Genomic DNA, 72089 nt, shown 5'->3' on the forward strand with positions numbered 1-72089 from the left:
ATAACAATTTGCACTGTAGTGTCGCTAAACTAATGGATGATCACAGATTTGCTATACCATTGTTGTACCTTAACTTATCCTTGTCCCCCTTACCCCTCGCCCGTGAACCCAACCCCCTAGACCTCCGATACCCCTCAGTAAGTATCGCGTAACTGACCGTCAACTACCCCTGTATCTTCTTTCGCTAAATCCCCTTTATGGCTGTCATCAAATCTACCTTTGTCTTCTTTTCCAAATACCCAAGTGCCAGCCTCCATTTATTTGCAAACTCCTCATTATTTCCTCCTCTGTTGCTATTTGTCAGCTTGGCCATTTGGATATATCCCCCCAGTTTGTCTCTCCAATCTCTAATACTTAGCTCTTCTTCCCCCTTCCATGTTTTTGCAATTATTAGTCTTGCCGCAACAAAACAATATTGGCAAATTTCTTCATCTCCTGCGCTAATACGCCTTCTAAATAAACCTAATAAGCATGTCTCGGGGTTCTTCTTGACCTTATTGGTAATCATATTATTTGTTTCTTTCACCACTTTTATCCAGAATTCTTGAACTATATTACAGGTCCACCATGTGTGGAAGAATGTTCCTTTTGCTTTCTTGCATCTCCAACAGGCCCCTCCTTCTGTTTTCTCTATTTTCGCCAGAAGCTCTGGAGTTATGTATGTTCTGTAGAACATTTTAAACATATTCTCTCTAATTGAGCCGGCCAGAGAGAATTTAAACCCCTTTTTCCAGAGATATTCCCATTCTTCCAGGTCTATGTTTCTACCAAAGTCTCTGGCCCAAGAGATCATAACGGTTTTTATTTGGTTGTCTGCAAGGTTGTAGTCTAGAATAAATTTATAAAGCCTTGAGAGTAAGCCTTTGTTGCCTCTGTCAAAGATACATTCTAACTCGGATTTTTTGGATGCAAATCCCACCGCCGCATCCTTTCTAAATCTATCATGCAGTTGGTAAAAACTGAACCAGTCTTTTAACCCTAATTCTTCTCTGCCCTTAAGTGCCCATTGCCCTCTTTCTTTAACTAAATATTCCTCATACGTTCCAACTTCAATACATGTAGCTGGTCTCAAGACTGCTTCAAGTGGGCGCAGCCACAGAGGGGTTTTGGGCTCTATCCCCTTCTTGTATCTTTTCCACGTTGTTAAGAGACTGGATCTTATAATATGCCTTTTAAATTCTTTATTCACCTTGTCCTTTTCATCCCATAGATAAGCATGCCAGCCATATCTTAAATTGTGTCCCTCTAATTTAAGTAATTTTTTGTTGTCCAATTTAATCCAGTCCTTTAGCCAGCTAAAGTTAGCAGCTTCATAGTAGTATCTGAGATCTGGGAGTGCCAGGCCCCCTCTGTCCTTCACATCAATAAGATTCCTATAGGCAATTCTAGCTTTTTTCCCATTCCAAATGAATTTAACCAAATCTTTCTTCCAGTTTTCAAACACCTTTACCCCCTTGATAATTGGTAAATTTTGAAACATAAACAGCATTTTGGGTAGCACCATCATTTTAATCACAGCAATCCTCCCTAGCCAGGTAAGTTGGAGTCTTTGCCAATTTTCAAGGTCTCCTTTTATCTCCTTCCACGTTTTGTCGTAGTTATTTTGATAGAATTTGCTGTTTTTGTTAGTTAACCATAGTCCAATATATTTTACTCTTGGCACTACCTTGCAGTTAGACAGTTTCTCTAGGTCAGCCGTATCACAATTGGATAAATTTTTGGTTAGAAAAACCGATTTCTCCTTATTGATTTTGAAGCCCGACACCATGCTAAATTTGTTAATAACCTCAAATAATGTGCATGTACTTTTTAATGGTTCCCTTAAGAAGCAGACCAAATCGTCTGCATAAGCTTTCCCTTTAAATTCGTATCCTTTTACCCTGACTCCTTTGATTTCGCTGGTCTCTTCCCGCTATGATGCACATATTTCCAGGGTGGCTGACAATAAGAAATAGGAAAGGAGCAACATATTTTAAGATATTAAACAAAAAGCATAGCAAGATGCCCAATACTGAGCCAGATCTTCCATCCACCTAATGTAGTCTTTTCTGAGTGGAAGTAGATGGTTCAGGTATGAGTCTGCACTGTTGAATTAAAGCAGTTTGACATAACTTTAACTGCTATAGCTAAATGCTATGGAATTGTGGAAGTTGTGGTTTTACAATCTCTTTAGCCTACTCTGCCAAAGAGTGTTTGTACCTCACCAAACAACAAATCCCAGGATTCCATAGCATTGAGCCATAGCAGTGAAAGTAGTGTCAGGCCGCATTAATTCTACAGTGCAGATGCACCCATGGTCCCTATTTCTTGGGGATATCTCATTAAAATATGAACCCAAGGATTAATCAGGCTCAGCCTTGCTTTACTGCCAAAATCAGATGGTTTCAGGTATAGTCACCATGATATGCTAGTCTAAAAAATTAAAACATTGACAGTTGTCCTATAACCTGGACTTACCTCCAGTGAGAATCCTATATGTTAGATTTTGGCCCTAAAATCTCAAAACATGGGGAAATTTGGACCTGGAAACTTCATTCTCATCTCTTAGAGTCATTTCCAACATATTACATCCCTGAAGTGAATCTGTCATAAGATTTCTTTGGGATCTTCCACCCAGCCATATAACCCAAAATATTGAGGCAAAATATCTGCTTTGAACCGGGTTATCCAAGTCCATACTGCCATATAATCCAGTTCAATGTGGATTTTATACAGCTGAGTGGAAGGGGCCTTAGCAAGATTAGCTCAGAGGAGTTTTCCTCTTGTCTTCTATTGAGATCGAGAGTATGAGTTGCTCAAGGTTATCCAGCAGGTTTCCTGTTCTTCCTGAGTCTAATACTGTATTTCACACCATAGATTTATGGCAGTTTGACACTGTTGTGGCTCAATGCTATGGAATACTGAAATTTGTAATTTTGTGAAATGTTATTCCTCTCTGCAAGAGAGCTCTGATGCCACAACAAATTACCTACAGCAGTTAAAGTGGGCTCAATTGGCAGTAATTCTGCAGCGTGGATGGGAGGTTGTCAAGCACTTAAGGCATTACGCAGCACTGGCTCTCATCTCTTTTTACCTTGTTCTTGAGAGTTCAAACCCTAAGGGCCTTTGGTCTTGACACAGGCACTTTATCCAAGAATTAATGTAGAGAACAGAGGTGTCCATAGATGAATATGGATCGGGAATTCCTGAATCCACTCTCATGTATTGGAGGTTGTTTTTGTTTTAACTTTAGAGAAAAAGGCTTTAGAACTTTAGATGCTCACAAAAACCGTCCATTGTTTTAAAGCTCCATGTGGCTCCTAATCCCCCTTTAAGCACCTTTGCCCCATTTGGCAAATGAATGAGCGATAGCCAAAGACAGGAGCCTTACCTAGGACATAATCCAAAAAGCTGTGAAACAAACAAAACAAAGCCTTAATCTTAGCAACTGTGGGCTTTTGAGCATTCCAGTTTAAGTTTAAACAAGTTGCAGAGTTGGGGGTTGAAGGAGAAGGAACATTCCAAGCAAACCTTGTCAAGGACAAGCTAAATCCTAAGAATCGAGCATTTCAAAGCTTTCTTTGTGATATGAGTCAGAGCTATACTATTGGGAATATTAAGGAGCCAAAATCACAGCTGAGGTTGTCAGGCTTCCCATTCTGTAGAGAAGAATCAATGGCTCCAACTGCTGGTGATTGTTTCATATCCTTTCAGCTGCCATTCTCTTGAAACCTGCAAAAGTTACTTGTTGGAAATATAACTCCAGCAAGTATAACTAGGGGAGACTAAGGGTGCATTTGCATTGTAGAATTCTTGCAGTTTGACAAGTGCTGGGGCCTCACCAAATTGCAGTTCCCATAATATCATTGAGTCATGGCAGTTAAAGTTGCATCAAACTGCATTAACTCTACAATGGAGATGCACCCTAAATTCCCTACAAAGCTGGTAGGTGAACTTCTGAAGAAGCATGCATAAGATTGAACTCTTAGTTTGCAATAGTGTGGAGGAACTGAAGCTCTCGTGTTTTTTATCTATATGGCCTTTGACATAGTGGTGGAGTCTCCTTCTCCAGAGGTTTTTCAGCAGAGACTGGATGGTCATCTATCAGGAGTGTTTTGATTGTGGGTTCCTACATGGTACAGGGTTGGACTACATGGTCTGTGTGGTCTCTTCCAGCTCTATGATTCTGTGATCATCTGCTACTATCTTTCAGCTCTCATCTTTGTTTTGAGTTTAGACCCCCAGAAATGGAATACATTTTATGAAATATCCCAAGTTCAGGCAGCTGCAAAATACTTTGGACTATATTTTATGCTTGTCTGGTCTTGAGCAAACAGGACCCATTCGCTTCACAAAAGACCTATTCATGATGGAACCATTTCAAATTTAAAAATGTACTTGCTGTTGTAAAAAAAAAAAAAAACCTTCACCTGGATCTGAAATGGCAATGGTGCATAGAGCAAAACTGCCCTATACCTTCTTGATAGTGCTGGGAGCAATTAGGTGTTGAGCATTTAAAAACAAATAACACCTCCCTGCTTTCTGATGAGAATATGTGGTCTGCATGTTACAGTTTTCTATGCAGACTATCATAGGAACCTCCATTTCAAAATTTACCACAACACAACTGTTTGTGTACCTTAAACGAAGTTGGAGGTATTAGAGTCTACCCACCATTAAGAAGCAAGCCACGCTCGGCTTAGATGTCCTTTGCGTCTCTGCTGGAAATTGAGGGCAGGTAGCTTGTAACCTTCTGATTTATTGATACTGGATTGCTTTCTCAGTCTGAAAACTAGTGTGATGCCGTTAATAATGCTATGTCAAATAATCTCCGCTTTTGGTTTTGAAGCCCAAACTAGTGATTTCTGAATGGAAGAAGTATTTTCTGTAGAACTAGGTGCCACTTTCCTCACTGATTGGGCAATATCTTTACTCTGCTTGGTGTTTACTTTTCATTCCTGCAGTAGCAGGAGGCGAAGGACACTATAGTACGGTATAGCCACCAGTCATGAGATACAGTATGAGCCAGGTCTTGAAACGTGAAATATTCCTCATTCATCATTTGGCTGGATCGTACCCCTGTCAATTATGCAAGTAATGAAAAACATCACATTTACATAACAAAAGAGTTAAAGTATTCTTTATTCAGTTGTACTTATAGTGTCACTTAGGGTATATCTACACAGTAGAGTTAATGACTCATGGTTCAAGGATGTGTGTGATCCTGGGTTTTGTAGTTTGATGATTTTATCGAACCCTGGTAACACCACCACCCCTTCTTGAACTATAAGTTCACCAAGAGACCACCAATAAATATGTTTCCCCCTTTTTCTTTAAATTAAAAACCTTTTCCTGAGGCCCAGAGTTGTGGAAGTTCAAGGCTTGAGAAGAATTAGAAAAAATCAGCATCAAATGTACCCCCATAAACTATATTGTATCTACTTTATGATTTTTGTGAACTTGTATCTTTTAACTATATACTCTATCTCCAGTATAAAATGTATCTAAACTGCCTTATAGAATTGTATCAAAATGTAGTCCAGAGATTGCATCAAAATGTAGCCCAGAGCCCACCCCTCTGTGACCCTGCTCAAATAATATCATGAGAATAGAAAGGTTGGTCAAATCCCTCTGACTATTTCCCAAACCAGATAATCATTAGGCTCATTGTGTGTATGTAGATAGGTGTATAATTCACATGAGAGTCTGATGTTCCCTTGTGGAGTATATGCATTTGTTACTTGTTTTATTGACAGCCAAGCCCTTGATTGCCCAGGCTTGGCACCTTTGTCCTCTCGGTCTCGCACCTTTGTTTCCTCAGCTCCATATCTTTGTTTAGCACGGAACTGGACAGCTGAGCTAATCAAAAACTCATCAACATATCATTAGTATTGTTTTCTCCCAGAGGGTGTCTCTGCAGCTGGTTGGTCCTTCACCCTGACCAATCCCCAGCCGCTATTCCCTCCACTAAGGGAATCCCTGCCTGGAAGCTGTGATGTCAGCAGAACTTTCAGCCAATCCCAGTGCTGATCCTAGCCAGTTTCTTTTTCAGCCAATCAGTGGACGGAATGAAAAGTCTGAATAGCTGTCAAATCTGTATAAAATACCTTCTATTTTTCTGTGAATTGATGCTTGTACATTTTTAAGCAAACTTCTGTACTTGCATCCTTTTTGGCCAAATTGTAACAAACCTCTGTGGTTTGTCTTCAACCTGGTAAATTGGTTTTTCTATCTGGTTTAGCATACACTTGCCAGGCACAGACTCGTTAGCCGTGGTCCTAGCTAAATCACTAGAGTGAGGCACTGGTACTCTTTGGCAGAGAAGCCTGAAGACTGTATAAAACTTCAACTCCTAGAATTCAATAACATTGAGGCATGACATTTAAAGAGTCTCAATCTGCATGAATTCTACTGTGTAGACAAACCCTTAATTAATGGCTCAGATCTTGTTGGTTAGTTATACTGTGAATTAGAATTTGAAATATCTTTAACTGCTATGGCTTAATGCTGTGGATTAATGGGAGATATAGTATTACATAATCTTCATTTTTCTCTGCCAAAGAGTGTTGGTCCCTCCCCAAACTACAACTCCCATGTTTCTACAGCATTGAGCCGCGGCGGGGAAAATGGTGTCAAACTGCATTTATTCAAAAGTGTTGTACCCTAGAGTAGAACCACTGAATAAATTATTGAATGGTAAATCAATATCTAAGTAAATTAATTCATTCAGTTGGTCTGATTTAGTTGGGGTAACAAGATTTAAGGGTTGCCTTAGTTATTGGTAAAATAATTGGTAAAATAATTAACTACAGACAACATTGTTATTTGTAATGTGCTATTTCCAGGATCTAATTAGTCCATGTTTCAACCATTTTCCTATGCTGACTTCCAAAGTAGAGTCCAACTGGAGTTTCAAAACACATCTCTAGGAATCTCTAGGTCCTCCAATACGATCCAATGGAAACTGACTATGGAATCATGCTGGAGAAAATAGGTATTTCTAGAGAGGTGTTCCCTCCGAGTAAAAAACAATAATTTTGTTATTTGCTGTGTTTCACTATTGCAGGGGCCATGTTCCCCTAATCCCAGCAAATATTAGAGACTATAATAGCTTAATTTAAAAGGGCTCTAGGAGTGAGGGCCATGCCAGAAACCCACTTCTAAAATGGAGGCTTCTCTCTCTCAAAAGCATTTGCAAATATGTCAGAAAAAAAGAAACAATATGAGCAGTTTTGTCCCAGCTCTAATTAGCAGCCACATCCTTTCCACCAGCCTATCCATAGGCAGTCGTATTAAGCCTGATGCATCAGGAGTTGAACTGATGTAACTTCCCATCTCCATACGGAGCTGCAACCAGATTGTGAAGGAAGATAAACTGAAAATGGCCAGGAGGCTGCCCTGCAGCGACTGAAGCTTTCATGTTCGACTTCTATCTGGCAGACAGCCCAGAGGCGGAGAACTGGAACTGAAACAGAAATAAATTATGGCTTCTCATTTGCTTCCTGGTCCCCTTTGCCCAATTGGAATCACCATGCTTCGCCGGGGCAAAAGAACATCTGTCTCCAGATGAGGCAAGCATGTACAGCTGTCAGTTCTAATGGCGTTAGAATCATTATTATGAGCACACATATCATTACCTATCCTGGATTTGACAACTCCATTCTCACTGTGGTATCAAGCAGGCTTGTTGGCCTCTTGCTTAGCAGGTTGATTTTTATCTAACAAGTAGAAGGAGCCCCTGTTGCTTCTTCCCCAGGGGCCAATTGTAGAGTTTTATCCTGGACCTATGAAGGAAGGCAACCACTGGGGTTTCCACGAGGAAGAGAAAGAGTATCCAATTCTTTAGCCCTTCTCCCCTTGACTCAAAGGGATGTAACAGTTTTGTACATATCATGGTAGTCCAGGTTGTTACTTTAATTGTCTGGAAGGATCAAAATCCACTGAAATCCACCCTGGGGATTGATCAGGTAGTTTCACAGAATGGTGCTAGAGGCCTTTTGCTAAGTCTATGAAATGCTGGAGGGTTTGTGTGTGATGGGGGACACAAGACAATATGATTCCAGAAATTGATGGTGTAGTGCTCTGAGCACTAGACTACACCTCTAGAGACCAAGATTGCAACCATTGTTTGGGTACTGGGAACCCACTGAGGGCTCTTCCACAGTGGGTAACCCAGAATATCAAGGCAGATAATCCACACTATCTGCTTTGAACTCGGTTATCTGAGTCCACACTGCCATATAACCCAGTTCAAAGCAGATAATGTGGGATTTTATTCAGCTGTGTGGAAGGGGCCTTAGTGACACTGGGCGAGTTACATACTCTCAGCCCCAGAAAACCTCATTATAGGTTGGCCTTAAGGTCACCATAAGTTAGAAATGGCAACGAGAAAGACATCCCATTTAATTTCAAAGCAGAAGTACATGCAAATCCAAAATTCTCTTGTGCCACATTTTGCCATGACAAGGTGGACAGTGTTGTGGCATGGAATCTTTCATTGATCTCACAGTTCTGCTAATCATTAATGACATGTCTTGTTTGGACAGCTGTTAAGTACTAATGTGAGCATCCAGATGGCAGCTCCTTTAACCACCAAGTCAAAATGTGACTTACATAATGCATAGCTGAAAAGTGTCATTCCAACACCTAGCATTCATCATCATTAGCTATGCTGTCTACACCTGCTGGGAACTGCAGTCCAGTATTTGCACAAGGATATGTTGGCTGAGAATGATAGGAATTGTTACTCACACCATCTATGCAATTCCAGATTGGAAAGGCTGAATCAAAGAAAACAATTACGGTACCATAAAAGCTACAAACATATATAAAAGGAACACTATCACAGTAGTGAAACATATGCTTTGCATGTAGACGATCCTAGCTGTAATCCCTGATATGTCCAAGACCCTTCTACACTGTCATATAAAGACCAGACTATCTGCTTTGAACTGGATTATATAGCAGTGTAGACTCATATAATCCAATTCAATGCAGATAATGTGGATTATCTACTTTCATAATCTGAATTATCTGGCAGTGTAAAAGGGCCCAAGCCAGCATGGTTTGATAGCCAGCATGGCATAGTGGTTTGATGAATCTGGAGACCAGGGATCACATTTCTACTCAGCCATGGAAATCTACTGGGTGAAAAATCCTGTGAAAGGTTCACATTGGGGTTGTCAGAATTTGGAAACAACCTGATGGCACACAGCAACCACAACAATCTCCAAGTACAGCTGGAAAAGACTCCCAAAGCCAGATGTGTGAGTCATAGAGATTTTCAGATGTAGTTTGAACACAAGTATCATAATGCCTAGCCACTAGCCAGCACAGAAAATAAGGAATACTGGGAATTGTACGTGAAACACATCTAGGGTTTGAGATTCCCATTTGTGCCCCTGGGCCCATTTTGAAGGAAAAGCAGAGTCTAAAGTTGTTTCTCCTTGCCTTCCAACTACAATTCCCATCAACACTGGTCAAAATAGCCAATGGTGAAGGATTACAGCAGCTGTTACCAGGATAGTACTTTGCTTAAGCAGCTGAGGGGGGAAAGGAAAGGGCCTGAGGTCAGGAATTGTGAGAGTTGAAGTCCAAAACACCTGGAGGGCCAAAGTTTGCCCATGCCTGACCTATAACCTTTTAAAAAATAATCAAGGAAACTAATTCCTTCTCCTTCAATGATGGTTAACACTGTAGGAGAAGGAATCAGTTGTCTCATTTGATTCTTGCAACGAGCTCAAAAGCTCCAGATAGCAGCGATGCACAAAAGCATAAGGGAAGAGGGCTGGCAGGAAAGAAGGAATCTTATAAAATAAATGTATGGGGAAGGAAGCTTTGTAACAGAACAGAAAATAGGAGCAGGCACATCTGGGTTCATTTTAATGAGTAATTATTTCCGAGACACTCCAGGTATATGGAGGGGGGGTTATCTCCTCCATCCTGTGATATGGGACAGCATCAAGTCCCTTTCGATACGTTTCTCATAGCAATGAAGTGTGCGTATCCTGGGCAATCATTGTCTACGTAGCCAGCCTTTGTGGATCTTTGTAGGGGTTTTTGATCTCTCTTCCTGCCTGCTGAGATCGCCAGAATCGTGTGTCTTTGGCCTCTGCCAGCAATGCTGTGTAAGGAATCAGGATTGCCAAATTATGCTCTCTGGGAGGGTGTCTCGGCTATTAACACTAAATTCGCCCAAACTTCTGAGAATTGATGCATACTCTCCCTGTCCCACTGTAATATAATGGCATACATTTCACAGGTGAAAATTGGGACATGTGTAGCCAAGAAACATCAAAGAGTTGTCAAAATGGCCAAAAGTTAAGAATGAGGAAGGACACACCAGCCAAATGAGCCTGCAGCAGTTTGCTTTTGCCACTGGGAAGTGCAAAAGCAATTTCTACTCTCCCCCCTTGCGGTGTTAAGTGCAAAGTACTTCTGATTTTTAACTCTGTTTACAGCAATTGGACCAAAAGGGAAAGTGGTATGGTCCTTCCACACAGCCATATAACCCAGAATATCAAGGAAGATGATCCACAATATCTGCTTTGAACTGTGTTATCTGACTCCCCACTGCCATATAACCCAGTTCAAAGCATATAATGTGGGATTTTATACAGCTGTGTGGAAGGGGCCGTAGAGAGAGAAACTAGGACATTTTAAAGCAGCTGAAAAAGTGGGACAACAAAGGACTACTCTGAACTGTCCACGTCAAGTTGGGATTGTTTCCAGCTATGATTGTAGGTATGCATATGTACATGTAACAGAGCTTCATTCAATGATGTTTTCCCTATTGCAACACCTTCATGCCTTAACTTATCCTCTCCAATATGTCAAAGATGGAAACTGGGACATAGGCGCACAGCTCCATTTGTGTTGAAACTCAAAAGGAATCTCTTCAAGGAAAGCCTTGTGTAATTGGCAACCTCTCCCCATAGTTTTTACAAGGTGTGTTTATTTCTTTTTCTTCCTAGGAAAAAGAAATTAGATTCACACAGCCCAAGATATTCTGTCCCAAGACTAGGGCGAAAGCACCTGCACTGGCTGCCAATTCTTTTCCGAGCCTGATTCAAGGTCCTAGTTTTGACCTTTAGAGTCCTAAACTATTCAGGTCCTACTTACCTATCTGACTTCATCTCCTCATACCAGCCTGCCCAAACGTTAAGATCTTCTAGCGAGGCCCTCCTCTCATAGCTGCCACCATCACAAATGCCACTCCAACTCTTTGGAACTCCCTCCCCAAGGAGGTTAAAACAGCCCCTTCCCTGACACCTTTTAAAAAGCAGCTAAAGACTTTCCTGTTCGTGCAAGCTTTTGATGAAGACACTTAGCTGTAATCACAGGAAGGCCAACTTTTACTGAGTTGTGCTAATGTTTACCATCTGTCTTGTTGAGTTGCCTGCAATAATTGTAGTAGACAAATGTTTTTAAGTATGTATTTCTTATTATAACTTTGCTTTACATTTTTTAATTTTTTATTATTAATTTCTTCATACAGATAACAAAACAATACACTGCATACCTTAGCCATCTAAAAGATAACGTAAAAACTGTTTACAATCTTTATGGCTGGGATACAGGTTCCAATTGTGATTTTCTTTACCGTATATCTTAATTAATTGCCCCTTTAAACCCCTTTAAACCCCCCATCCTACCCACCCTTACCACCCTCTTCCCACCTCCCTCCCACCCCCAACTGGGTTACTTGAATCAATACATTGATTTAATTGTCTGGAAGGCCTGATTTAAAGTTCTGTACCTATCTTTTCCTTCTGTTTTGTCGATTAAACAAGACCATTTCTGTCAAGGACAGAACGCCACAAGATTCAAAGTAACAGAGTTTATTAGATTACAGAACTCAAAAATGCCCGTAAAACACAAGGGCCAGGCAGTTTTTGCCTTTCGGAGCAAAAAGGGGCAAAAGTAAATGTTCAAAAGATAAACCGGATTAAACCGGAGTTTAATCCGGATAAAAACAAACTGCTTGCTTCAGCCTGGGTATAAACGAAACGAAAGCCAAGGAACAAAAGATACAAAGAATGCAACTAATTGGCAGCAGATTCCTCTCTGCTGCCAACACTGTGCTTAGAGTAACTTGCGTCGCTCCCCCACACACACAGCAGACAGGATCTCCGACACGAGTAAATCAGCCAAGGATTGTAGCAGTTGAGTAGACCAGTTCCGTTCCGTAGATCAAAGCCAGAAGCAGACGTTTGTAGTTTTTCCAAGTCCAAGAAGGGGGGGAAGACAAGCCGTGGTCAGTTCAGTCCGAGTTCTCAAAGCAGGAGATGGCGTCCGTCAAGAAGACGACGGAAGGTCAAGCTAATAAGAGTAAGCACAGGTTTGCACAAACAAATGCCCACACAATCCCTCCCGCCGTCTGACCCTGGATTCCAATCAACTTACGTCACAGCACAGGAAAGCACACAAGTCTTCAGGGAAGCGTCCCACACACACACGGATCCCAAGCGTTTGCCCAGATTACCTTGCCCAACGCAATTTGCAATTGCTCTCAAGCCCCATTTTATGCCAGTTACAAATCTTCATCACTGTCAGCTGTCCTCCTTAACCCGGGCGTTTCCTCATCACTTTCCTCGTCAGAGCTGGAACACCTCTGACTACGCCCAACAGCATCTCCAGCTGTGGATCCCGTCCCATCCCTCCAGCTAAGCCATGGGTCTAATCCTGAAGGTCCCCATTCATCTTCTGTCCCATCATGGCCAGTGGCACCCACTTCCTCCCTTACCCGAGTCCAATCCATCTCATCCTCCTCTGAGCTAACCAGCCCCTCCTCCATTCTCTCCGTAAACCCTTCGAAAGACTCCTCGTCAGATGGTGCTGCAAATATGTCTCGCAGTCTTTTTCTCTCTCGCTCCTCGAGAGTATCTGACTCTCGAGGAGTCTTACGCCCACGTCTGTCAGTAACAGAGCCATGAGGCTCAATCATAACACTATCCCCTCTCACAAAGGCCTCCTCCCCCGATGGCGGAGAAGTGGCAGTGATACCCTCCGCTATAGCACCACGACGACTAGAGGTATCAAGTTTCAACAGCGAACGATGAAAGACTGGATGGACCTTTAAACTAGACGGTAAACGCAAACGAAACGCAACAGAAGAAATCTTTTTAACGATAGGAAAGGGACCCAAATACCGAGGCGCAAACTTTCCCCCAGCCTGTTTAATATGTTTGGAAGATAACCACACCAAATCCCCTTCTTCCAACTCCTCCCCTGCCTGCCTGTGGCGGTCAGCCTGAGTCTTCTGCGTTGCCTTAGCTTCCAACAGTAAGCGACGGGCAACATCATGCAATGCAGCCATTTCCGAAGAGCGGTACACAGGGTCCGAAGAGACCACATTGGTCGACGGCGCCACACCTCCCCGTGGGTGAAAACCATAAGTTAGCTCAAATGGCGTATGCTGACTAGACGTGTGCACCGCATTGTTGTAAGCAAATTCCGCCACCGGTAACCACTTTACCCAAGCCGTGGGTTGATCTAAACAAAAACAACGCAGATACTGCTCTAAGAGCCCATTAACCCGTTCCGACTGTCCATCCGTTTGCGGATGGAAAGCTGAAGACACGTTTAACTTAGTCCCCAAACACTCATGGAAGTGTTTCCAAAAGCGTGACACAAATTGCGGAGCCCTATCTGAAATAATCACCTCGGGTGCTCCGTGCAAACGATAGATGTGCTTTGTAAATAGTAAGGCCAACGTAGGGGCCGCCGGAATGGTTGAACAAGGAATAAAATGAGCCAGTTTACTAAATAAATCCACCACCACCCAAATACAAGTATAACCCCCAGACTTAGGCAAATCTGAAATAAAATCCATGGAAATGATTTGCCATGGCCTCTCCGGAACAGGTAAAGACGATAACAACCCTCTAGGGCGCCCAACAGGCGTCTTACTCTGCTGACAAACGGCGCAGCTGTCACAAAAGCGCAGAATGTCTTGCCGCATCTTTGGCCACCAGTAGCTCCTGGTGATAAGCTGTACGGTCTTGAACCTGCCAAAGTGCCCAGCCATGGGTTCGTCATGGTGGGCTCTAATCACCTCCAACCTGAGGGTCCCTACTGGTACGTAAACCTGCCCCCTACGCACCAATACCCCGTCTTGATCCTGGAGATGCGGCAGTATGGTACGGTTACCTGCAGAGAGCAGCATCAGTTGCTCCTGAGTCCACACATCATCCTTCTGAGCCTCAAGGATCTGGTCATGTAACCCAAGCTCATTATCTACAACACACAGAGAGGCAGTAGGCAAGATGGTCTGACATACTACCTGCTCATTGGTCTTAAATTCCGGCTTGCGGGATAAAGCATCGGCCCGCAAGTTTGCCTTCCCCTCCACGAACTGCACCTTGAAGTTAAACCTGGAGAAAAACAAAGCCCAGCGGATTTGACGCTGGTTTAACTTCTTTGCTGTTTGCAAGTGCTCTAAGTTCTTGTGATCAGATCTGACCACGATCTGGTGCCGTGCCCCTTCAAGCCAGTGCCGCCACACCTCAAACGCCACCTTAATCGCCAACAACTCCTTCTCCCATATGGTATAGTTCTGCTCGAAGGGTGTTAGTTGCCGCGAGTAAAATCCACAGGGACGCAAGGTCCCTGAGGAATCCTTCTGAGACAATACAGCCCCCAACGCGTAGCTAGAAGCGTCCGCTTCTACCACGAACGGTCTGTCAACATCAGGATGGGTTAGTATGTTGTCCGATTGAAAACTAGACTTTAGTTGTAGAAACGCCTCGTGAGCTTCCCGCCCCCACACAAATGGCTGTTTCTTGCGCAGAAGCTGCGTCAAAGGTACCGTGAGCTTTGCAAAATTCGGAATAAACTCCCGGTAGTAATTAGCGAAACCCAAGAACCTTTGTACATCCTTCTTAGTCTTCAGCTCCTGCCATGAGTTGACGGCGTCAACCTTATGTGGGTCCATTTTAAGTTCCCTACCTGACACTACATGACCTAGGAACTCCACTTCAGGCACATGAAAGACGCACTTGGAAGCCTTGGCGAAAAGCCCATTAGCCCGCAGTCGGTGCAGAACCTGCTTGACATGTTGACGATGTTCTTTCTCGTCCTTAGAAAAAATCAAGATATCATCCAAATAAATCACTAAAAATTGGTCAATTAGGTCCCTGAACACATCGTTCATGAACCTCTGGAATACCGCAGGAGCATTACAAAGCCCAAAAGGCATGACTCGGAACTCGTGGCATCCGAAACACGTGTTAAATGCCGTCTTCCATTCATCCCCTTCCCGTATACGGATTAAGTTATAGGCCCCCCGCAGGTCAAGCTTGGTAAAGACCTTAGCCCCTTGCACCCTTGATAACAGTTCCGAGATTAAAGGGAGCGGGTACCTATCCCGAATGGTGTATTTGTTTAGGATCCGATAGTCGCAGACCAGCCTAAGTTCCCCAGTCTTTTTGGCTACAAAGAATACTGGTGCCGCAGTTGGAGAACTAGATGGGCGAATAAACCCCTTGGCTAAATTTTCATCTAGAAACTCCCGCAAAGCTTGCCTTTCCGGTACAGTCAAGGCATACAGCCTCCCTGCTGGCAGTTTCGCACCTTCTGCCAACTTGATGGCGCAATCATATGGCCTGTGCGGTGGTAATTTGTCCGCTTCTCTTTTACAAAATACATCAGAGAACTCCCCATACTCAGCAGGCACTCCCTCCATATCAGAATGAGTAACATTTAGAGTGCAACAATCCTGCCTCTTTAAGATCACTTTACGTGTTGCCCAATCTACTTGTGGGTTTACTACAGCTAGCCAATCCATCCCCAGGATCACATCATATCTAGGCAAGCTCGTAATATCCCACACAAACGTTCCCGTTACTCCCTGCACCTCCCACGTTACTGCTGAGGTTTCATGGTTAACCACCCCAGTCTCCAGCAGTCTCCCATCTGCTCCTTCCACCCACACGTCGCATGCCTTGCGCACTCTAGGAATGCCATGCTTCTTAGCAAACTCAATATCTACATAGGAGACCGTAGCCCCTGAGTCCAGCAGTGCCAAAGTAGAAACAAGTTCCCTTCCCCCAACAGATAATGTAATGGGTACGAAAACATGCTTCCTCCCCTCAGTTGACTGCTTGAGGAGCCCTAGTGCGTTGGACTCACGTCGCACTAGGGCTGGCCTTTTCCCGAAAGCTGGGAAGGTTTCACATTACAGTTTTTGGCAAAATGCCCAGCATTCCCACAGTACAAACACAAGCCCAGCTGCCTCCTACGGCTCTTTTCCTCTGTAGACAGCTTTTTAAAGACCCCAAGCTCCATGGGCTCTTCCCCCATCACCACAGGTGCCCTGGTTACATGCATGGGTGGCGCACACATTGCTTTTGAGTGTTTACGAGCCTCGAACCTTGCGTCTAAACGCAGCACCTTAGCTACTAAGGCGTCCCAGCTTTCAGCCGGCTCCAAGCGTGCTAATTCATCCTGGAGCATATCACTTAACCCGGCAGTAAATAAAAGCATGAATGCATTTTCCCCCCAATCCAGCTGGTGGCGATACAGGTTAAACTTATTTAAGTAATCCAAAACAGTCCCCTTTCCCTGTTTCAACCGATACAGAGCCCACCCAGCGTTCTCCGTGCGGAGAGGATCCCCAAAAGTATCAGTTAACAACTTTTTGAAATTATTCAAATTGTCCTTGACTGGGTCATTTCCCAAAATTAAATTAGTGGCCCATTGTCCTGCGGGACCGGTCAACAAACTCAAAATAAAGGCCACCTTGCTAGTGTCTGTAGGAAAAGCATGAGCACTGAGCTGAGAAAAATAAAGCTCCACTTGTGCCAAAAAGGTTGGCAACTTGCACCTGGTTCCGTCAAAGCGTTCAGGAGTCAAAACATGTCCTTTCACAGCCTGAGCTGTTTGGCTAACGGTAAAAGCCGTTTGCAATTGGTCTACTTTGGCCCTTAACTCATCCATCGTCTTCCTGACGGGTTTATTGCTGCAATAAACTTTTTATGGGCGTTGGGCAATCTGTCAAGGACAGAACGCCACAAGATTCAAAGTAACAGAGTTTATTAGATTACAGAACTCAAAAATGCCCGTAAAACACAAGGGCCAGGCAGTTTTTGCCTTTCGGAGCAAAAAGGGGCAAAAGTAAATGTTCAAAAGATAAACCGGATTAAACCGGAGTTTAATCCGGATAAAAACAAACTGCTTGCTTCAGCCTGGGTATAAACGAAACGAAAGCCAAGGAACAAAAGATACAAAGAATGCAACTAATTGGCAGCAGATTCCTCTCTGCTGCCAACACTGTGCTTAGAGTAACTTGCGTCGCTCCCCCACACACACAGCAGACAGGATCTCCGACACGAGTAAATCAGCCAAGGATTGTAGCAGTTGAGTAGACCAGTTCCGTTCCGTAGATCAAAGCCAGAAGCAGACGTTTGTAGTTTTTCCAAGTCCAAGAAGGGGGGGAAGACAAGCCGTGGTCAGTTCAGTCCGAGTTCTCAAAGCAGGAGATGGCGTCCGTCAAGAAGACGACGGAAGGTCAAGCTAATAAGAGTAAGCACAGGTTTGCACAAACAAATGCCCACACAATCCCTCCCGCCGTCTGACCCTGGATTCCAATCAACTTACGTCACAGCACAGGAAAGCACACAAGTCTTCAGGGAAGCGTCCCACACACACACGGATCCCAAGCGTTTGCCCAGATTACCTTGCCCAACGCAATTTGCAATTGCTCTCAAGCCCCATTTTATGCCAGTTACAAATCTTCATCACTGTCAGCTGTCCTCCTTAACCCGGGCGTTTCCTCATCACTTTCCTCGTCAGAGCTGGAACACCTCTGACTACGCCCAACAGCATCTCCAGCTGTGGATCCCGTCCCATCCCTCCAGCTAAGCCATGGGTCTAATCCTGAAGGTCCCCATTCATCTTCTGTCCCATCATGGCCAGTGGCACCCACTTCCTCCCTTACCCGAGTCCAATCCATCTCATCCTCCTCTGAGCTAACCAGCCCCTCCTCCATTCTCTCCGTAAACCCTTCGAAAGACTCCTCGTCAGATGGTGCTGCAAATATGTCTCGCAGTCTTTTTCTCTCTCGCTCCTCGAGAGTATCTGACTCTCGAGGAGTCTTACGCCCACGTCTGTCAGTAACAGAGCCATGAGGCTCAATCATAACAATTTCCTATGCCAATCTTGTCTTAACCGAATATTCAAATATTTATTTTTCTTTTCATGGATGAAATCATTAATTAAATATTCAGAGAGATATGACCACCAGGTTGTTAGGTCCCACCTTGTTTTATCTTTCCACCCGCTGGCAATTGTGGCATGTATAGCGGCTATCATAAATTTTAATATATCTGACCATTGGTTGTTCACCTCCTTTACCTCTATGATAAGGGGCAAAATCGAGCTTTATCCCAATATAGCTTTTGCTCATTATTTCCTCTATTACTTCTCTAACCGTATTATAGTATTTTTGGATTTCAGGGCAGTCATATGTATACTGTTTTGTATTGTCTTTTATATAGTGTTGTAAGCCGCTTTGGGTCCTGTTTCAGGAGAAAAGTGGGATATGAATAAAGATATTATTATTATTATTATTATTATTATTATTATTATTATTATTATTATTATTATTACAGTATTATTATTATTAGGTAGGATGCAGCCAACTGCTTTTATCTGTGTCTATTTTGAAGGTCAAAATTCCACTTCTCTCCTCACATGCAGTTAACTGAGTACAAGCTTTTTTTTATTTGAGCTATCTTGCAACAGTTGATGTAAGCTGATGAGGAAATGGGAAAGTAGGAGGCAGAGAGGAAAACTGGGGCATTTTAAAAGCAACCAAGAAATTAGGCCAGAGGTATATTAATTAGGGATGCCCATGCCAAAGTGCAACAGATGGAAGATACATTAACTGATAGAGTTGGGATGAGGAAAGTGTGAGTTGGAGGCTGCATGCAGTCACCTTGGCCCACATTATGGCTCAAGTCTCTCTAGATATCCTTGACATCCCTTCCAAATGTCCTGGATAAAAGCTTCACCTCAACAGTGTAAAATCCATTCCTGGAAGATCAACAAGCCCATAACTCAATGTTGTAGGCCTTTGATGGACTTCTGGGAGGGCAGGGGAATTACAGACAGGATTCCTTTTACAGCAGTGGTTCTCAACCTGTGGGTCCCAGATGTTTTGGCCTTCAACTCCCAGAAATCCTAACAGCTGGTAAACTGGCTGGGATTTCTGGGAGTTGTAGGCCAAAACACCTGGGGACCCACAGGTTGAGAACCACCGTTTTAGAGGCAGTCCCCAAATGGCAAACAAGATAAGTCCTGTAGATTTATTTAAGTTTGTGTGTTTTAGGAGTGGATTTCCCTTCCATGAGGTAGATTTATTTTTATGTTTGTTTGTTTTAGGAGTAGATTTTCCTTCCATGGGGTAGATTTTATCTTAGGTCCCTTCCACACAGATGTATAAAATCCACATTGAACTGGATTATATGGTAGTGTGAACTCAGATAACTCAGTTCAAAGTAGATATTGTGGATTATCCGCCTTGATATTTTGGGTTATATGGCTGTTTAGAAGGGCCCTTGGATACAGAAACCATAGGTAATAGGTTATATGGCTGGGTGGAAAGGCCCTTAGTTCCTACAGGTTCACCCCTGTTGACGGAGTCATTTGTAAGTCAGATGTTTGTAACATGGGAACTGTCTGTACATTGAAAATACCACCCACAATTTCTAGGGGTGTAATTTATGGTTATTCTTTTCTTAAAGTAGATTTGTCAGAGTTGGGAAGGGCATGGCCTATCAAGATTAGAGGTGAGGGCAAACCTGGCATCCAACCTGTCCAAAATTGCCCACCTCAGAATAATAAAAATCTAAGTTGTAAATACTATATGCCTCCTTTCTTCACCCCATGAATTTATCTGAAATTCTATTTCAGATCTTTCTATTTCAGCAGTGGGATTCTGCTTTGTTTTCAGATACAAATCATCACCATCACACTGGACTTCTACAATTGTCTCGGAATGCCAAGTCCTATTAAGTTTAAAGGGACTAACTTCCAGGAACTGGGACAAAATTGTATTACAGCATTTGACTATTCAGCAGGAAATCCTAATGAACTCAATGCAGCTTTGTTGTTAACTGCTGTAGATGTCAACTTATAGAGATCCTCTGAATGAGAGACCTTCAAGCCGCCCTATCTTCAACAACTCTACTCAGCTCTTTTGGATTCAGTGTTGTTTTTTTCCTTTTCCTACTGCCTTCTATGTAACTGAGCATTAATGTCTTTTCTGGTAATCATGTCTTCTTATGATACATTCAGATACAAAGTACATTAGTCTCAGTTTAGCCATCTTTGCTTCTAAAGTGAGTTCATACTTGATTTGCTCTATATTATCCATAGAGCTCTTTTTCAGCACATCTCAAATGAGGTTTTTTTTCCTACCAGCATTTTTCACTTTCTATCTTTCCCAACTAATGGGAAATCTGATAGCATGGGCCAACCTAACTTTAGTTTTCAATGATATATCGGTACACTTCAGGCTCTTGTCTAGTTCCTTCACAGCTGCCCTTCCAAATCCTAGTCTTCTTGACTGAAACTTGTTATTGGGTAAATGCACACAAATTTGCAATCTGAATATTTGAAACACATATTGTACTGGTAGGGTCACAATAAAAGGCAGGGGAGTCAGATTTAAAGGGCTCATACCATTAATGATTGTGTAGAAGGGAAAATTTCAGAAAGTGTTGCTTGTCACACAACCAAGCAACAATGTAACCCCCTCTTCTACACAACCATTAAAGGTGCAGAAGTCCTTTCCAGTTTTCACTCTAGCAACCCTATTTGAAGATCAGTTATATTTCTCTTTTCCAAGCTCTGAAGCAGGAGAAGACGAGTGTTGTGGTTTATTACCAGTGCCGGTTCAATATGGAGGCCAATGAAGCCCCCGCGTGGACCACTGGCTCCGTCGACGGCTAATGCGATAGGCCTCAGTTGAAGCCTTCCATGTTCGGCAGCGGCAGGCATGGCTTTTTCTTCCCTTCTCTCTCCTCTCTCCCCCCTCCCTGCTTCTCTCTCTCTCTCTCTCTCTCTCTCTCTCTCTCTCTCTCCCCAAACTCTGAGGCCTGGATCCGCCCTCCTGGGCCTTCTCCCGGCCTCCGAGGCCTGGATCCACCCAACGGGGCCTTCTCCCGGCCTCCAGGCCCTTCGCTCGCCCTCAGGGGCCTGTGGCAGGCATCCTCAGAGGTTTTGAGGTCTGTTGGAAGCTAAGTAAGTGGGGTTTATATATCTGTAGAAGGTCCAGAGTGGGAGAAAGAAGTTGGATGGCCATCTATAGGGAATTGTATCTCCTTGCCTGGGAGTCTGCTTATCTACTTATCTGGTGCTTTTTTAAAGCAGAGGCTGGATGGCCATCTATTGGGAGGATTCTAATTGTATCTCCTTGCCTGGGAGTATTCTTATCTGTTAATCTGGTGCTTTTTTAAAGCAGAGGCTGGATGGCCATCTATTGGGAGGGTTCTAATTGTATCTCCTTGCCTGGGAGTCTGCTTATCTGCTTATCTGGTGCTTTTTTAAAGCAGAGGCTGGATGACCATCTATTGGGAGGGTTCTAATTGTATCTCCTTGCCTGGGAGTCTGTTTATCTGCTTATCTGGTGCTTTTTTAAAGCAGAAGCTGGATGGCCATCTATTGGGAGGGTTCTAATTGTATCTCCTTGCCTGGGAGTCTGCTTATCTGCTTATCTGGTGCTTTTTTAAAGCAGAGGCTGGATGGCCATCTATTGGGAGGGTTCTAATTGTATCTCCTTGCCTGGGAGTCTGCTTATCTGCTTATCTGGTGCTTTTTTAAAGCAGAGGCTGGATGGCCATCTATTGGGAGGGGTCTAATTGTATCTCCTTGCCTGGGAGTCTGAGGAAATTTCCTTCCCTGGTGCTTTTTTAAAGCAGAGGCTGGATGGCCATCTATTGGGAGGGGTCTAATTGTATCTCCTTGCCTGGGAGTCTGCTTATCTGCTTATCTGGTGCTTTTTTAAAGCAGAGGCTGGATGGCCATCTATTGGGAGGGTTCTAATTGTATCTCCTTGCTTGGGAATCTGGGGAAGTTTGCTTATCTGGTGTTTTTTTAAAGCAGAGGCTGGATGGCCATCTGTCGGGAGGGTTTTAATTGTATCTCCTTGCCTGGGAGTCTGCTTATCTGCCTATCTGGTGCTTTTTTAAAGCAGAGGCTGGATAGTCATCTGTTAGGACAGGTCCTTTTTTCTCTCTCAAGTCTCTCCTCTTTTTTTCTTTCAAGTCATCCTGCATAAAGGTAACTATCATGTCTCCAGTGGGTTAGTGAAATGATGTCCTTTTGGATTGAAAAAATATTTTCAAGCTATTGATGGTTGAATATGTGGGTACAGAGTTGGTTCAGATAACTTCATATAGCTTTATCAAACCACTTCTTCTTCTTCTTCTTTTAAAATATTTATTCAGGTTTTACATATATATGATAAAAGAAACATGGCAATGCCAAAAGACAAAAGAAAAAGAGAAAAAATAAAAAGGGGGAAAATGTAAAAATAAAATAAAATCAAAAAATAAAGTTCCCTACTTCTGGTCTGTAGGATTCAGGAAGAAAGGCAAGTGGGGTTTATTTATCTGTGGAATAATGTCCAGGGTGGGAGAAAGAGTTCTTGTCTGTTTGAGGCAAGTGTGAATGTAGCAATACAGTAGAGTCTCACTTATCCAACATAAACAGGCCGGCAGAAGCTTGGATAAGCGAATATCTTGGATAATAAGGAGGGATTAAGGAAAAGCCTATTAAAAATCAATTTAGGTTATGATTTTACAAATTAAGCACCAAAACATCATGTTATACAACAAATTTGACAGAAAAAAGTAGTTCAATACGCAGTAATGCTATGTAGTAATTACTGTATTTACGAATTTAGCACCAAAATATCACGATATATTGAAAACATTGACTACAAAAATGTGTTGGATAATCCAGAACGTTGGATAAGTGAGACTCTGCTATACTTTTATTTTTGAGCTATTGGTTTTTTTGGGGGGTGGCAAAATTCGGGGGGGGGATGGCAAAATTCGGGAGGGGGCACCAAAATTCTGTTCGCTTACAGTTGAAAATTATCTAGGGCCGGCTCTGTTTATTACTAAGCCTTTATTGTATACAGGAATCACACATAAATACACCAGGCCAGCATTCAAGATGTGTAATTCTGTAATGGAAGAAGCTGTACTTGCAGAGGTTTGTTTCATTTCCTTTCCTTTATAGGAGAGGGTGATGATAGCTTTTCAGCCAGCCAAGCTACCTGTGGTTTTGTAGAGGTTTCAAGTTACAAAAGATAGAGAGATTAACTGTCTTAGACTCAGGCTGAATAAAACATATATTGAAAGAAACTGCAGAGGTTAAAGCTGAACTCTGACCATCATAGGCAAAGCCAGAGGAAAAATATTACCATCACCACCCTCCATAAAACCCACAACATTTAGTTAATGACATAAAAGCACTTTTTGACTATCCTCATAGTCGATCATGGCAGGACAAATGTGGTCCATCAAATGTTGTTTTTTGTTTTTTTGTTTTCGTGTCAGGAGCAACGTGAGTCGCTTTTGGAGTGAGAGAATTGGCTGTCTGCAAGGACGTTGCCCAGGCGACGCCCGGATGTTTTGATGCTTTACCATCCTTGTGGGAGGCTTCTCTCATGTCCCCGCATGGAGCTGGAGCTGATAGAAGGAGCTCATCTGCGCTCTCCCCGGGTGGGATTCAAACCTGGCAGCCTTCAGGTCAGCAACCCAACCTTCACGTCACAAGGCTTTAATCCACTACGCCATCGAGGGCTCCGTATCAAATGTTGTTGAACTACAACATGCATTAACCTTAGCCAGCAGAGACATTTGGTAAGAATGCTGGGAGCTGTAGTCCAAAACTATCTGAAGGGCTACATGGTTCCTACCCTGATTTTGGTCACATGACTGGTAAGGACAAAACCTGATAGCTGTCAGATTGTGAATGGTTACCTTGGAGCAGAGTTTTCCAAACTTAGCTCGTCTGGGTGTTTTGAACTTCAGCTCCCAGCTTACCAGTTGTTAGGAATTGTGGGAGATGAAGCCCAAACTTCTGGAGGAGCACAGTTTGAAAACCACTGCCTTGAAGAATCTCTTGGTGCTTCGGAAAGTTCCAAATGGTTGGAATCAATATGTAATGCCCTTTACATTGGCCTTCCTGTGTCGGTGATCCGGAAGCTCAAATTGGTGCAAAATGCAGCTGCCCGGCTCCTTGCAGGAGTCCCGATAAGATGCCACATAACACCAATCTTACGGCAGCTGTACTGGTTACTAATTGAGCACCGGATCACTTTCAAAGTGATGGTGCTTACCTTCAAGGCCTTACATGGTCCAGGGCCGATGTACCTGAGGGACCGCCTCAGCCCCTACAAACCCCAGAGATCCCTCCGTTCTGAGGACCAAGACCTGCTGGAAGTCCCCAGTTTTAAGACCTTGCGTCTAACTGCAACTAGACGCAGAGCCTTTTCAGTAGTGGCGCCATCTCTGTGGAACACCTTGCCACCTGAAGTCCGTGCCTTGCGGGACTTGTTGGCCTTCCGCAGGGCATGTAAGACACACCTGTTTCGGCAGGCTTTTGAGTTCTGTTGCTGATGTTTTAAAAGGTGCTTTTAGGATGTTTTAAAGATTTTTTTTAAAGATGTTTTTTAAATGTTTTTTAAATTGTTGATTTTAGCTGGTTCTTGTAAGCCGCTCCGAGCCCTAGGGGAGTGGCGGCATATAAGTTTGAAAAATAAATAAATAAATAAAATCAAGGTGCCTTTGTTATTGTGTTTCCTTCAAGATGTTTTGGACTCAGGGCAACCCACTTGTGGGATTTTCTTGGCAAGATTTGTTCATTTTCTCAGGCATTGAGGCTGAGAAGGCCTAGGTGACCTTTAAAGCTAATCCTACCTGTAACTCCCCTCCCTTCCACAAGCCTTTTAAAAACACAGCAACTCCAAAGCCTAAAATGCTGAGCTATGGCCAAAGTGAATTTGTTGAGTTTTCTCAGAGGTAATGTTGGGGTGAAGCTTTTTCCCAAGATCAGGCTGTCAAGGGATGCAAATACACTATCAAATTGATGTGCTTTGACATGGCTTTAACTGTCATGCCTCAATGCTATGGATTCATGGGAATTCTAGTTTTGTGCCAGAGTACTCATGCCTTGCCAAAGTACAACTCCCAGGATTCCATAGTACCGGTATGTAGCCATGGCAGTTAAAGCAGTATCAAACTGCATTAATTTTACACTGGACATCCTCAGTAAGTACTTATCTACAATACATGTATTTGAAAATCTTGGGGAAAAAACTCAAAATTAAAACAAATCAGGTGCAAAACATTTCAGATAAGGGATACTTTTTGTTTAAAACTAGCTTAGATGCCCAGCAATGCTCATGTTAGGTATTCTGTAACATTACTGATTAGAAATAGACTTTGTTTGGCTTTGGATTTTATGAAAGGTCCCATTAGAAAATACATGCGGGCAAACTGCAACTCCCAGCATCATCTTTCATTGCCACCAAACTGCACTAAAGTTGATCATGATGGGTCTGTGTGCCATGTTTAGTCCAGATGCATCATTGCCGGGGTTCCCAGCACTCTCTGGAGGTGGGTGAACTACAACTCCCAACATGCAGTGCCAAACCCTTGGAAGTATTTGTTGGTCATGGGGGTCTGTGTGCCAAGTTTGGTCCAGACTTCTCGTTGGTAGCAGTCATGGGGCTCCCTGCAAGTGGGGGCTATCTAGGAAAACACATACAAACATATCATGCATACATAAAATGAGTAAGCAAATATTACATGGTCTGAATTAAGGTCTATGTACAAGGTTCTTGGAAGAATGGAATTAAGTAATTTATGTTTTTAATGCTTTTTAATGTTTGTATACTGTATTTTTACTGATTGCTGTTAATGGTTTTAAATGTATCATTAATTTTATTGATTGTTTGGCTTTGAATCTTCCCGGGTGTTGTAAGCCACCTTGAGTCCCCTCGGATGAGAAAGGCGGGGTAAAAATGTTGTAAATAAATAAATAAAAATATAAAGGTTTCTCCTTGACATTAAGTCTAGATGAGTCTGACTGGGTGGTGGTGCTCATTTCCATTTCTAAGCTGAGGAACCGGTGTTGTCTGTAGACACCTCCAAGGTCATGTCACTGGCATGACTCCATGGAGTGCCGTTACCTTTGAAGTGGTACCTATTGAGCTACTCATATGTGCATGTTTTCGAACTGCTACGTTGGCAGAAGCTGGGGCTAACAGCAGGAGATCACTCGCCTCCCCGGATTCGAACTGCCAACCTTTCTGTCAGCAAGTTTAGCAGCTCAGGGGATTAACCTGCTGTGCCATCGCAGCCCCAGACTCATATATACACACACACAGTCTCATCACACTAGAGCATGAATACACTTTAAATCGAGTTTCTGCCTCCTGCAGAATTCTGGGGTTTGTAGTTTGTTGAGGCCCAGGACCTGTCTGGCTGAGCTGTTTAAAGCCCCTCCCTAAAGTGGATTTAAAGTGGATCCAAGCTCTGGCCTCTAGTGCAGGCATGGGCAAACTTCGGCCCTCCAGGTGTTTTGGACTCCAACTCCCACAATTCCTAACAGCCTACCGGCTGTTGAAGTCCAAAACACCTGGAGGGCCGAAGTTTGAAGTCCAAAACACCTGGAGGGCCAAAGTTTGCCCATGCCTGCTCTAGTGTGATGAGGATCTTGCTCGGTGTGATGTATACACACACACACAAATATATATATATATATATATATATATATATATATATATATATATATATGTGTGTGTGTGTGTGTGTGTGTGTGTATACATCACACCGAGCAAGATCCTCATCACACTAGAGGATCTGTAGTCCACCGGGGTTCCTGTGTGTGTGTGTGTGTGTGTATGCATGTGTGTATGTATGTATGTGTATATACACACACACACACACACACACACACACATATATATACAGGAACCCCGGTGGCGAAGTGCGTTAAAGCACTGAGCTGGAGACCAAAAGGGCCGCTGTTAGCTCCAGCTCCTGCCAACCTAGCAGTTCGAAAACATGCCAATGTGAGTAGATCAATAAGTACCGCTCCGGCGGGAAGGTAACGGCGTTCCATGCAGTCATACCGGCCACATGACCTTGGAGGTGTCTACGGACAACGCCGGCTCTTTGGCTTAGAAATTGAGATGAGCACCAACCCCCAGAGTCAGACATGACTGGACTTAACGTCAGGGGAAACCTTTACCTTTACCTACACATACAATATATACTTTTATTATCTACATAGACTGGCAAGCAGCCAACAGCCCTTTAGTCTGGAGCCCAGCCAACCTAGGGAAAGTTGCCTCCTTCCTTCCCGGTCCGGCAGCGAGGAAGGAAACTCGCTTCCGCGTGGCGAGGCGAGGAAAGGAAAACTCGGAAGCAGGGGCGGGCGAAGGTTTGCACGCCTCTTTTCCCGCCCCTGAAGCCTGGGATCCCTCCAACCGGGGCCCACGGAGCAGAGCAGAACAAGAGGAGGAGGAGGAGGAGGAAGAAAAAGAAGCAGCGCGTGGCACAGCCGGAGCGAGCGCGCCTTGAAAACACGCGCGTCCCGGAGAGAAAGGAGGGGGGGGGAGAGAGAGAGAGAGAGAGAGAGAGAGAGAAAGCGCGTGCACGTGGCTCCCCCGGGCCAAAGGAGTGCGAGGAGGAGGAAGTGGGAAGAGTGTGCGTGTGTGCGCACCCTCCTCGCCTGCCTGAGCGCCGCCTGGCTTGCAATGCCTGGCTGAGCGAGCGAGCAGCCCTTTGGAGCGTTTGGAGCGGAGCCTGGGCTTCTCCCTCGGCTGAGGAGCGAGGAGAGCCGGCGGAAGGGGCCGGGGAAGGGGCGCGGGCACCTGCGGGCCCATCTGGAGCGCCTCCGCAGGTGGGAGAGCCGCCACGCGAGGCGCCGCTTGGGAAGTTTCCAGCGCCCACGACGCCTCCGTTGCCCGGGACGCTGCGAGCGCAAAAGGAGGAGGAGGAGGAAGAGGAGGAAGGAAGGAAGGGATGTCGGGGCGGATCAGGTGACAGCGGCGGCGGGGCAGGAGCAGCACCTGGGCTCAGGCTGGTGGTTTGTTCCGAGGAGAAGGCGAGGTGAGTCCGGCTCCGAGGCAAGGAGGGAAGGAGGGAGGGCGCCGCGTGGCTGGGAGAGAACTTGGGCTGTTTTCTCAATCCCCAAGGACCTTTGAAGAGACGGGAGGGGAATCCCCCTTCTTCCCAAGCAGCTGTCAATACGAAGTTTCCCCAAAGAGAAACTCCGCCAAGCAATCCCTCGGAGGTGCCGGCGCCCTTCACAGGTTCATGAGAAGGCTCCTTTGGTAGAGAAACACGAGTGTTCTCATAGGGATTTCATCGCGTACCATCTCTATGCCATTGTCTTCCACGCCTCGTCCTCACTGGGTTGCTTCGTGGCAAACCTGGTTTCAAACTTTCCCTTGCCGTTTCTTGGGCGCTTCTGTGAAGGCTGGCTTTATTATTTTGGGGGACAGTTAAAAAAATAACCCAGAACTATAATGCCAAGGGTCTGTAATGGACCTTTTGTGCATCCCCTGGGGTTTGGCTCCAGGACACCCAAACCCACAGGTGCTGAAGTCCCGGTATGCCGTGGCTAAAATGGGAACATCAAGGTCTGCTTTTGGACTTATTTGTTTGAATGTCTTCAAGCCATGGATGGTGAAACCCATGGATATGGAAGGCCAACATTTTGAGAAGATACTCTGTATTTAAAGATGGGTGATGGCAGTGTGTTGGACCTGATGGAAGAATATCAAATAGAATCTCTGGGTTGCTGTGAGTTTTCTAGGCTGTATGGCCATGTTCCAGAAGCATTCTCTCCTGACGTTTCACCCACATCTATGGCAGGCATCCTCAGAGGTTGTGAGTTCTGCTGGAAAGTAGGCAAGTGGGGTTTATATATCTGTGGAAGGTCCAGGGTGGGAGAAAGAACTCTTGTCTGTCTGAGGCAAGTGTGAATGTTGCCATTGGCCACCTTAGTTATCATTGAATAGCCTTTCAGCTTCAAAGTCTGGCTGTCCCCAGGTCTGCATTACCCTGGGCAGTAAGCAGCCAGACCTTGATGCTGAAAGGTTATTCAATGCTAATCAAGGTGGCCAATTGCAACATTCACACCTGTCTCAAACAGACAAGAGTTCTTTCTCCCACCCTCAATATTCCACAGATACATAAATCCCACTTGCCTAGTTTCCAACAGACCTCACAACCTCTGAGGATGCCTGCCATAGATGTGGGCGAAACCTCAGGAGAGAATGCTTCTGGAACATGGCCATACAGCCCAGAAAACTCACAGCAACCCAGTGATTCCAGCCATAAAAGCCTTTGACAACACAGAATCTCTGGTTTTGCTTTTTAAGGTTCAAAACCCTTCCTTCCTTGTGCTTTTAATGCAACAGATGAGCCTCTCTGGAAATTCAAGAGCTGTGTCTTTAAAATATTATTTCTCCCTTCCTTCTGCACTTTCAATGTAGGTGTCAGTGTAGGCAAAGCTACCAAAGCCATGGAGTTAAGATCTAACAGGTTTGTTATCTCTCCCTTGTCTGGGATTTCCAGAGCCCTTTACAAACAGAAGCTCCAGCCATTCCCCGCTCCGCTCCCTTCCTCTGTCTTTGCCCCTTCCTCAGTTTTATTAGTCAGAATGGAGAGTATAACAAGGCTTTCCGAGGCGCTGCTTCAAACACTTTTACTGTGATTCTCAGCGTCTTCAGTTACAATGAAATCATGCTGAATTTATTTGCACTTTATCTCTGCATGGGTTTTTATAATCTGCACTTTACCCTGAACAAGTGTTTCTAGGATCCAGAAGCCTCCGGCAAGCCACTCCTTCTCCAACTTCTTCCTCTTGTTTGAGCAACAATTATAGGAGAAGAGTCACAAGGGACGGCCCTGGAGGATTGTTGGAAGGGTCCAGGCGGTGAGACAATGATGTGTCTGAGGAGCAGAATGTTAATTCCAGTGTTTGTTGTTGTGACAATTCCTAGTAGTCTCTTGACACCCTGCCTAGGGGAAAGGGGCCGGAACAAACACATGATATCATCCAATAGGACTCTTGTAGGGCTTCTCTTGGTGTCTCGTCTCAGCATGTGGAAAATTCCCTGTGATCAGAATAATAAAGGAAGGATGTTTGCTTCCTTTACTTTCTTGCATGTTGGCCAAAGAAACACCATACATGATTCTAGAGATCGTGTTGTTGAAGGCTTTCATGGCTAGAATCACTGGGTTACTGTGAGTTTTCCAGACTGTATGGCCATGTTCCCGAAGCATTCTCTCCTGATGTTTCACCCACATCTATGGCAGGCATCCTCAGAGGTTGTGAGGTCTGTTGGAAACTAGGCAAGTGGGATTTATATATACAGTAGACAGAGCCGGCCCTAGGTATTTTTCAAGTGTAGGCGAACAGAATTTTGGCGCCCCCCCCCCCAAACCAATCACTGAAAAATAAAAGCGTTGGATAAGCGAAAATGTTGGATAATAAGGAAGTATAAAGGAAAAGCCTATAAAACATCAAATTACATTATGATTTTAAAAATTAAGCACCAAAACATCATGTTTTACAACAAATCAATAGAAAAAGCAGTTCAATACATGGCAATGTTATGTAGGAATTACTATATTTGCAAATTTAGCACTAAACATTGAACAGGAATATAGGGCAGTGTGGACTTAGATAACCCAGATAGCCCTCAGTATTAAAAAAAACTCTAAAATCAGGACAATAAATAAAGAACAACACTCTGAAAACAGAAGAAATCCAGACAGCAAACAATCAGGGACAGCTAACTCCTCCCAAAAAAAGATTCTCCCAGGCAAGAAGAAGCCAGGCCTTGAAGCCACAGGGCCATTAAATGCTAATCAAGGTGATTAATTACAACATTCACACCTGCTTCGAAGAAAAGTTCTTTCTTCCACCCTGGACCTTCTACAGATATATAAACCCCACATACCTAGCTTCCAAGTTCCTACAGACCTCACAATCTCTGAAGGCCCCAAAGGTGGGCTTGCGTGGTGCGAAGGTGGGTCTGCGCTGGCCGGAAGGCCCAGCGCGGCCGCTGGAAGGCCTGAAAGAGAAGGAGGTGGAGAGTGGTGCCCTCCTCCCAGGACGATGGTGCCCCCGGGACGATGGCGCCACAGGCAAATGCCTATTTCGCCTTAGGGTTGGACCGCCTCTGACAGTAGAGTCTCACTTATCCAAGCCTCGCTTATCCAAGCTTCTGGATTATCCAAACCATTTTTGTAGTCAATTATTCAATATATCGTGATATTTTGGTGCTAAATTCGTAAATACAGTAATTACAACAACAACATTACTGCGTATTGAACTACTTTTTCTGTCCAATTTGTTGTATAACATGATGTTTGGTGCTTAATTTGTAAAATCATAACCTAATTTGATGTTTAATAGGCGTTTCCTTAATCCCTCCTTATTATCCAAGATATTTGCTTATCCAAGCTTTTGCCGGCCCGTTTAGCTTGGATAAGTGAGACTCTACTGTATGTAGAAAGTCCAGGTTAGGGGAAAGAGCTTTTGTCTGTTTGAGGCAAGTGTAAATGTTGCAGTTGATCACCTTGATTAGCATGTAATGGCCTTGTAGATTCAAAGCCTGGCTGCTTCCTGCCTGAGGGAATCTTTTGTTGGGACGTGTTAGCTGGCCCTGATTGTTTCATGTTTGGAATTCCCCTGTTTTCAGGGTGTTCTTTATTTATTGCCCTGATTTATTTATTTTTTTAATTTATATTCCGGCCTTCTCCCCAGAGGGACTCAGAGCGGATTACAGTATCATAGAGCAGACAAAGGCAAACATTCATTGCCTTAGTCACAAATATACAATAAGACATACAACACAGGCAATGGTTTCCCTCAGCCAGGAAGCAGCCAAGCTTTGAATCTGCAAGGCCACTAAATGCTAATCAAGGTGATTAGAATGTTGCCAAGGTGGCAACATTCACTCTTGCCTCAAATAAACAAGAGTCCTTTCTCCCACCCTGGACTTTCCATGGATATCTAAACCCCACTTGCCTAGTTTCCAACAGACCTCGGAACCTCTGAGGATGCCTGCCATAGATGTGGGCGAAACCTCAGGAGAGAATGCTTCTGGAACATGGTCATACAGTTTGGAAAACTCACAGTAACCCAGTTTCTGGGAAAAGGAAGCTGTGACAGGACCTTACCAGCACCAAGTTATGTTGCAAATTGCCTGTAATACAATAAACAATGATAGATGGAATAGCTCCAATTTTGGTCAGTCTTCTCACCTGGAATGATGGAACGATCATGACTAGCGTGTTTTATAGCCTATTTGCTACAGAATTACACAAAAGGAAGATGTTTTATGTTCAAGGGAACTTGGCCCTGTGCAAATTTCTATTTGTTTCCTATCATGTTTTCTTGGTTTTGACTGTGTTGTCTCTCTTTGCCAGCAAACTTGGGAGTCTATGGTTTACCATCTTCCATACATCATTGGATCTCTAAGCACTTGAAGAGCATAGTGCAGGTGTTCAGCACAAAGCCAGAAGCTATAAATAACTGGCTCTGCTTAGAGCAGGGCTGAGAGCTCAATGTGGGCTCCAGGGCAGTTTTGTGGCTCTACTTTCCAGGTGGGCCTTTTCTGGCCAGGAAAATATTGTCAGCTTTTCTCCTGGCAGCCTTCCTAAGTGGAAATTCACCACTGAGATAGATTGTAGCCTGCTTCCTACAACCTGCTTAACATTCAGAAAACCTGTTTCTCAAAACCAGAAATAGATTTCTGGCCATTCCTGGAATTACCTTTGGTTTTGCATCTTAGCGGACTGTGTCATTTTGGATGATCTGGAGAATTAAAATGGCCTCAAGAGTTCTTCATTTGCCCACTCTGGCTTAAAACCATCACATTCTCTTTTGAGAACCACTTTCAAAGTAAATAGACATTTCAAATAATGTATAAAACAGGGTCTCCATAAGTTGACAGGCAACTTGAAGACACACATACACAGAGAACCTTTGTTACACAGCCCAGTTACTACTTCCTGAAATTTACACCTGCTGCCTTTTCTTTAGGCACATAGGGTTTTTCTGTTACAGTAGAGTCTCACTTATCCAAGATTGACTTATCCAAGCTTCTGGATTATCCAAGCCATTTTTGCAGTCAATGTTTTCAATATATCATGATATTTTGGTGCTAAATTCGTAAATACAGTACAGTAGAGTCTCACTTATCCAACATAAACGGGCCGGCAGAATGTTGGATAAGTGAATATGTTGGATAATAAGGAGGCATTAAAGAAAAGCCTATTACACATCAAATTAGGTTATGATGTTAAAAATTAAGCACCAAAACATCATGTTAGACAACAAATTTGGCAGAAAAAGTAGTTCTATATGCAGTAATGCTATGTAGTAATTACTGTATTTTTGAATTTAGCACCAAAATATCACGATATATTGAAAACATTGACTCCAAAAATGCGTTGGATAATCCAGAATGTTGGATAAGTGAGACTCTACTGTAATTACAACATAACATTACTGCGTATTGAACTACTTTTTCTGTCAAATTTGTTGTATAACATGTTTTGGTGCTTTGTAAAATCATAATCTAATTTGATATTTAATAGGCTTTTCCTTAATCCCTCCTTATTATCCAAGATATTTGCTTATCCAAGGTTCTGCCGGCCCGTTTAGCTTAGATAAGTGAGACTCTGCTGTACATTGTGAAACATGTTATGTGTGGTATTGCTGTCTGGTCAGAATCCAATTTTCCTTTTTTTAAAAAAGAAGAGAGACAACCTTACTCTTACTACATATTACTCTTTATTCCAGTCTTTTCCTTTTGCTGTCTTTCTCTAAGTTCAGTTTGTTTGTTTTATGTTTTGGGTGGTAGCTGACACATCCCTCAACTCATTCTATCAAACAGTGTGTTCACTGATACATAGAGGTGGTTAGTTTTAGGTCAGTGAAGCAATATTCTTTCCTGACAGGAGGTTTCTATGCTGTTTTTGCTCAATTTCAGCACCTGGCAGGTGGCAAAGTAGTACCTTCCAAACTCTGACTTGTCACCTAGTTCTTCCTGCTTCAGCTTCCTCTTGCATTGCTGAACTGCCTCGTTTCCAACGGGTGGCAAAGGCCTCCAGCATCTTACCCTTTTTCTTTTTCCCAGCATCTTCCCCATGTGGTCTTTTCTGTGTAGCAATTTCTTCTTTCATCCTGTTGAGTGTTTTGCTCAGCTGCCTGTTGAACATTCCTCTCTCCTTACCGTCTGATTTGGATCATATCACCCCCTGCGTCTGTCTGCAGCAACTCCTTTATTCCTCCTCACTTTATTCCTTGGCATGGAATCCCCATTTACACATAGTTAATTAAATTGGGGAAATAACTAGAATTGACCTTATTGCTTTTAAAGCAGCTAGTATTGGCTTGCTGGTGGGAATTGATTGTGATAGGGATTGCATCAAGTGAAAGAGCAGAACGTGTTCCTCTTCCAGAGATTTCTTGAGGAAAATCCTCTCCCACTATTCTTTCCTTCCTGCCCTCATCCCAAAAAGGAAATACAGTAGAGTCTCACTTATCCAAGACTCGCTTATCCAAGGTTCTGGATTATCCAAGGCATTTTTGTAGTCAATATTGGTGTTAAATTCGTAAATACAGTAACATTACTCCATATTAAACTACCTTTTCTATCAAATTTGTTGTCTAACATGATGTTTTGGTGCTTAATTTGTAAAATCATAACTTAATTTAACGTTTAATAGGCTTTTCCTTAATCCCTCCTTATTATCCAAGATATTCGCTTATCCATGGTTCTGGTGGCCCGTTTAGCTTGGATAAGTGAGACTCTACTGTATTAGTTTTAGAAGAAGGATCATGTCAATGCAACTTCAGAGTATCCTTTATTTTCTTGGTTGAGTGGCTTTTTATGTGACCTCCACAGGAGAAGGGTCTATAGATTTGTGGGTGGGTGGGGAGAGAATCATACTGGAGGAAATACTGGGTTTAGAATAAGAGTTTTTGGCTTGCTTTCCTTTTTTTTCTTTTTTTTTTTTTGGGCAAAATCTCAAAAATGTGAAAGGGTTAAGTACCCTTCTCCCATCCTGATTTTCAAGCTGCAGTTTTATATAATCTCTACTTTGGCTTGAAACTGCCTTGTTATTTCCCTTCAAGTCATTTCCAACTCGAAAGTGAATCTATCACAGAGAGGAGGGACAGAACTTTTTGACTACCTTAATAACAGATCAGGGCGCAAAACGTGGCCTATCAGAGGTTGTTGAACTACATGCTTGGAGTTGGAGTCCAAGAATATCTGGTCAAATTATTTCTATTCTAATTTAGGTTATTGGATGGGCAAGAATGAAAAACTCGATGGCTGTCAGACTGTGAATTGTTGACCTGGCTCTTTAGAAATTTCCAAATGAATAGAATCAAGTTTGTTGTTGTTGTTGTTCTTGTTGTTGTGTGCCTTCAAGTTGTTTCAGACTTCAGGCAACTCCATCAAGGGCTTTTCTTGGCAAGATTTGTTCAGAGAGGGGTTGCCTTGCTTACTTACTTATTTAGGGGTAAAGGTAAAGGTTTCTCCTGACGTTAAGTCCAGTCATGTCTGACTCTGGGGTGTGGTGCTCATCTCAATTTCTAAGCCGAAGAGCCGGCGTTGCCCGTAGACACCTCCAAGGTCATGTGACTGGCATGACTGCATGGAGCGCCGTTACCTTCCCACCAGAGCGGTACCTATTGATCTACTCACGTTGGTATGTTTTCAAACTGCTAGGTTGGCAGGAGCTGGAGCTAACAGCGGGCGCTCATGCCGCTCCCGGGGCTTGAACCTGGGACCTTTTGCTCTGCAGTTCAGTGCTTTAATGTACTTTGCCACCGGGGCTCCTACTTACTTATTGTATTTATATACCACTTTTCTCACTCCGGGGGGGGGGGGGGGGGACTCAAAGTGGTTTACAACATAATGGCAAAATTCAATGCCAAACATACATGTAAAAACCAACTGATAATATCTAAACATATAACTAATTGTTAAAATCATGAAGACCATTGAAACATAAGACGTAAGCAATATTTAGACATTACGAAATAGTTAAAACACCTAATATAAACATTAAAATCACATGATCCAAATCACATGATTTGCTTTCTTCTGAGGCTGAGAGAATGTGATTTGCCCAAAATCACTCAGTGGGGTTCCATAACCAAAGTGGAGCGATTTGAATTCTGATCTCTAAACTTGTATTCCAGTGCTCAAGGCTCTACATAACTCAGACATATTTCTTCTGCTGTCACTTGTTTCTCCAGTTTTTCTCTCTAGCCTTTCCTCCCTCCACCTGAAACTCAGACTTGCTTGGGCAGTGTTGGGAATGTTTGCTCTTTTATCCTTTTCTGCAGATACATTTCCAGATCAAGGGTATGGGGAGGGAACTGGGCAAGGGGGGCTGCATCTAGCCTGCCTCCCACACACCACAGATGTAGTGCATGCTTTGCATTTGCAACATCCCTGTTTCAACCTTTGATGTTTCTAGTTGTAACATCCCTCAAAGGGGAGCTGGAAAAAGCCCCCACATAACTGCTTCAGCTCAGGTTGCAATATATTGGCTTAGGTCCAAATAGTCCCTGTTCTTTTAAGGCAGCCTTCTAGAGCTTTGTATTGTATTAGCAAGTAGTTGTCAGCTAAGACTGTAGTCAAATTTATAGGAGAAAGGGGTTTTTTGAGGCAACCCCTTATTCACATGTTTTCTGGTGGAGCAGTTAAGATATAGAGATGCACAATTAGGAACCAAGAATGCCTTGGCTCAGCAGTTAACCTTTGCCAGGAAATTCATTCTGTGGCTTTTATCCACCATCTCTTGTCAGCTCCACTCTGCAAAATGGGGATGATGGGGATGATGCATCTTGGGAGAATGTTTTTAAAAATTCAAATAGAGGTTACATGAGAGATACTTTGAATTGTGTGAAGAAGATAACGGCTAAGTAAAGTTGACGAATGGGTGGATTATAGATGACTGTGTGCAATGATATGCATGCTTACTTAGACTTAACTTCTTTTGAATTCAATGTGAATTACTCCCATGAAAGTATTATGGGCTCTCAGCCTGTCTTTCTCTGCTGAACTGTGTGTGAACTCTAACAGCAGAGATAACAACCCAGACTGTGATAACTTGGAGTCCTAGGCAGTTGATTTCCTCATCCTGGTAAAGGCAACATAACTGTATTTTATGTGTGCATGTTTTAGTTGAAAGCACCAGCATGAAGGAAGAGGCTGCTTAACCCTTTCTATGCCAGACCTTTCCTCATTTATAGTGTCTATTCCCTCAAAGCATTTGGGATCAACTGAATGGTGGTGAGGAGCAGATGGTGGATTTCATACCTAAAGATTATGTTCCTAGAACTGCAGCCTCCAACGATGGAAATAGATCCAAGTAAGAATGTCAGTGAGGTGCCATGGTTTGAGTCTTAGACTAGAACACTAGGAGACAAGGGTTCGAATCCCTGTTCACCCATAGAAACCCACTGGGTAACCTTGGGCAAGTCATACTCTCGCATCCACAGAGGAAAGCAATGCAAATCCCTTTGAAAAAACCTTGCCAAGCAAGCCCCCGATAGGGTTGCATGAGTCAACAGTGACTTCAAGGCATATAGCAGATATGTATGAGAGGCTTGAGTGTGGTTAACAATTAATTTACTAAAATAAATGGCTCTCTAATCTTGCTTAACTACTCTACCATATAAAATCCAGGTCATCTGCTTTGAACTGGATTATATGAATGTAAACTCATATAATCAAGTTCAAAGCAGATAATGTGGATTATCTGCTTTGGCAATCTGGGTTATATGGCAGTACAGAGAGGGCCTATGACAGTGCATCCTTGAAAAAGAGGATAAACTGCAAAGAAGAGAGAGCCAAGATAAAGTTTTGAGAAGTTCTCTGAAAGGATTTCACACTGTTTATTCACAGCTGTATTAAAGTTTTGCATTACTTTATTTCAGCAGGCATGGGGAATCAAGTGGAGAAGCTGACCCACTTAAACTACAAGGAGGTTCCCACAACTGACCCGACAGGCATGGACAAAGATGAGGGACCCAGGATTGGCGTCTCCTACATATTCTCCAATGATGACGACGACGTGGAGCCCCAACAGAATGCAGTGGTTTCGGACATCAGTGGAGAACATCCCTCATCACAGCCATATGACCCTCAGTTGCATGAAGTAGAATGTTCCATCTATTACCGCGATGAGTGCATTTATCAGAAAAGCTTTTCGGTTGAGGATGAGGCAGATGGAGGCCGAGGCAGCCATCTAACCACGTACACCCCAGAAAATCTGTTGAACAAGTGCAAGCCTGGCGATTTGGTGGAGTTCGTGTGCCAGTCCCAGTATCCCCACTGGGTGGTCTATGTAGGGGATTTCCAGGTGGTCCATCTGCATAGGTTGGAAATAGTGAACAGCTTTCTAACAGATGCCAGCCAGGGCCGGAGGGGACGTATTGCAAACCAACTGTACCATTACAAACCTCTCAGTCCGGCCACTGTGGTGCGGAACGCCCTGGATCAAGTGGGCTGCAAGGACCGGGATCTCAGTTGGAGGAACTCTGAGTGTTTTGCTGCCTGGTGCCGTTATGGCAAGCGCGAGTTCAAAATTGGTGGCGAGCTGCGCATAGGCAAGCAACCCTACCGGTTGCAGATCCAATTGGCAGAGAAACGCAGCCACACCCTGGAGTTTCAGAGCCTGGAGGATCTTATTATGGAGAAGAGAAGGAACGACCAGATAGGGAAGGCTGCTGTCATCCAAGAACTGTCCAGCCACCTGCAGGCAACCGAGCCAGAACAGGACGGCGGCCATAACAATGAGCCAGGTGTTCGGACTGTGGCAGAATAGCTGCGGTGGCGGCTCTTGCACAACTTAGCCTGGGTGATGGGGATTAAAACTGAAGGCAGCGAAATTGAGCTGTTATAAGCCCTTTGGGCTGCTTTGGTGCAGCTCCACTCCAATCACATGTGAAGGGAAGGGGGAAAGCTGATTAAGTGTCAGTGCTTTAGCACTTAACCCCTTCCGTGCTCAGCAGAACCAGCAACGTTAATTGTTGAGGGTTAAAACTCAGGGAGCTCTTCATAACTCTCTGTTTATGCATATGTTCTCCCCGCCCAGACCCTCTTCACCTCCCCCAACTACTTCTGCTGCAAATTGGATGAGTCCTAGCAGCTCTCAACTACATAATTAAATTGCCTAGCTGGGAAGTTCCCCCTTCGCTGTTCTGTCCTCCCTCCTCCTTTTCTACTTTGCATTGGCATTTCTGGAATCTATTTACTTAAGTTTATTGGCTGTGACCTCTATGGGGACCTTCCAACTTGCGCCACCCCCCACTCCAAGGATTTAATGGCTAAAACACTGTTAACGTTTTGTAATTGGGTTGGCCTGTTTACACTGGCTTCAATGAGGGATCTAAAATCTTTTCACAGAAGAAAGGTTGCAAGCTATTGGTGGGAACGAACTGCCACTTCTTGTTCAGTTGTGTTCACAAGAAGTGGTTTCAACTTTCCTTTAGGTGCCACTGTAATAATTGGTCCAGTTTCATTTGATTACTGTAAAGATGGGTTGAACTATATCCACCAGCTTCACTATACTTTGCAGGCAGATTGGAAGTTATTTGAGGTGGCAGGACTAGAGAGGTGAGGAAAAGAGTTGAGCCCACCTTGGCACCATTGGTTATAGCCATGTCGATTTATTTCAAATCCAAGTACTGCTTGGGCACATCTTAGGTTGCTGCAAAAAGTGAGTTCAATCTAAACCAGCTTAATAGCTTTGTGTCTACAAAGAATGCTAGAAAATGACTACTCATTTTGAGGATCTTTTAGACTTTGTTTAGAACCAATATTTCTGGGGGACCCACCAAAGTGAAGTTGGTTTGTAGTGCAAAAATATCCTGATTCAACTAAACTGAGGTTATTGGTTAATTTGAAAGGAAAATGTTGAATAGAGGATTGAGAATGCAATTTGCGTGACTTTTGTATGAAGCAGCTGTTTAATTTAAAGTAGGGAAGTTCTGCCTTCACCTGTGACAAGTGGATTCCCCTTGAAGCCTTTCTCCTTGTCAAGCGATATTGTTGGAGAAAGAAAGAGGGAGCAATTGTTCTCCTTTTGGCAGTAGATTTGATTAGAAGCTGTTTGACTAGTCTTGTCAACAGCTCCCGGTTGTGGAATGAGAGTGATGCAAGGCTTCCTTCGTTGTGTTTATTTGAGCATGACTGCTGGTAGTACAATTGGGTAGGCCCTAGTTCTGTGAAAAAACCTTTCATTTCGTTGAGGCTTAGGTCTGAGCCATGTGTGATGGATTGCTTTTTGGTTGTTGGTTGAGTTTCTCGTTCTAGTTTTCAGTGAATAGAAATGTCAGCGTGCCTGTCTCTCTCTGTATGCGTGTGCTTCTCTTCACCTGAATAGACTGTTGACTTTCCCACTCTGAATAATAGCTGATTTTGTGTATGAGCCTAGGGTTAGGAGAAAGTAGAGGAAATTAGTATTTGGAAGCAAGGTGTTCAGAGTAATTAAGCAGAATATTAAAAATATCCTTATTCATCTTTGTTTTCACCATCTTCTGTTGCCTGCAGTGTTGTTTACTTCACTGCTTGATGCAGAAAATGAGGTGCTTCTGTATTGCAAGATGCTTTTCAACTGTGATTCTTGGTGCAAGTTGAAGCAAGTAGCTGTAGTCCCGGTACCAGGTGCTCTGAGGTATTCCTGGGGGTGTCAACAGGTCTACTTCAGAGTAAATTACTTAAGGACTGTGACTTGTCTGAAATAGAAGTGAGTTCCAGCTATTATTCTGCTTGTTATGATTCTTAAGTGGAATCTGTAGCGTATGAAGAATGGTTGGTTGTGAGATGTCTCCCCTTGTCCTTATTCATCCATTCTTTGGGTAGATGGTCACAGTTCAGTTATGATTGCCTAGATCAGTGGGTCTCAACCTGGGTTCCCCAGGTGTTTTGGCCTACAACTCCCAGAAATTCCAGCCAGTTTACCAGCTGTTAGGATTTCTGGGAGTTTAAGGCCAAAAACATCTGGGGAACCCAGGTTGAGAACCACTGGCTGGATTCATTAACATCAAATAATTTCCAGAGAAAATAACAGTAACTTCAAACTTTTCTCAAAGTTGTGACTCCTTCCAAATGGGTCCTTAATCTACAATCTGTGTGTAGAGGTGAATGAATTGTTAACTCTTGTGCAGGGCTGTTCGCCTTAAGAATAGATGTGGGGTGTCACAAGATTCCTTCCCCACAAAGAAAAAACACCTCTCCTGTGCCTAGAAAAGTGTGTTCCAGAAAGAAATGTAAAAAAGCCTATAATAATGTCCTTCTGTGTACAGCATTAGTACTGCAGATACCCTTGGGGCACTCAGGCATGTGACTTTGTTTTTCTCCTTCACCTGTTGCACCTGTAGCTTAGAAGTAACACAATCCCGGAAAAACCTTGCTGCTTTGTTTTGCTGGCTTGTAAAGTCCATGAACCTCATAATCATCTAATTGCTGAACTTTAGGGAAGATCAGGCTTTACATCAGGAACTTGGGTTTAGCCATGTTTTACTCATATTCTTTTTAGAGAGGAGATAGGCATCAGTACAAAAGTTGCTGCTGGCGTTTCTGTTTTAAGACCATCTCATGGAAGGAACCATGTGCTAGAAGACATGGGATGGGTTGAAAGCACCAGACAAATATGCATTTTGCATAATGTGCTTCCAGATATAATAATCATGAAGGAGGCATGCACCACTGGGCCTTTCAAAATGAAATTTGAACATGTCTAGGGTTCTCTCAGCACACTGACTCAGTACTACTGCCAGTGGCATATTTTGGCATAGTTTCTTTAAAGTAATATGGATTGCAAGCTGTGTGCTGTGTGCTTCACTCTGTGCTGTGTGAAGAAGAAAACTGTAGGTGAGCCTTTCTCCTATGTATATCCCTTAGGAATAGATGGGAGCTTGTTGTGAACAGCATTTCAGTAGTTTCCTAGGATGTGCCCAAGCAGAATGGATGAATCCAGAAATCGGCGGATGGCTTCTCTTGGTGGAATAATACGTTTCAGGATGACCTAATAAAAGATATATGATTCAGAGGTGAAAATTCTGGGTGGCACAAACTTATGTTGGATCTTGTATTTAGTTGCAAAGGCAAAAACTAATTGGAGGGAGATTTAAGGGGACAGAACACAGTGGTGGGAATTTGCATATGTGTATTCAAGAGTATTCTTAAAGTCCCCTGGGGCTCTAAGGTGAATGGTTTTTTCCATGTCATGCTGTAATGAAGGAGGAAGAGAAATCACCAGGCAGAAGAATTAAGCTGCCATGGACTCCTCTTCTTCAGGTGTCTATCCTTTGTTCCTTTCTTTATGGTAAAAGTAGCTTTGCATTGTACTCTAGGATCCTCTTGGGTTGAGTACTGTCATGAAGCCAAGTAGTCAAGAGTGGTGGATAGAGAGGAAACATTGTAGACACGGCTGAAGTGAAACAAGTGGGGAAATACCACTGTATTTGGGACAGGAAAATAAGGCTGCTGGTTGCTGTATCAGTTGCCACTGCTGACTCCTCGTGTGAGCACAGAGAAAGCACCCATGTTGTTGCAATACATGTGATATCTAGTGGAATATTTGAGGCAAGGAATGCATCTGGACTGCATGCTTTTAGAGCAAGCTAATACTACTTTTCAAGGGGTTTGCAGTCTCAACAGATAGTTAGAATTCACTGCTTTTGAAATCTGTAGTGCTCTCCTTGAATAAATATCAGCATTAGAGCTCTCCAGCAGAGAATTCTTAATAATGCACCAATTTGAGCTCATTCATACCACACAATTATAGCATTGTATTCCTCTTCGGCTGCATCCTAGGGAATTCTTGAGCTTGTTGTTTAGTGGAGATCTAATGCTCTCTGGTGGAGAATTTTAAATACACTCCCTGGTACTACAAATCCCAGTTAAAGGGGTATATAGAACTATGATTCTGTAGTGTCAATGGCATCCACAGTGTAAACGCCAGGATTCTGTACTACAGCCATGTTAGTTAAAATGGTATCGGACTGCTGATACTCACATTTGCCAGCAAATTTTAAGTTCTGTGTTCAGAATAATTTCTAGATGTTATTATTAAGAAAGGAGAATTTTGACTGAAATTCCTTCTTCCATCCCAGCATTGCTATGAGAAAGGGAGGAAGCTTTACCTGCATACATTCTATTTTGAGCTGCTTTTAAGGTGAAGGAACCTTCTTCCTGAATCCAGCAGTTGTTTCTGGGCTCCAGAGTCAATATTTACTGAGTAATGATTCATATCCTGAATTTTGTATAGAACAAAGATTTATTTCGCTATGTAACAGATGGCTGTAAAATGATATTTTCATACGAGTATTTTTGAAAGGAAGTCCATCATGAGAATATTTACATGTTTTGAAAGTTGTATTATTTTTCACACAAAAAGTATAGCCTCCAAATCAATTTTTATTTTTGTCATTGGTGATCTAAAGGTATTTTCTAGGTCATAAATCTATTGTAAAAAATACTGTAGATGTCAAACATTATGAAAATATGTATCTACAAGGTACTACATTGTAAATTAACCGTGAAAAATGTTTTGCCGATGTGTTTGGAACTTCGGTAATGATTTATAGAAGAAGAAAAAAGAATTTTCCCACTTTTTGGAGAAAAAAAACCCCCATGATCTGTTTTATTGCTAAAAGCAAATATTTTATCACAACTGTTAAGGGAAGACTAAATTTCTTTAACTAATACATTTATGAAGTATAAAAGGTTTGATACAAATGTGCAGTCTGTCAACAAAAACAAAGCAAAAGCTACAAGTTAATTTCAGGTGAACTGGGATTTCTTTCAATAGACTTTGAAATGTTGCTGATCATGGAAAGGTCATGATCTTTCAATAAAAGTTTCACGCTGTTGTATATGGTCACATAATACTGGGTAGGTCGAAAGAACCTAACGCCATTCTTTTATGTAAGAAATGTGAGCATAAGAAACAAAATATTATTTTCATGGTATTATACATGGTTCTCCAAAAAACTTTCATCAGGGCTAGGGCCATAGTACCAAAACATTATAGAACAGGCATAGGCAAACTTCGCCCCTCCAGGTGTTTTGGACTTCAACTCCCACAATTTCTACTGGCTGCTAGGAATTGTGGGTGTTGAAGTCCAAAACACCTGGAGGGCTGAAGATTGTCCATGTCTGTTATAGACTATGGCATAATGCAGTTGTGTGTACATTGAAAACAGTGATTCTTAACCTGTGTTTTGGCCTTCAACTCTCAGAGATCTGATAAACTGGCTGGGATTTCTGGGAGTTGTAGGCCAAAACACCTGGGGACCCACAGGTTGAGACCCACAGATTAATAATATCAGTTTGCCTCCCCCTTGTATATTGCAATAGTACAGGACCTATAATAGCTTCATTTGTGTAGTTACTACTTATATTAAAAGAAGTCTTGCTTAGCTTGGGTGAAATCCAAATAAATATACATGGCAGAGGGGTTCAAATGTTTTTATTTCTTCTTCCAGTCCACCCATGCTTAGGATGTCATAGTTCGGATACAGGGAAGATTTGACCCACAAAATAGTTTGGACTATACATCTCACCTGGCTGTGGCTAATGATTTAGTAAGCACACAACTCGGATCTCCCATTTCCTGCCTTACTTTAGGTTTCACATGTCCTTTAATCCAAGCTGTTCTGGTCATACCGATAAGGTTTTTCTGGAGTAAGGTTCTAAATGCTTGAGTCTTTGAGCTCATCCCTTCCTTGTCCAATCTCTTGTCTCTGATTAGCCCTAATGGCATCACTCTTAAGTAGTTGGGGATTTTCCGTTTTGATGTAGTCTAAGCAAAACCAGTTTTTAAAGGTCACAGCTTTAAAAAATGAATGAGAGTCCCTAGCTTAAAAATGCTTTCTGCTAGAGCGGGTGAGTAGGCCAAATGAAAAATGAGATTGGTTGTGCACCCACTTCTGAAACAAGTCATGCTTTGTATTTGACTCAGGTTTTTGGTGACAATATGAGGAAACAGGAAAGCAGAAATACCACCACCACCACCCAGTGCAGAAATGTTAGACAAATGTCTACCTTTTCTATGCTATGTGTGCCGGGGAATGTTCAAACATGAAATTGTATATGTCTATTCTTATTAGGTATATTCCACTTTAGACAAGATCTGAGTGACATCAATATTTTGCCCAGACTTTTAAAATTAATGTAATGCAGAAGAAATTGTGTTGAAAGTTTGAAGGTCAACAAGTTGATACAATTCTTACATATTTTTGTGTAGCTTGTTCAGTGCCTTTCCCAGCTATTATGAAAGATAGGAAAGCAATTGGTGGTGCTCTTTACCCACCGCTGGCATGGAGATTGTACGCAGTGAGGAATGCAGCATGGAAGGCAAAGAGACCTTACTCCAAAGAAAAACGCTGTGTTCAAAACTCCACGCACTATGAACATACGGCCTGTAGGAAGTGTGACTAACATATAAGTCAGCGATGGCTCAGAGTTCGCAGCTTGAGGCCCCCCATCTGCTCTGAGGGGGTTGGCTTTGTGGAGGTTCGGCTGCAATATGGCTAGCGGCTTTCTTGGAGCCCACAGCCTGGAGTCATCACTGCTTGGCCAGACTTGGGGAGAGAAAACAAAATCTCAACCTGTTTTTCAAACATGGAGTTGACATTCCCAGTTAGGAGCTTGCTTCAACAAGGATGCTGTAATGAAAACCTCAAAGTGACAAAAATTTGACTGCCTAAATGTGACAGGGAAAGTAATACAGTAGGGTCCCCACATTTGAAGTTTTCATTTCTGAAGACTTAGTATATTCTGGGTCTCACTGGACTACAAATGCCAGAATTCTGCAGGAGGCAGCCACAGCATTTAAGCTGGGATGCATACTCTTTGCTTACTGGGTGATTGTGTGTTTTCCAGGCGCGGAAAACACAACAACCCTGTGATTCCGGCCATGAAAGCCTTTGACAACTCTTTGCCTACTCTTTAAGCTCTGTGTGATAGATCACTTTTTGAGCATTTGTAATTCATCAGCATGGTCCTATGGTCAGCTTCTGGCAGAGGTTGTCCAAAGAGTTTCATTGGGAGGGCTTACAGGTTCTTAGAAAGGTGTCCTTTCATGTAAAAAAAATTAATATACAGATTTTCTATTTCACTGGGGTCCTGCACTCCTAACCACAGTGAACGTGGACAGCTGACCACTTCTTTACCTGTTTTTCCCCAAAACTTAGACAAGAACATCTGCCTACCCTAAGAGGGAACAGATGGTGATTCCGTTGAAATCAGTCAATGATATTGGTGGTGAATGCATATAACAGTGCTTTGTGTTGACAAATCATGACCTTTACAATACAGTTATGAATATGAAGTCTCCTAACTGTAAACAGATAATGGGTTTCGTTTTTAAGTGTTACAGATTTGGCTCTTTGAGAAAAACTAAAACTCTTTCCCTCCCTCCAAACACAAAAGTGTTTCCTAGAGTGATGGCGGGTTGCTTATCTATTGCATTGTTACCTGTATTATTGAACAATTAACTGTAATGATATCTAACAAGAAGAACTGTGTAGGAACAGATACTCCTGAAAGGAAAATTATGTTTTAAAGTACAGACAATGTAGAACTCAGTAAATCCAAGTAGAAAGGATTGGTGTGGATTACATAGAGAGCTGTCTCGTTTTTCTAATTTTCTCTCTCTGCAGTTCATTGCTTGGTGTCCGCTCTATCACTTTCCTAAATCTGAGCTGGAGGTCTAACAAGATTTCAGTGAATGAATATGCTTTTTAATGCACAGCTGCTGCTTTGTGAAATGCAGATCAGGAGGATTTCTTCACACTTGATATTTCTAACCATTCCATGTTTTGTTTTTCCCTTATTTAAACACAGCAAGAAACAACAATGTTCTCTAAAATGTATTATAGCAATAGTTATTTTTTAAAAAATATCTCCATGAGCTATGTATTTTATGAATCAGTGTTTCCCAAACTTTTGATCTATTGGGACTGATTTGTTTGTTGTTGTTTTTCAATTTAAAGTTGGAGGGGTGTGTCAGGTGAAAAAGGAACACATTTCCCAGTGATCTCCCAGAAAAACTTTTAGTACTGGAAAATTTAATGTTCTCTCCCAGTAACTTTTTCTCCAGTCTTTGGCCTTTCTGGGCTCAAAGACAAGAGTGTCTTTCTAGGCATTGTGAGTGCTTCTAGAATTCCCCTGCACTTACAGAGAGCAGCATGAGCTGAATTCATGAGTTTTGGTGCCACTTTCCCTTCCTTTTTTTGGAACAATGTTGTCTAAATGGTGGCGGAGAGTCTAGGTCCAGTTCTAGGTATGGACCTTTAGGAGCCAATCCATCTACATTGATCACTGTGGATACGTCCAGGTTTTTTTTGGTTTTTTTTTTGTCCATCATCCCGCTGCACAAAGTTTGGGATTCACTGTTCTAAGCTGTCTTTCCTATGTGAGTATCACAAATGGTTTGCTCAAATGTCAGTTCTTTCCATGGGGAGAAAGCAAAGAATCCTGATTGTACTACTTTCCTTCAAAATGAAGGGTATTGCTTAGTTATTACAGAGAAATAAAAGATTTATAATATCTTTTACATGCTTTCCATTTGAAGTTTTTTTTCATCTTTGTTCCTCTTATGTAAATTTGGAAGCTGCAACAATTGTTCCCAATGTTGATGTGCAAAACAATTAATGGGCTAGGTAACTATCGAGATGACAAATATTTCTCCAAAATCTGATACAATTAAAAATGGTATAAATGCTATAAAATAAGTAAGTTTCAAGTACAGGCTTATTCAGTTTAGAAACAAAGTTCTCAGGAGGTAGAAACTTTATTTCAGATAACCAAGTAGTAAACTATACTAAGGATGTTTGTCAGATCTGATGAATATTAACTGTACCATATATTTATAGGTAACACAATTCAAATAATATATGGGGTTGTCAAGGTGAGTCTTCAGAATTTCTTGCATGTGCATTATCCCCATTGGGCTATTAATCATAACACCTTCCAACCAACTCTTTGTGCTCTTCTCCCATGAGAACACCCTTGAGACTACCATACAGTGTCATAACTGCATCATAAATCTGTCAAAGCAAGATAAGCATTCTTAAGTAACGAGACCCTTCTCACAAGCCTCTATGAAAGCAAGTAATATCAGCATGTTTGAAAGCATGCCAATACCTATCATCCAATATATGTATGCAGAGCTGTATAAGCAAATACTTGAACAGGTACACAAATGAAGAATTTAAAGAGATACAACATGACATGCCTCAGGAAAGCATGGCAGAACTTAAGCTCCTGATGGTAAGATAGGATCAAGATGAGCATTGATCAGATCTGCACAACTCTGCAGTTGTAAAGGCCAATATTTTTTTAAAAAATGCTTGCAGGTTACTCCTCTACCTTGCCTGCTTTTCTGGTCTAGTGTTATTGAACCACTTCTAACCCCATTCCACATGCCCTTTAGGGGTATTAAATCACGGACTGGGAGGAAAGTATTACCTTTTCTTTATCTTTTTGCTGCACATTGTAGAGTCTACAAGTTGACAGTGAAGGAATAACAGATGAGTAAGCCCAACCCAGGTGTCAGAATATAGAATCATAGAATTGGAAGAGACCTCGTGGGCCATCCAGTTCAACCCCCCTGCCAAGAAGCAGGAAAACCACAATCAAAGCACCCCCAATAGATGGCCATCCAGCCTCTGCTTAAAAGCCTCCACAGAAGGAGCCTCCACCACCATACTACTTCTTAGATATGGATGACTTGAACATGAAAAATATCTCATTCTTCCCACAATTAACTTTCCAAACAATCTTGTGTTTGCATTGCTTCTGGCTGTTTCCACTCTGGAAATGTAACAGTGAAACTGCTTTCTTCTTTGATCAAACCATAGAACTTTAAACTGCAGCATTTGACCGAAGTGTCAGCTAGCCTATGGAATCTTGTGGGTTGTCATTTGGGGAGGAACTAGCAGAGCTCTGGCAGTGAATTTGAATTGCACCTTCCTAAACTGACAATTCAACGATTCAATTAGATGTACCACGACAGCTTAAGTGGAGTAATTACACCCGAACAACCTCTTCAGATGGGCTGACTTTCGGAAGCATGCACCAGAGCTTCTATAGTTTTATGAGAGAGCCCATTAGCTCTTATCCTATGATGTTGAACTAGTTCCAGTGGGGATCGGTCATAAAACTATAGAAGATCCGGCATATGCCACTGTGGTGGCAACATGGGAGGCAATGGGGGAAAGCCAGGTGGCCGTTGCTTCCCCCCATGGGATGGACCAACCAGTGAGTCAGGCAATGCAAGGCATGGGGTGATGGGGTCCCCACGCCTCCTGACTGACACCGCCAGATTTGTCATGATGCGTGGTGATTCCGCCACTCCATCTGATGAGGTCATAAGTCTCTAGTGTGACTAGGCCCCTGGTAAGACCACTGAATTGTCTAGGCTGGACCTTTTAAACTTTTTCCACTTGTTACTCCTCCACCCGATAAATTTTTACAAAACCCTGCATATATATGTATATAAAATAGGTATAAAAACTAAACGTTTACTGATATCAAATCAGAATTTGCAAGACTCACTAAACAGGCTGATTTTTCGTTTATGAAGCACAGATGAAGCATTTTCTGCAGTGTCTACTGTAAACATTGCATGTTCCTGCTAACAGATTGATGTAAATGTCTAGGCCGCATTCAGAAACCTTTTACTATTGCAGACCTTTTCATGACCTCAGCATTTTGCTAATTGTGAGACCCACAATTTAAGAAGCAGTGGTCTAGCTCAGAATTGCTGGTACACTGACTTGTAATAGTTCTCCAGGGTTTCAGACCGGATGTACGTTTTTGACTAACTTTCCTTGTGGTATTAAAAGAGAGAATCTTAGTCTATTTTAACGTAAACACACATAAAGTAATCCAGGAGTATCTTTGAAACAAACTGGTATGGAGGCATTTCTAGCATAAAATATATTGCATCTAATGAAAAGGACTAAAGACTATAAAAATTTATGCTATACATTTATTCTTTCCTGTTAGTTTCAATAGATGTATTTATTTTTTTAAACCTATACGTGATAAGAAAACCATAATCTCTGCCATTGAATTACTCCACTGCTTCTATTCAACAAATTAAGCCATATAGTTTAGCTATAACCTAATAATATATGCCTTTGTTAAGGTAATCTGAACTGGTTTGCAAATTGTTTTACAGTATTTAGATTTTTTTTCATTCATGTGCCTGAAAAGGGAAGAGAGATGTTCCCTTCAACAGAATACACATACTAACTAAACAATGCAAACAAGAATGTTGTATCTTATTATATAACTTTGTGAAGGGAAAAACTGGAAAACTGTCCTAAGATATATCACCTAAGGGATAAACAGAATTGTTAACTGTGAACACTCATAACCTTCGACATTGCTGTTGTTCCTTTGGAGAACTGCTTACCAGTAAAAAACAAAAACAAAACAAAAAAACCCGACCCTACTAGAAGTCAGAGAAATATACCACCTCCTGTATCATACAATAAGAAATTCACCTGCCATACTGAAGTGAATTGAAACTACAGGCTATCCGCAAGTTACAAATGACTCATAGAGAAATCTACCTCTCGGAAGAGAAATTCACTGGCAAAATTGTGTCTCCTCTGAAACTGTGTCACCAATCCTTGTTTCCACAATAAGCCAAACATTTTAAAAATCCAATTATCACAGGAACAGAAAGTGAGGTGGACACTTTGAACAGGGCACAGACAGCAAAACAAACACCACAGAGATGTTAACCCTTCCCTATGCTATCAAAAGCTTGTGTGTGCATGTGTATGTGTATCGGTTGGAGTTACACTTTAAAATGTACCTGTTCAAACTTACAAACAAATTCAACTTAAGAACCAACCTACAGAACCTATCTTGTTCATAATTGGGGACTGCCTGTACTGTGTATAACAACTACCATATTCCTGCTGAAATCTCAGAAACCTGTTAAATTATTTCCAAAAGGATAAGGACAATGTTTCGGTGCCCTGCATAGCTCATTACCCTGTCTTGCGAGAGCGCAGCCAGAATAAATGGTGCAAGATCATAAACAATATGCAAAGCAAGAGAAAGTTATGTAAATCTTCACTTGCCCAATTTATACCAGTTCTCGAATTCAGTTTCTGTTGCCTAGAGCAGGACTGGCTTTTTATTTTAAATGCGGGGTGTGCATGTCCCTTGCAATGGATAATAGGTTTAGTAGAAATCCCTTTTTATTGAAGCTGATTGAGTGCCGAAGAATAGTTCTTCAGAGAAATAGCTGATCATCAGAAGAGGGATACATTCAGGCATTATCCTGGCATTCAGTTCAGAGCCTTTCTCTGGCAACATCATCATAGTCATTCTCTGCATACCTAGGTGGGCTGGCTGTGTAGGAGAGAAGTGGATCGTATTTCATATTTCTGACTGAGTCCATTGTAGTGCAAGAAGCTGCAGAGCCAGATAAGTGGGAGGCCAGCAAGCGGTCATGGGTTGGAAGTATGCCACCAAAGGAAGATAAAGGTGACCAGGCTGCCATATCTCACTCCAGGCTCTTCCTGTGAGAATGAAGTGGACCAGAGCTGCTTATAAGTCTGACTTGTGTGGTTTCAGGTAAGGGAATGACTAGGTCTTTGGTCAAAAGCACAATTATCTGCCTCTCTTGAACTTTACAGATACCAAGATAAGCGTTAGCTAAAATGTTTCCAAGCGGTCTGCATAGCTCTGAGTTGAAAGTGGCCAAGAAAGATGCCTTATCTTATAATTAGCACTCACATTGTGACTTTTAAAAAATTACATTGACCTTTTATTCAAGAAAAGGACAAATGAACTTTTTAGAGACATAAAACGACCAAAATGACACAACCACATACTATCTACATTACAACTAGGAAAGAATTCATTGAGAGTTTTTTTGCCCTTGCTCTTCCCATGAAACTGAGACTCAGTGCATCACGCTGATGGCCATTTTTAATGTTTTTCTTGTTGAATTTTTTAAAGTTTTGGCCCAAATGGACAGTCTTTTATTTGTAAAACTTGGAAATTAAGTAATGTTTAATTGTGTTTCTCCCTCTCTTGCTCATTAATGACAGGCAATGCTGGAAGAAGAGGGGGGTTTGAAAGGCTCCAAGAACTGGAAATGACAAAACAGAACAATATGGCTGAGAGGAGGCCCAAAGATTACAAGTGTCTGCCCAGACTCTCTTGGCTTTTATTAGTAATCCATTTTCACATCCTGGACACTGCTGTTCCTTATCACCCTACATTCCTTTCATATATTTTCAACACACAGCATGAACATGAAAACCAAATCTATTTCCCCTTTCCTTGTAAAATCCATTTGTTTGTTTGCTGCAGTGATAAGACAGGTGCATTGTGAACATCTACGTCAACATCTTAAATGGAGGAGCATCACAGCTGGAACAGGTTGTTTCCAACTGTGTCTACCACTTTGTTTGGCATCATCTGAGGAGCCACAGCCAATGATAATACTGAAGGATGCTGCCATCTGAGCGATAATCCGGTGGAAAAACAAAAGGTATGGTCAAATTCCTATTCAGAGCAGTTCAGAAACTAGTGAGGGAACCATGGTATTCATCGTATCAACATAGCCCATATGAACAAGTTGTTAAAATGAGGACTACATGCAGTACATGTAGGCAATTTCTATTCTCAATATCCAGTATAAGTCTTTCACTTACTGAAGTCGCAGCTGGATCAGGCTGGAGATTTTAGTATTAAAATTAAACAAAATGTTCAATTGAAGAAACCTGTGTTCTGCATTAAAATCAATCCAAGATATTAGGCCAACATATGCAGACATCCTTATGCAAATCAGTATCTGGCTCTCAGACTTATTCCTCCAAACAACACATGCTTCAAAATCTCTTCAATTCTCATTTTGTCCTGACCTGTTTCTTGAAACTGAAAACGTGGCTTACATTTGAAATTAGAACTACTTCTTTGCCCTGGGCAAATATTTACAGATTTACAAAATAATGAGACTTCTCTTACATCTTGTGACCAACAACCACAAGTTTTTGCATTTGGACATGACTGAGAGCAAAATCCCTTGGAGCCTCGTTGTTGTTGTTGTTGTTGTTGTTGTTGTTGTTGTTGTTGTTGTTTTATCTGGTCCTGGCGGGTTGAATTCATTTAGAATAGCCAGATATCCCTCAGCACTTCTTCATCTAGTCTGCACTGAATTTTCACCCACTACATCAATTGCTCCATATTCCCCAAGTTGAGCATTGTTTTTCTTTTTGGAGAAGACTGAAGCAAATAATATGTTGAGTTGCGTAGTTTTTTTTTTTGACAAGATAGCCATTGCTTCACCCCCATCCCTGTCCAGTCATCCAGTGCCGAAACTCTAACACACCTCATCCCCTTCTCATTTTTATCTTTCTCAGCTGCATAGGCACACTAGGAGAACTATGTATAGTGAGTGAGACTGTAATGTATTTATTTCCAGAGAAAATATTGTAAATTTGAGATAATGTAAATTGAGACTCAAATGTGCTTTGACTCTGCATTGGCAAAAGTCATTAATGGTTAATTTAACTTGGCCATCAAAATTCAGATAAAAAACAATACAAGTTGGATTAATGCATGAATTAAATAAATATAAAATGTATTAAATTCTATGGCAGATAGTATGTCAGATCCTGGCTGTTGCTAGCGTACAACAGTCGTCTTATGTTGTAAAACCTTTTGAATGCTAAATAAACATCTAGTCTGTCAAATATTCAGAGGATATTCAACTCACCATCAAAATCAGCAAGTAAAAATGGAGGGGATTAAGTAGGGTGACAGGAAATATTTTTTTCCTGTTCCATTCGTAGCAGGAAGGCAAATGAAGATGGGGAGGGCTGTCTTCAAAGTGAACAGTCACAGGTGTGCTGAATATAGTCTATTTCAGATTTTCCAAATATAGACTATTGCCTTCCATTACATCCACTCTTGTCTTCAGAAGCCAACCAGTTTGGAACAGAAAAACAGACAAACCCATAAACATAAAGTTGAATATTATAAAAAGATGTTTTCTCTTGTTTATTTACCTCTGTTGCTCAACATTGTAATGACAAGTTAGATATGCTTGGTGTTAGTTTTACTACCCTGTTTTCTAGGCTTTATATCTCAGGCTCATCCTTTATAACAAATGCCAGTTTGGGACAGAGTGGCTGTTTGGGTTCCATTGGGATTAGAGATGCCATAAAACTTTATCATTATCATAATCCTATTGCATTATTGAACACTCAAGCAAGGGCTGAGAGAATACGCAGTCATATTTGTGGTGTGACCTTTCTAAAGTGTGTCCTGCCCTTCCAGATTCCTAGTTGTGAATATTAAAGAAGCCCTTAAAACTTTAGGGCTCCTGCTGGGACTGGCATCTCCAATCTCATTGCTGCTTTTGAGATAAATTGAACCACCGCTCCTAAGTAAAACAACATAAACACAGAGCCTCAATGCTTATGTACCTCTTTCTTGGATCTACGGAGCCAACTATAATTGAATATTACAAACAATCACAATTTAAGTCCATATATATAAGATATATGCACTGTCCCAAAAGTTCCATTCTTCCAATGAGGAGTTGTGCAGATCTAGATCGCATGACATTTCCACATGTGCTGCTTAGTAAGAAAATCTAGGCTATCATTGTGTGGTACACACTGATAACCTCAAGGTTGGACGTCTGCAAGACGTATGTTGGGTTATCTCTGTACGAAGTTCAGAAACTTCAGTTAGTTCCAAACATGGCAGCCAGATTGGTTACAGGAACATCTAAGAGTGAGCATATCACACCCATACTAAGGTCACTCTACTGGTTCCCGTTTTGTTTCTGGGCAAAGTGTAAAGTGTTGGTTTTGACCTTTAAAGCCCTACATGGTATGGGTCCAGGTTACCTACAGGATTACCTTTCCCCATATAATCAACCCTTTAGAACACTTAGTTCTTTTGATGGGAGTCCACTCCAGCCAGTCAGAACCCAATTGGCAATGGTCACCCAGAGGACCTTTTCATAGGCTGTCGTAAGACCGTGGAATGACCTACCAGAAGACATCCAACAGTTAAATGTGAACTGTCACAATTTAAACCACAACTAAATATCAATCTCTTCTGACAAGCCTACCAGTCAATTTTAAAACATGAATTTTAAATTTACTTATTTCATAGTAATGTGTTTTAAAAATGTATTTTATTGCATGTTGATGTGCTCTTGCTGTGTTGTACCTCATTTTATAACCAAGGTGAAAGAAGAAAGTGCAAAAGCTGAGCTGCAGTTAAACATCAAGAAAACCAAGGTGATGGCAACCAGACTGATTGATAACTGGCAAAAAGAAGGAGAAAAAGTAGAGGCAGTGACAGACTTTATATTTCTAGGCGTGAAGATTACTGCAGATGCAGACTGCAGCCAGGAAATCAGAAGACGTTTACTTCTTGAGATGAGAGCAATGATCAATCTCGATAAAATAGTGAAGAGTAGAGACATCACACTGGCAAGTTAACAACAAGGCAATTTCCTAGTTCTGTGATGTGTATGGCTATCAAAATTTTCTTTCTCTGATTTGTATCTCAGTGTTTGAGGAAAATGGATTCTAAACATAATGCATTTCAGAATAAGTACAGTATGTGCTCCAACTTTATTTTGACAGCTGCCAGATCTGTGATCATTATATTAAAGTAATATTAATTAACTAAAATTTAAACATGGAAATAGCAGGAGTATCCCCCCAGTACCCCCCTATTGCCATTCTTGTAACTGAACTATACATCCACTTGGATTCAAGAGCAAGACCATCACTCCTTCTGTTTCTTATTCATAAGAGATGGCAAGTGCTTATATGGTAAGACACCCACCCAACCTGTGGAAGATACATTCCTGTCTGGACTACAATTACCTGACACTGCAGATACAACTGAATGTCATTGAGTCCCAGTGCCAGTATACAATAGAGGACCTCATCACACTAAAGCTTGGGTCCACTTTAAATCCATTTTAGGGAGGGGGCTTTCAACAGCTCAGCCAGACAGGTCCTGGTCCTCAACAAACTACAAACCCCAGAATTCTGCAGGAGGCAGAAACCAGATTTAAATGCTCTAGTGTGATGAGGCTAAGGACTTAGAGATTTCTAGAGAAAATTTCTCTTGGAATTTGCTCATCTCTCCAGCATGGTCCCATGATAACTTCTGATGGAAGGGTACCTTAGAATAATGCTAGAGGACCTAGTCATTACTGTATCTAACAAATGCATTTTTTTCCTGGGCGTGGATATGTTAAACTGCAGGTATGAGTTTTGCAGTTACAGAGGTCTTGCTGTTTGGCCAAAAGGATGTCATCCAAACACAGGAGGAAAATATGAGCAAGTTTTGGGAAGCTCAATGGTCTGCAAAAATACAAAAAGACATTTTAAAAAATTAAGAAGGGACTCCAAGAACAGATGTATTTGAACAGAATATTGTCAATGGTCACAAAATGCTGACAGAGACTTCTGAGGGAAGGAAATGTGTAAGACATGCAATGCAATAAAATGATTTTATTGCTTTTGGAATCCCCAATGGCGGAGGGGGTTAAACCACTGAGCTGCTGAATTTGCTGACTGAAAGGTCGGGTGTTCGAATCTGTGGAGTGGGGTGAGCTCCTGCTGTTAGCCCCAGCTTCTGCCAACCTATCAGTTTGGAAACATGCAGATGTGAGTAGATCAATAGATGCTGCTCCGGCGGAAAAGTAATGGTGCTCCATGCAGTCATGCCGGTGACATGACCTTGTCTACGGACAATGCTACTCTTTGGCTTAGAAATGGAGATGGGCACCAACCCCCAGAATCGGACACGACTAGACTTAATGTCAGGGGAAAACTTTTACATGTACCTTTATTGCATTGCATGTCTTACACATTTCCCTCCAACAATACAGCACCCTGAAGAAAAATCCCATCAGGCTGGGACATTGCCTAGGAGCACTCTATGGTCCCTTCCACACAGCTGTATGAAATCCACATTGAATTGGATTATATGGCAGTGTGGACTCAGATAATCCAATTCAAAGCAGATATTGTGGATTATCTGCTTTGATATTCTTGGTTATATGATTGTGTCGAAGGGCTCTATGTTACAGGAATGACGATAGTTCTATTTGTGATAGCTGAATATCCTTTCATAGCCAATGGGAATTAAAGATACTCCACTCTGTACGGTGGGATATATATAAAAATCCAGTTTTCAAAGTGTCTCTTTTAAATGGCAGCACATACAAACCTACTGTGCTATACTCATTACAAAAAGAAAACTAGACAGTTTGAGGGAATGTACATTGGAAATTCTTATTACAGTACATCTAATTAGAAGGAAACAGTAAAAGTAGATTTTTGTTATCTCACATACCATCTACTACTTTGTCTTTTGCATCTTCTCATTAAATGACATATGCAGTTATGTATATCTGGATGCATCTGCCATCTGCTTACTTAAGGAATTAACTGTCTGGCTGATGCCCATGAAGCTGACTTGATGCTGACCCCCAGCCATTTAACATATTGCATGCAGACATTCTTCCCTTTTGGAGTGAAACTATAAACTAATGATTGCTGCTTAATCTCCCCGTACATTTGGAAGACCTCAGAACACTAAATCCATGATGCTGTGGTTGGGTAGGAATAATCTGTATTTCTGCATTCCCTACCTCTTCTGTGATACCTCAAAATAGTCTTGTGAATTTTGTCTGTGGAAAGACCAGAGGTCACCTCCTTACAAGACAAAATCTCCAATTCCCTCCTTCATTTACTACACAGAAAATTATTTCTGCATTTTCTGCTTCTGAAAACTATCAGACATGACAAGGCAGCCATGTTTTTGTTCTTGTGTCTGACCCAAATATTGAAAAAATATGAAAGAAAGAGTTTTATGGTTTTTTAATTATTTTACAGTGAACAAAAATGAACTCTTGATACCATTTCATCTGCCTTGACTAAATCTCATTGGGTTTCCAGTATGGAAGAAAACTGTGTCTCATGCAGAACCTCTTCTGCTTTATATTTGAATAAGAAGAAGCAGAACTCATTGGTTGCAATTCCAATATTATTATGTGCCCCTGTACAATTTGGACAATTTTTATGTGGAATAACTGTACTTAATTTGAGATTGTGCCAGCAGGGTTGCATATATAATATTGTTGTGCATAGATGCACTTTGCACATGGATGCCATGCACGCTGGGTAGGGCATTTGACATCTTTATTCTGTTGGACAATGTTGCCATTCAGTCAAAAGTTTGCATATCAGGTATTAGAACCCCAAAAGGTATTTGTTTTTTATGAATTCTTTAGGAAAGTGCTGCAAAGGAATGAAAAATGAGTGGTAGAGCACATTTCATGACTAGTTGGTCGTCCTAATGGGTCTGAATGGTTTAGTGAGGTCCACATAAAATCAGTGGATCTCTCTTCTAGAGGATATTTTTTTGCTTTCTATACAACTGGAAGGGCCTGAATACATTAAAGGTAAGTGATCCCACCTGATCTTGGAAACTACCAGGGTTAGTTGTGGTTAGTACTTGGATGGGAGACCACCAATGAATCCCAGGTAATGCAGGATATGTTTCAGAAGAAAGAACGGGCAAAGCTACCCCAGAGTATTCCTTGTCTAAGAAAGCCGTATCAAATTAATGGGGTCAACATAAGTTGGCAGGCAACTTAAAGTACATGTACGTGGAGCAAGAACGCCACCAGATTTGGGTATGTATCTGATTGCTCTTCCTTCCCCAGGTAATGTGGGGGAATTCCAGGTGTGTTCATACAATACACAATGAGCCATTCATACAGAGCCAAGGACTAGCTCAGAGCTGTTGGCTTCTAGAAGTACTTATGATGTCTGCTTCCTTGTATGTAAGGTTTTGTTAGAAATAAATCTATTCTTTGAAATGTATGTCTACAATTATTTCTGCTCAAAAAGGAAGCCAAATCTTAATTATTAATGCTTCCTAAACATCTTATACTTTCTGGAACTGGGGAGTACATAACAATATATGCAACTTTCGTCTTTCTTCAGTCCTTTTGCCCTGAAATATAGTGATGTAAGGATGACAAAGCTATGGAGGAAACAGTTGGGAGATCTTAGTAAAAGTATATTTACACAAGAGATATACAGTAGGGGAAAGGAGATTCTGGTCACAACATGACGATCCTCCATTGAAGATTCTCCAACCCTTATAAGACATCCTTTCTCCAGAGTGAGATGGAGTAACCCAACCTTTTGGCTGCTTTGTTTCCAACACTTTGAGAAAATGTCACAAACAACCCATCCAATGCCACTCCTTTTATTAGACCACACAACAATGGAACAATCAATTATCATTTTGTTCAGTTTTGCATATTATACAGAACTGCACAAAAACTCTCTGAAATAAAAGGGAAAATGCTTTTTAGTGCTAAGAAGAGCCTTGTTTAGTTTTGGGGTTGTTTGTTTGTTACATTCAACTGTTTATTGCATTAAGATAAGCCAAGGTAGGATTTACTTTCTCTCACTAAACATGATGGCAGCACAAAATGTGTGTGTGTGTGTCCATTGTTGTGCCGTCCGCCGGACAATAAAAAGCTATAAAACTGAAACGTGCTGTCCTTTATCCGGGCGAACTGCAAATCCCTATAAGCTGTCCTATAGATATTGAACGACTGAGTCTGGATAACTTCAAAAAAGGATGTTTATTCATACAAGGTTGTAAACCTGGCACAGATCTTAAAGTTGCAGAAAATGAAACAAATTTCCATAGGTTTTAGTTGCAGAATTATCCCTGGTTCCAGAAGGCAAAAGTGATTATAAAACCACTATACCCTAATCACGCTGCCTATGTTAGAAGGAGAAACTCTTTCCTTCCCTATCTTTACAGCAAAGATTAGTTCTAGAAGCGATGGAATAACTTTGCTCCTCTAACTAGATTTCCTATTCCAGATCAATATAATTCAATACTTATCTAATTTGGATAGGCTTAGATTGGCCTGGTTTTGAGGATGATTTGTCCCAGTTAGCCTTGCACAGCTCCAGCACGTTGGAAGACAATAGCCAGAATGAAGCTCCAAAATGGAGACTAGACCCTGGTAAAAAGGGCGGTCCTAAGATGTTGCACTCTTTGACCAATCACTGCAAAGAAAACTGCAGCCAGCTATTGCAGATTCCAAGCCACTTTTCCTAGGCTTTTGCAGCCAGAGGCTCAAACAAAATGCAAAGGAGGGAAAACAAACAAACGACCAATAGGTAAGGCAAACCATCGTCCTGGGGGACGGAACACTCCCCGCTAAATTCCCAGGATGTGGGAATTTACCAATCAAAAACATACAAACACCTTTGTATACACAACAATACAAACACTAGAACTTTAAACATCTCCAATAAGCAACACGAGGTCACTAATTGGTCTGTCCAAAATGGACACTTTGCCTCTGTTGCAAGTCTTTAATTGAACTTTCCTGACCTTACCGTCCGGGCAAGGAAAGGTCTTTAATACAATGCCCATGGGCCACGCATGGCGGGGCAAGTCTTTGTCCTTTAACAACACAACGTTGTTAACCTCAATGTTGTCCTGTGGGCTTTGCCAGATTCTTCTAGCTTGAAGCTGGCTTAAGTACTCAGCTTTCCACCTTTTCCAAAAGTGGTTGGCCAAGGACTGCACCTGTTTCCACAGGGCACGGTGAGTTCCGTCCGGAACTGGCAACATGACGTCCTTCCATCCTGGCACCTTTTGTGTCAAAATAAGTGCAGGAGTCAGTGGTTGTAAGTTCTCAGGGTCACTGGTAAGGGGAACCAGCGGCCGGTTGTTGATAATTGCGGTAACTTCCGCCATAAGTGTCACCAAAACATCATGCGTCAATGACCTATGACTCAAAAACATGGCATTAAGGATTTTGCGACTAATACCAATCATCCTCTCCCAAACACCACCCATATGGGAGGCGTGAGGAACATTGAAAGTCCACATAATTTGTTCAGTATTCGTAAAGTTCTGAACCTTTGGGTCTCTCCCAAACCTAGACACACAATTGAGTTCTTTGGTCGCACCTACAAAATTAGTGCCACAGTCCGACCGAATTGACTTAATTGGCCCTCTGAGGGCTATGAACCTTTTCAATGCGTTTAAAAATGATGAAGTGTCCATTCCTTCTATGACTTCTATATGGACAGCTCGTATTACTAAACAAGTAAACAAAACTGCCCACCTCTTGTTATTTACAACACCACCCCTGGTTTTCCTAGTGACAACCTCCCAAGGACCAAACACATCGATTCCCACATGGGAAAAGGGTGGGTCTGTCAAAGTCCTATCCTGAGGTAGTTCTGCCATCAACTGACTTTGACAGTTTCGTCTGAGTCGCCGACATTTGACACATTTGAAAATACAACTGTTGACCAACCTTTTGGCATTAACTACCCACAGACCTTCATTTCTAAGGGCTGCCTCAGTTAGAGTTCTACCCTGATGATGGATCTTCTCATGGTAGTGACGAACCAACAACAAAGCAATATGGCTATTGGGGGGTACAATGATGGGGTTCTTTATACACACTTTGAGTTTAGCCTTAGCTAACCTCCCTCCCACTCTTAAAATGCCCTCCTTGTCTAGAAATGGGTTTAACTCACGCAAGAAACTCCGGCTGGGGGTGTCAAGCCCTTGTTCTAACCTGGCTATTTCTAGACTAAACTCATGCCTCTGAACTGACCTGAATATTACTCCCTTAGCCTTCAACATGTCCTGAACTTGCAAAGGCTGACTATCTTTGCAGACTAAGCGATGTATAAGCCTAGCAACTGCTCTAAGAAGACTGTGCCATTCCGAAAAACGTTCAAAATGGTGTCGTTCCAGACAAGATCTTTGGCCCATCTTGATTTCTGTGGTTGATTTGCAGGCTTTCACCTCTGCACTTCGTGAGACTTGAGCATTCATAATGTCCGAAAACCTTTGCTCATCTTTCGAGAGCGCTGTGGCTTCGTCTCTCTCAGAGACTTTGAAGATGGAGGAATACTCTGGAGTTATTGCTTGGCAGTAGACCGAGATATGACTTAGGCAACTGCGCACAAGTGTAGGACGTCCACCTTTAAGCACCTGTGCTTGATTGGAGTCCAACGACGATGGTGGGTGCATCTTGTTTATGCACACTGGGCCTATGACTGTCCAGCCTAATGGCAATTGTTGTGCGATAGGTGCACCTGGAGGTCCTTTAACTTGGTCGTTCACACAGAACAAGCTCGGGCAGTCCGAGCCAAGCAAAAGGGCAATGTCCACATCTGGCCGAAAGGCTGGTATAGCATTCTTTAACCGTCGCAAATGTGGATGAGCCTCCACAACTTCTCTGGTGACAATCTGCCTTTTGTTCCGGGGAATAGAGGAACACTCAATCAGGTCTGGCAACTTGAACTGTCTCTTCTGGTCGCAAGAGGAGACAACGAAGCCAGATGCTATGCGACCCTGCAACTTCTTTTTTCCTGCACACGTAGTCATAGTGTAGTCGACCATCTTGGTTTTAAGGTCAAACATGCGGAAGAACTCTGGAGTAGCCAGGGAGGCGTCGCTCTGTGAATCCAGTGCCACATAGAGTCTCTTTCTAAGCCAAGGGCTCTTGGCTGGATATACATCCGCTAGGCAGATAGGATGACAAACTCTGTACTGGTGCGAGTCAGAACACAGCTCTGTACAGGCGACTGCTGAAACTTCCACCTGCATCTCTGGTGCGGCTGGCTTGTCGGTGTCTTCGACTGCTGACTTTTCTTTTGGTGAAGCGTTCTCTTTGGGGTGGGAGATGATATTGGAGTTGTGCATTGCGGTGCAATGCTTGAGGCTGTTGCATTTCTCACACTTGATGTTTTCTTTGCAGTTGGATGCAAAGTGTGGAGTTGCTCCACAGCATCTAAAGCAGATTCCCTGCTTTTGAACTAGCTGTTGCCTTTCTTTGTATGTCTTTCTACGAAACTCCCTGCAGTTGGCCAAGCTGTGAGGCTTTTGGTGAATAGGGCAAAGCAACTCTTTTACCTCCGACCTGGGTTCGTCAGTCTTGAGTTGAGTTTCGACTGCCTTTACGCTGACAGGTCTATTGGCCTCTCTAGGTGGTTTCTTGTCCACTTCAGGTGCCTTCTCTGGCTGGGTCCCTTGGTATAAGGTGGGGAGGCCCGTCTGTGGATCATTCCTTTCTCTGGCTGCCCTGGTGATGAACTGGACCAAATGAGAAAATGGAGGGTATGCCTGGGAGTGGGCCTCCTTGTAGTTGAAGACCTCCTGTCCCCAGCGTTCTTGCAAAGTGAAGGGCAGCTTGGTCAAGATCTGCCTCTGGGACAGGTGCTGATCGAGGCACTTCAAACCGGGCAGTTCTGGATTCTCCTTGGCCGACTCTAATTCCGTAAGGAGATCGCTGAGGTCCCACAAGAGTTTGAAGTCTTTGAGTTTTAAAGCTGGGAACCTTTGGAGCTTGTCCATAAGAGATGCTTCAATCTCTGTGCTGGCCCCATACCTCTGCTGCAACCTGGCCCAGGCCTTTTCCAGGGCTTTGTCGGGATCGGCTACGTGGGCTGCGTAGATCTTCTTAACTTGTGAGGATGAGGCTGGGCCCAACCATGCAGCCAGAAGAGTCAGTTCTTCCTCAGGCAATAACTTTAAGTCTCTGATTGCTCTCTGGAAGGTGGCCTTCCAGAGAAGAAATTCCTCAGGCTTGTCCGAAAACTTTTCGACACCCTTGTCCTTAAGATCTCTTCTGGGGCTTCTGATGATGGAGACAAGCTGGGACTCTGGCGTCGAAGGGAACAATTGAGGAGTTTGCTGTTGTGGAGTGGACTCCCACCGTGTACCTTGCGTCAACCTTTGGCCTCTTGGAGGGATGACATCGACCACTGACGAATCGATGGTTCCCTGTGCAGCTGTCTGTAGGGGCCAACTAGCGCTCGGCCTTGAGGCCCTGATTGACTGACCTAGGGTTTTAGCAGGAGGCACAGGTAGCTCGAGCAAGGGTGAGCTCCCCGCTATGACGCTCTGCTCTGCAGGAAACTCAAAAGTGACTTTGGGGCCCTGCTCTGGGTAAGGAGAGAAGTCTTCCTGTTCCTCATCCGAAAACTGGCTGTTCATGCTGCCAAGGTGCGCAAACACTTTGGCAGAAGGATCCTGTATTGGTAACTGGCTTACATTTTCTTCTGTGAGTGGCTCAATTAGGGCTTTGGCCAAAGTCTCAGCCCTTACCCTTTTGGCTGCGGCATCCACCTTTATTCTAAGCATCTCTATACGAGCCTGTTCTATTTGCATTTCGCTTTGTCTATGGGCCTGTTCTATTTGCATTTCGCTTCGTCTATGGGCCTGTTCTATTTGCAGTCGTTGCTCTTCTTCTTTAAAGGGAAGGGTGAGATCAGCTGCCTTAGCATCAGCCTCCGCCCCCGCCACTTTACTCTGCAGCTCCAGACGTGCAGCCTCCTTAATGTGCAAGGCAGCTAGGGAAGAGATGGCACTCCCAGCAGCAGAAGACTTGCTAGAGTGGCTGTGTTTAGACGATGCACGCTCCCTTAGTTTAGATACCTGACTAGAGCGGTTGGACTTAAGACTAAGTGCCACAGCAGGTGATTTTAAAAGATTGGTCTCATGGCTGCATAAGGAAGCTAGGATTGCCCTCACCCTATTTTCTTTCTCATTAGTGTCAGCTAAAACACTCACTATTTCTAACTCTGAATCCTTGGCGTTAATGCGCTCGAGGACCTGGACTATCTTAGACACCAAACCCCTCCAAAGACCGAAGGTCTCTTCAAGGTCTGTCTGTAATATGGATGGCACCCTTGTAATACCCAAGCTCTCTATTCTGCCCATTAATGTTACAATGCGCTCCCATGCCGAACCTAACCTCACATGGAGGAGCTCCTTTTCATCTATTAGATGGGCTAGCATCTTGGCTGAAGGGTGCTTTATCCTTTGGGGCCTTTCATTCCTAATTTCAGCCTCAGAAGGAGATATACCATTTGTATCATCTTGAAATTGCATAGACATTATGTATTCTTAATAGCAAGTAAATTTACAACAAAGGCAAATGCAATATACCTGCAAGTAAATTTACAATAAAAGCAAATTCAATATATAATACAATTCACAGCACTTAACCATAGCAATATATATCACTAAGTAACTATACTTTACAAAGATAGTGACCTTTGGCGCCAGACTTTGGTGGGCAAGCTGCAAAATGTCAACTAACAGCAACTTGCCACTTGATACCTCCCTTGCCCGAGTGACGTAAACTGCCAAAATGGCGACTTCGCCAAATTTTCAAGCACCTCGTGCTCTGCGGCTCGAGGCCTGCCGCCGAAGGAGCACCGAGGCTGGCTTTGGAAAGGAGGAGAGAAGAGACGCCTCCTCCCCGCTGTGAAGGGAGGTCACCACCGCAGGTCGATGAAGCAGGTCACCACCGCAGGACGATGAGGCAGGTCACCACCGCAGGACGATGAGGCAGGTCACCACCGCAGGACGATGAGGCAGGTCACCGCCGCAGGTCAATGAGGCAGGTCACCACCGCAGGACGATGAGGCAGGTCACCACCGCAGGACGATGAGGCAGGTCACCACCGCAGGACGATGAGGCAGGTCACCACCGCCGGACCATGAGGCAGGTCACCACCGCAGGACGATGAGGCAGGTCACCACCGCCGGACCATGAGGCAGGTCGAAGCCGGCCGAGTGCTCCGGCCGAACTCGCAGCAGCGTTGCCAGGCCTGTCCAGGTTCTAGCCTGGTTCTGGTGGGCTTCACGCCTCAGAGCCAGCCAAGGAACTGTCGCTGGTGCTCCGCGGCTCGAGGTCTACCGCCGAGGGAGCCCTGGACGTTGCTGGGAACTGCACAGCTTGTGCAAACCCAGAAAGCCACTGGGCCACGTGCGCACACGCGAGCCAAATAGCAAGGAAATAGAGCCCCACTATTTGACTCCTTCAGGTCTGAGAGCGGGCTCCACTGCCTCAGACGCTGGTAGAGTCTTTAGGTATGCAGACTGAGCTCAGGCGGAAAAGCCGCAGCCTATACTAAAACTTCCTAAACTATAAAAAACTATAAAGCCGTGCAAGCTAGCTGAAGCGGAAAAACCGCTGATCGACCTCAAAACTGTGCCGTCCGCCGGACAATAAAAAGCTATAAAACTGAAACGTGCTGTCCTTTATCCGGGCGAACTGCAAATCCCTATAAGCTGTCCTATAGATATTGAACGACTGAGTCTGGATAACTTCAAAAAAGGATGTTTATTCATACAAGGTTGTAAACCTGGCACAGATCTTAAAGTTGCAGAAAATGAAACAAATTTCCATAGGTTTTAGTTGCAGAATTATCCCTGGTTCCAGAAGGCAAAAGTGATTATAAAACCACTATACCCTAATCACGCTGCCTATGTTAGAAGGAGAAACTCTTTCCTTCCCTATCTTTACAGCAAAGATTAGTTCTAGAAGCGATGGAATAACTTTGCTCCTCTAACTAGATTTCCTATTCCAGATCAATATAATTCAATACTTATCTAATTTGGATAGGCTTAGATTGGCCTGGTTTTGAGGATGATTTGTCCCAGTTAGCCTTGCACAGCTCCAGCACGTTGGAAGACAATAGCCAGAATGAAGCTCCAAAATGGAGACTAGACCCTGGTAAAAAGGGCGGTCCTAAGATGTTGCACTCTTTGACCAATCACTGCAAAGAAAACTGCAGCCAGCTATTGCAGATTCCAAGCCACTTTTCCTAGGCTTTTGCAGCCAGAGGCTCAAACAAAATGCAAAGGAGGGAAAACAAACAAACGACCAATAGGTAAGGCAAACCATCGTCCTGGGGGACGGAACAATTGTACTTAACATGTTTTGTACCTGATTTTTGGACCAGGGGAAGCAAGTAAGGCGAGACAGACAAAGGGAGAAATCTTCCTTTTTGCACTCTTTCCATCCTGCTTTGCTCTGTCGCTAAGCTCCCTGCAAATGGAAAAGTGACGTCTAATAAAAAAGAAAATCTGTTCAGGTCCAAAGGTGACCTCTAGCTATTAAGTGAACACACAAACAGATCCAATCGGAATAGGATGATCTTTCCAAAAGAACACGGGGGAAAGGTGAAAGGTTTCATAAGGCATCCCAAACAAGACTATATTGATGGTCAAACCTCTATGCAGCCAAGGTTTACTGAGCAAATCTAAGTCGAGATGACTTGAAGAATAAATCATGAGCTATTGGCCTCTGCGGCTTATCTCTAGATGTCTGGCGAGATAGCTCACTGTTAACTGTTTAGCTTCATAAAACTGGACCACTGTCCAGCTCACAAACACCCCAGTGTAATGTACGAGGCTTTCAAAACAAAAGGCACATTTCATTGTTTAAGACCTAAATGTGGTATGACATAGATATATATCCTTAGGAAGAGCAGTAGCTTAAAAGGATAAATTAGAGGCAGAGCATAAAAGGGTTAGCTTGAGGGCTGTTGTTGCCAAAGCAGAGCAATACACACAGAGGAGAACCAATATCTTGCCCTAACCTGCGTTCACTTTAGGACTATGCAAACTCCCCACTGAACAGTGGTAAATTTTGGCATGCATGTGTTTATTAGGAAAAGTTCCCATTGCTTGTAGTTTGGCCCTGAGATTAGAGAAACAAGACTGCTAATGCCCAAACTGCCTCTCTCGAGAATTGCTGTAAAATTTTGACCACCACAGAATTGTGTTCCAAACCATCCAAAAATATCAGGAAGAGCTGCTCTGCATTGGGACGCTTATGCCAGTAGAAGTCAGAGCTTGTTTACTCATTGTAGTGTGAATGCATGCACGAAAAATATCAACATTTAAATGGCATAATAAAAATAGCACAGATAGAGGGCAAGAGAATGTGTTCACCATCATTTGGGAATAGTGGTGACATTTGAGCGTCTGGCTTTCCCTATGATAAACACTGAAGTGGTAATAGTGGGGGGAGAAGCTCTCTTATTGTTTCAGGGAATAATTCAGCCACCAAAATGTTTTTACTGCCTATAGCTGCTATCTAACATCCTCTTATTGTATTATGCATATGATGTACATGCAGAAATAAAACACACAAGCATTGCAGAATACTAACATTGTTCAATACATATCAATGACTGGGTGCCATTTTGCACAATTTGCACTGAACTGGTCTCTGTGATTTCATTTACCCAAGTCTGACTAATTGTGTCTTCTGTAGATATTTTCTAGGTCCTCCATGTAATTCTAAGGCTCCTTCCACACAGCTGTATAAAATCCACATCAAACTAGATTATATGGCAGTGTGGACTCAGATAACCCAGTTCAAAACAGTTTTTTGTAACTTATCTGCCTTGATATTCTGGGTTATATGGCTGTGTGGAAGGACCCCATGCTATGCTTCCCATACATTCATACTGGAGGAGCTACCATTGCCTTAAGATGTGTCCTCTCTAGGCATTTCCTAAATCCTTCAGCGTGACTCTTTTATATTCTTCTGCTGGCAGTTGTTCATTTTATAGGGTTCACTATTACCTACGGTTTCTGTATCCAAGGGCCCTTCCAAACAGCCATATAACCCAGAATATCAAGGCAGATAATCCACAATATCTGCTTTGAACTGGATTATGAGTCCACATTGCCATATAATCCAGTTCAGTGTGGATTTTATACAGCTGTGTGGAAGGGACCCAAGTGAAATTTAGCATATACCCTGCAGACGTGGATCACACTGTAATTTGGCTCTGAGAAATTGAAGTTGGAATTAATTAATTATAATTATGTGCTAAATAGGTACCCCAATGAGGTTTAACTAGTTGATTTTGTTGATTGGAGATATACTTAGGGAGATATACTCCCTAAACTGCAAATCCCAGATTTTTAGTATGTGACCATTGCAATTGTGGAATCATAGATGTGATGCTATGCTGCAATTTTCTACTCTAATGTGAAAGGGTCCATTGCTAGCGCTTAGAAAACATTATTTACCATTAACTAATTGGGCCATAGTGGCTCAGCAGATTAAACCACTAAGCTGCATAACTTGCTAACCAGAAGGTCAGCAGTTCGAATCCGTGGGGCGTAGTGAGTTCCCATTGTTAGCCCCAGCTTCTACCAAGCTAGCAGTTTGAAAACATGCAAATGTGAGTAGATCAATAGGTACCACTTTGGTGGGAAGGTAACGGTGCTCTATCCAGTCATGCTGACCATATGACCTAGGAGGAGCTCTTTGGCTTAGAAATGGAGATGAGCATCACCTAGAATCATAGAATCATAGAATCATAGAATAGTAGAGTTGGAAGAGACCTCAAGGGCCATCTAGTCCAACCCCCCGCTAAGAAGCAGGAAATCGCATTCAAAGCACCCCCGACAGATGGCCATCCAGCCTCTGCTTAAAAGCCTCCAAAGAAGGAGCCTCCACCACGGCCCGGGGGAGAGAGTTCCACTGCCGAACAGCCCTCACAGTGAGGAAGTTCTTCCTGATGTTCAGGTGGAATCTCCTTTCCTGTAGTTTGAAGCCATTGTTCCGTGTCCTAGTCTGCAGGGCAGCAGAAAATAAGCTTGCTCCCTCCTCCCTATGACTTCCCCTCACATATTTGTACATGGCTATCATGTCTCCTCTCAGCCTTCTCTTCTGCAGGCTAAACATGCCCAGCTCTTTAAGCCTCTCCTCATAGGGCTTGTTCTCCAGACCCTTAATCATTTTAGTTGCCCTCCTCTGGACGCTTTCCAGCTTGTCAGCATCTCCCTTCATCTGCGGTGCCCAAAACTGGACACAGTATTCCAGGTGTGGTCTGACCAAGGCAGAATAGAGGGGGAGCATGACTTCCCTGGATCTAGACGTTATTCCCCTATTGATGCAGGCCAAAATCCCAAAATCCCTCCCCGAGTTGGACTCAACTGGACTTAATGTCAAGGAGAAACCTTTACCGTTAACTAGTTATGTGTTAATTAGTTACAACCTTCTCTCAATGAGGCTTAACAAGTTGATTTGTGGATTGAAGACACCCACTGTTAGAACATGAACATAATCAATTAAATTCAGCTAATTATATGCTAGTTAGCTATCACATCCCCCAATGAGGCTTAACAAGTTATTTTGATGATTAAAGACACTCAGTGTCAGAACTTGGAAATAATTGTTTAAATTTACTAGCTGGAACAAGTTAGATTTATTTCTGAGCAGAGTCATTTTCCCCATCTCCCAAGGGCTTGACTCACAGCACTCCCCATATCTGTGGTGCAAATGAAAAAGAAAGGAAGAAAGGAAGGATTTCATTATTATTCAGGAGGGGTAAAGAGGAGAAGGTAGTGGTTCACATGGTTCAAAACTGACTTATACCTCATGATATGTCTTCCTAATGGAAAAATACAAAAAGCTGTAGACAGACTGGATTCTGTTGGTAACATATACAGGTGTAATGGGGGATTATTGGTCTTAGGGTCACCACAAATCAGAAATAACTTGAAGGCACACAACAACAACAATAACAGTGATGCTTACACAAACATTTTTGGACTGTATGGTATCAAATAACCAGCCTTTCTTCTTCTTTGGCGATCCCTCATAGTTCGAGGATGATGGTCTTCCAGTCATGGGGTCTTGAGGATGGGTTCTTAGGTGGCTGAAAAGACCTATTTATTTATTTTATTTTATTTACAGTATTTATATTCCACCCTTCTTACCCCAAAGGGGACTCAGGGCGGATCACATTGCACATATAAGGCAAACATTCAATGCCATAACATAGAACAGAGACAGAGACAGAGACAGACGCAGGCACGGGTGGGCCTCAAACTCATGACCTCTTGGTCAGAGTGATTTGTTGCAGCTGGCTGCTAACCAGCCTGTGCCACAGCCCGGCCTATTCTTGATCTGCATGTTCTCCCGCAGTGAGAACATCGGTTTCCAGGTGGAAGGCGGTCCCGGTCAGGGTTGGCTTGACGGGCCTTCCTCTTGGCACGCTTCTCCCTTAAGCCCTCCATTTGTGCCTCTTCGAACTCCGCAGCACTGCTGGTCACAGCTGACCTCCAATTAGAGTGCTCATGGGCCAGGGCTTCCCAGTTCTAAGTGTCTATGCCATAGCTTTTAAGGTTGGCTTTAAGCCCATCTTTAAATCTCTTTTCCTGCCCACCAACATTACGTTTCTCGTTCTTGAGTTCGGAGTAGAGTAGCTGCTTTGGGAGACAGTGATCGGGCATTCGGAGAATGTGGCCAGTCCAGCGGAGCTGATGGCGTAGGAGCATTGCTTCAATGCTGGTGGTCTTTGCTTCTTCCAGTATGCTGGCATTTGTCCGCCTGTCTTCCCAAAAGATTTGCAGGATTTTTCTGAGGCAACGCTAATGGAAATGCTCTAGGAGTTGAGTGTGACGTCTGTAGACCGTCCACGTTTTGCAGGCGTAGAGCAGGGTTGGGAGGACAATGGCTTTGTAAACAAGCACCTTGGTATCTCTACGGATGTTCCGATCATCAAACACTCTCTGCTTCATTCGGAAAAATGCTGCACTCGCAGAGCTCAGGTGGTGTTGAATTTCAGTGTCAATGTTGACTTTTGTGGAAAGGTGGCTGCCAAGGTAGAGGAAATGGTTAATGTTTTCTAATGTTACACCATTGACCTGTATTCCTGGCATTGCAGAGGGATTAGCTGGTGCCTGTTGGAAGAGCACTTTGGTTTTCTCAATGTTCAGTGAGAGGCCGAGCTTCTCGTATGCTTCTGCAAAGGTATTTAGAGAGGTTTGTAGGTCTTCTTCTGAATGAGTACAGACTACACTGTCATCAGCATATTGGAGTTCTATAACAGATGTCATGGTGACCTTGGTTTTGGCTTTCAGTCTGCTGAGGTTAAATAGCTTGCCATCTGTCTGATACATGATTTCCACTCCAGTGGGAAGCTTCCCATCGACAAGGTGAAGTATTATAGCGATGAATATGGAAAATAAGGTAGGGGCAATAACACATCCCTGCTTGACAAGCAGGGAAATAACCAGTATCTGCAAAGCATGCAACGACAATCCAAAGGGCTTCAGGGAATAGCTTTCTCTTCATCCACTATTCAGCTAAGTCAGACCTGGGCTTTCTA

The 72089-nt window shown here is 42.8% G+C and overlaps 1 protein-coding gene across 2 annotated transcripts; it reads left to right on the forward strand.

Moving 5' to 3' along the window:
• Positions 1–27515: 27515 nt before the first annotated feature.
• lratd2 (LRAT domain containing 2) lies at positions 27516–47624 on the forward strand. 2 transcript variants are annotated; one of them, XM_008108212.2, is made up of 2 exons: positions 27516–28115; positions 37996–47624. In XM_008108212.2, exon 2 carries the CDS (start codon positions 37998–38000, stop codon positions 38880–38882), a length of 885 nt encoding a protein of 294 aa, XP_008106419.1. In that variant the 5' UTR covers positions 27516–28115; positions 37996–37997; the 3' UTR covers positions 38883–47624. The 2 variants fall into 2 exon arrangements, with proteins under 2 accessions (XP_008106419.1, XP_008106418.1); XM_008108211.2 differs by having other exon boundaries at positions 27598–28115; positions 37993–47624.
• Positions 47625–72089: the final 24465 nt, after the last annotated feature.

Source organism: Anolis carolinensis, chromosome 4, assembly GCF_035594765.1.
Source record: "Anolis carolinensis isolate JA03-04 chromosome 4, rAnoCar3.1.pri, whole genome shotgun sequence".
In the NCBI taxonomy this organism is placed as follows: Eukaryota; Metazoa; Chordata; class Lepidosauria; order Squamata; family Dactyloidae; genus Anolis; species Anolis carolinensis.

Excerpts from the sequence above, each read along its gene's own strand:
- lratd2 (XM_008108212.2), top strand. The coding sequence starts at position 37,998 with ATGGGGAATCAAGTGGAGAAGCTGACCCACTTAAACTACAAGGAGGTT.